Source organism: Pristis pectinata, chromosome 17 (genome assembly GCF_009764475.1).
Source record: "Pristis pectinata isolate sPriPec2 chromosome 17, sPriPec2.1.pri, whole genome shotgun sequence".
NCBI lineage: Eukaryota > Metazoa > Chordata > Chondrichthyes > Rhinopristiformes > Pristidae > Pristis > Pristis pectinata.
Window position 1 is genome coordinate 18,619,845 of NC_067421.1, and position 72,089 is coordinate 18,691,933.

The 72,089-nt window shown below is 40.3% G+C and overlaps 1 long non-coding RNA gene across 1 annotated transcript; it reads left to right on the plus strand.

The window, feature by feature from the left end:
- The first annotated feature begins 14,810 nt into the window (after positions 1–14,810).
- On the plus strand, positions 14,811–53,154 carry LOC127579475 (uncharacterized). Its single transcript, XR_007957672.1, has 3 exons — positions 14,811–14,898; positions 52,052–52,101; positions 52,928–53,154. It is a non-coding gene; the product is annotated as an uncharacterized LOC127579475 (long non-coding RNA).
- The last annotated feature ends 18,935 nt before the right edge of the window (positions 53,155–72,089 follow it).

Sequence of the window (72,089 nt, forward strand, 5' to 3'; positions counted from 1 at the left end):
TTCCTGAAGCAAACGTCATTGCATTTACACAGTATTCCATCTCAAGAGCTGTCAAGAGCTGACTAGAACTGCCCGACAAGACTGGGAGATCTGAAAGTTGGCCAAACCAAGAAGCTTTAACTTGTGACCTGGCTGGAAGGAAGACATTCGGTTACAATCACTTTTGGGCCAAATGTTCTGTGGCTTGACTTCATTATAAGCCATTCATAGTGCAAAGTGTTCATTTTAGCGTTTTTCTACACCATTCATCACTTCAATATTTTACTGATGATGACAATTCTGTTGTTAAAATGTGCTTGTAAACTGGTTTCAGTATAACTGCCTCCTTCTCAGACAGCTGTTTTGATCATATATAGAGACTTCATTCCATTGAGATTTTGAGCATAAGTTGTAAAATCTTTCTGCCTGCTGCCACTATTTTTACATTTGTATACATTCAGCCTCATGATAAAATGAAAGCCCACTGCTTTCTTTAACAGAGCATGTATACGGAGCATCAAGCAATGACTATCCCTGACAAAGGAGTGTTTAACTAGCTACCCTTACATTCAATGGTACATATAATCATTGCTGGGTTTCCACTATCTACACTCTCTGGATCACCACTGACTAGAAATTAGACCTGCTAAATAAACACTGTAGCTATAAGAGTGGGTCAAAGGCTGAGTACCCTCTGGCAAGAGCCTCACTTCTGGACTCCCTAAAAGCACAGTCAGGAGTGTGATGGAGTACCCTACATGTGCTCTGAAAAGTGCAGCTCCAATGATACTCAAGGTGCTCAACATCATCTGGAACAAAGCAGCCCATTTGAATGGCACTCCATCCATCACCCTCAACCTTCATTCAGTTTATCGCTAGCACACCCTGGCTGCAGTGGGTATCATCCACAAAACACATTCCAGTTACTCACAAAGGCCACTCCAACAGAATCTCCCAAATCTGCAAATTTCTCCATCACAATGAACAAGGGTGGCAAGTGTACAGGAACGTCACCACTCGCAGATTCCTGTCCCCATCGCACACCATTCTGATTTGGAAATGTATTGCCGGTCCTTCATCATAGCTGGCTCTACATCCCAGAAGTCCTTACCCACTAGCACTTTAGGACACCTCTTCCAGAAAAACTGCAAGAAGTAGTGTTTCTCTTACATAGTCCTGTATCTCTATGACTCCATTAGTCAGTGCACTACCACCTTCTGAAGGGCAATAAATGGATGGACAACATTGGTGGCTTTGTCAGTGATGTCCTAATCCTGTAAGTGAAGTTTAGAAAAGTTGAGATAAGGATCATCTGTACAAGCACTTCAAAGACACGTAGAAGAGTGATCTCCATCAACAGCAAGGAGCTTGCGCTAATGACTCAGAACAGGACTCACTGGCAGTCTCTGATAGAATCAACAGGCAACAGTTTTGAGTGGGATTGATAAAACTGTCTCAGAACCTGCGCCATAAAGACGATGACTGCAGACCTCCTGTGCCTACAGTGCGGCCTATTTTCCGCAGCAGCACTTGGACTTCAATCTACAGCCAGGCATGAGATCCGTGACTTAATCATCATCATCATCATGGAAGATGAACAATATACTGAGATGCTCTCAACTGTTTGTAAATCAAATGGTAGCTCCAAAAATAAATTGAAATTGTAAATTGTAGTTGCATTTTTCATAAGCCAATTTGATATGAAAATTGAAAGGCCTGTATTATGTTTAATTAATCCAAGAAAATGGTCATTTCATTGTGGAGAAATCAAAACCCAAAACTTATTAGTTTATTAGCCAATACTTCAATTTTAGATTTTGCTGTAAAAATCCTGTCTCTAAACAGAACTTTATGGCAAAACAAAAGCAGCGAATATTGATTAAGTAACCTCTAGTTAAACAGAGGTCAAGATTATTTAGAGGCCTTCTTGTCAGGTATAACAGCTTTCAAGCTAAAAAGACTTATGAATGCTGATGTACTTGGATCCCAATATCATCACTTCAAAATTTCCAGAAAGCAAACAATTAGCAGTAATGGTAAATTGCATTTACATATCACCTTCAGTGTTAAATAATTTCCTAGAAATTGGATTGGATTCACCTATATGTCCTAAAACATTGTTATGTGCAAGGTTAGCACCACTTCAAGTTTCTCTCCACCACCCTTAAAAGAAATCATTAATTTGAATGAAAAATTCCTTAAAAGCATGCTATTAATCATAGTCATAGAGAGATACAGCACAGAAACAGGCCCTTCGGTCCCCCTAGCCTGTGCTGACCATCGATCATTCATTTACATTAACCCTACATGAATCTTATTTTTTATTCTCCCCACATTCTCTTCAACCTCCTTCCCCCCCCCCCCCACCCCCACCCCCAGAGTCTACCATTCTGTTCAACACTCTCAGCACAATTTACAGCAGCCAATTAACCTACCAACCCACAGGTCTTTGGGATGTGGGAGGAAACCAGAGCACCTGGAGGAAACCCAGAGAGTCACAGGGAGAACGTACAACTCCACACAGATAACACCTCAAGTCAGGATTGAATTCGGGTCACTGGCGTTGATACACAACTGTGCCATGCTATGAAATTCCCCACCTCAAAGGAAGCCGTAAGTCTCCAGCTACATATTTCCCAGTGGACACTGCAGGTAGGACTCACAGCTCTCAGGTTTTTTCCATGCTGAGCACAGGAAAGGTGGTCAAGCCTTGAAGGACTTCTCCCTATGGCAGTCATAGACAGTGTGCTATGGTGAGGGAAAACACACAGGAGGGGGATCCATATCAATCTTCTGTGTGCATGATCACCTCTAACATAATTCTCTGCCCTGATAGAGTCCTATGCCATGAATGTTCCCCTGCCACTGTGAACTGCAGGGCCATAAATGAGGCAGTTTGTTGCACTGAGGGGAAGAAAATAAAATGGTCATAACCATCATTGGACCAAATAATAGTGAGTTCACAAATATTGTGAACATTGCAAAATGAGGCTGGCACATGTTGTTTGCAGCACATCAGTATCAGATTGGGAAGCTTTTAATCCCTGTTTGTGGGGGATTTCAGTGGCTTGGGCTCCTCTCATATGGGAGTCATTCTTTCGACATGGGAGGTCCAATTTTGGTTAATAGTGGGTGAAAGATGTGGTGCCAAACTTGTTACATGATTGCATTCATTCTAATACTGTGTAAAGATCAGATGAGTTGTGTGGAACCCAACCAGATGTGCCCCATCCAATTTTGCAGACGTTGTGATCTCACTCAGAGATGATTGCTATACAGTTCACTCACTGTAAAATTGACTTTGTATCACACATTGCTGAAAAATCAGGTGGGTGCTAACCAGTTTCTGGGCAAATGTCTAAAGGCATATCACAAGGTGCAGTCAAAAATGGCCACCAAGCCAGACAAGGGGATTGCAGGGGAGGTGTCAAAACATTTTGTCCTTGTGTTGTCAGCAGTAGAAAACAATTCACATAAAGCTTCAAAGTAGAAATTATTTGTGTCAATTTGACTCAAAAACCTTTTCAAATGATTTCACAGGGAGTGAAAAAACTTAGATTATTTTACAACTGACTGAGCCTATTCAAAATAACTTACACCTAAAGTGCACAGTAGTGTAGCGGTTAGCGTAATGTTATTACAGCACCAGCAATCCAGGTTCAATTCTGGCTGCTGTCTGTAAGGAGTTTGTACGTTCTCCCCGTGTCTGCACGGGTTTCCACTGGGTGCTCCAGTTTCCTCCCACATTCCAAAGACGTACTGGTTAGGAGTTGTGGGCATGCTATGTTGGCGACTGAAGCGTGGTGTCACTTGCAGGCTGCCCTCAGAACACTCTACGCAAAAGTTGTATTTCACTGTGTGTTTCAATGTACATGTGACTAATAAAGATATCTTATCTATCTAAACAACTCAATATTCAGATCTATACTGTACTGAGCACATTTCAGTAGCAACAGGATTACCAAATCTACTTTTGGTGAAAATTTTATTCTCTCTAGCCAATTCAATTAAACACGTCTTTTTGAAGTAACGCTTGCTGGGAATAATAATGTTTGTTTAATTTGGAATGGTTTGAATAGATGTCAGTATACAGTACATAGCACGTACAAAATGGAGAGATTGAGCTTAATTCAATAGGAGGCATGTTGAAACTAATCACTTAAGCTTTGATTTTCTTTTGGATTTGGAGATTTGCCCAAGACATTTTCAGAGGAATAAGCGTGTAAACAAAAAGAGGGGTTTTACTAAGCAAGGTGTGATTTAATATTTAAGAAATCACTTTTCATATAGTCCTGCTTTTTCTGGCTTTCAGCCACTACATTTTTGCTTTTGTTGATCAGCTCATCCATTTCCTCTCAGTGTTCTTGCATTTCTGAGTCTTGGATATATTGAGTCTTAAGGAACAATTTCTGGTCAGTCATCCTTTGGGACAGTTAAGAGTGGATAAGTACAATCATTTATGCACAGTTAACCACATATTGGAGGAAAATTGGACCTCATCATGCCTGTTCATTTGGACAAAAAAAGAAGACATTGGAAACTAATTTCAGGGTATGATTTCTTGCTTTTAATATTGCCTGATTCCAAATTTCAAGCCAGCAACTTCCAAGATTATAGTATATCTACTGGATACTTTCAACACCAAGAAGGTATCTTGAATATGCAGATCAGGTCTGAAGACCTGTGTTAAGGTTATGGATTCATCACCAACAGGAAATCCACCTGTCAGGTATACTTTACTCAGCCCTTTACATTCAACAGTGACCTAATCTAAAGGGGACCACTGGGGGTAACACACCAAAAGGTAAACGACTTTTATCCTTTTGTTTCTGTTGAGCCAGGAAGAGCAGATTAGTTTTGTATCCTCTTTATGAATATATATTGTCTTCATTTCAGCTAAAGAGTATACAATTTGATTATGCTGTTATGTCAAGGTGAAAATTATGTAACACAATTTGATCACATTCTCTTGGGGTTCTTGTGGGTTAATCGGATGCAAGAGATCTTATTTTCTTGGAGTGCTACACATCAGGAATTGCATCTCAATTAGCCTTAACAGCAGGTTTATCTACATAGTTGCTTCATTTGTGGTCTAACAAGCTTGGATTAGAGATTTAAACCTCTTTCATAGTGTTTCTGTAGCTGCATTATGTAATTTGATCATGATCTGCCAGAGCAAAGCTTTATTTCAGCTGGTTAAAGAAAAACATTTATTTAGTAGAAAAACAAAAGTAAATTGGTGCACATGCAGGCAAACAGAAAAGAAAACGTAATATGTTGGAAATTGGGCCAGGCAGCTTCTGTGGCGAGGAAAGCAAAATTAGTGTTGTACGTCAATGACCTTTTAGTAGAGCTGGGAATAACAAGTATTAAGATACAGTGAAGAGGAAAGAAATTAAAAGATAAAGGAGATGAAAATGCAACATTATAAATCTTCAAGTCTCTGTTACTAGGTTTTAATTAAATTGGTAAATTGGTTTATTATTGTGCATGCAAAAACTTAATTTGCATGCCATCCATACAGATTAATTCATTACAACATTGCATTGAGGTTGTACAAGGTAAAACAATAGCAGAGTGCAGAATAAAGTGCTGCAGCTACAAAGAAAGTGCAGTGCAGGTAGACAATAACATGCAAGGTCATAACGAAGTAGATTGTGAGGGCAAGAGTCCATCTTATTGTACAATAGTTTTATAACAGCAGGATAGAAGCTGTCCTTGAGCCTGATGGTAGGTGCTTTCAGGCTTTTGTATCTTCTACCCGATGGGAGGGGGGAGAAGAGAGTATGTCTGGGGTTGGTGGGGTCATTGATTATGTTGGCTGCTTTATTGAGGCCGTGAGCAGTATCGACAGAGTCCATGGAGGGGAGGGGCCGGTTTCTGTGATGTGCTGAGCTGTGTCCACAACTCTGCAATTTCTTCTGGTCACATACCAAGCTGTGATGCATCTGGATAAGATGCTTTCTATGGTGCACCAATAAAAATTGGTGTGGGTCAAAAGGGACATGCGAAACTCCTTTCGTCTCCTGAGGAAGTAGAAGTGCTGGTGAACTTTCTTGGTTGTGGCGTCTATGTGGTTGGACCAGGACAGGTTATTGGTGATGTTCACTCCTAGGAACTTGAAGCTCTCAACCCTCTCAACTTCAACACTGTTGATGTAAACAGGAGCATGTACACCATCCCCTTCCTGGTTAATGACCAACTCTTTTGTTTTGCTGACATTGAGGGAAAGGTTGTTGTCATGACACCATGTCACTAAGTTCTCTACCTCCTTCCTGTACTCTGACTCATCGTTAGTTGAGATACATACGGTCCACTATGGTGGTATCATCTGCAAACTTGGAGATGAAGTTAGAGCAGAATCTGGCCACACAGTCGTGAGTGTATAGGGAGTAGAGTAGGGGGCTGAGGAAGCAGCCTTGTGGGGCACCAGTGTTGAGAATAATTGTGGCGGAGGTGTTGTTGCCTATCCTTACTGATTGTGGTCTGTTGGTCAGGAAGTCAAGGATCCAGTTGCAAAGGGAGGTGTTGAGTCCCAGGTCTCAGAGTTCGGTGATGAGTTGGCTTGGATTTATAGTACAGAAGGCAGAACTGAAGGCAGATTACCTTGCATTATCACACTTTCTGTCATTAACTTTCTCCTGCCTTCCACCTTCCCATCAACCTTCCCTTTCATTCTCTCCTCACCGCCACTAACTTCCCCATTCCCTATCCCCACCTTTGGCTGAATATAAAATTATTCCCGGTTCTGATGTAAGGTCACCAACATGAAACTCTTGCTTCCCTCTCCACAGATGACCTGCTGAGTATTTCCAGTATTTTCTGTTTTTAGTTTCAGAATTCCAACATCCCCAATATATTTCCCTTTTATTTTGGTTAACTCTCGTTCGTTTGGTGCCAATTGTGACCTGAGAATTTTCTGGAGACATTTCACTCTGTTTAAAGCCCTTTGTAAATGTTGGCTACGTCATGATCAGCAGGGAAGGTTCAACTTGACAACCAACACTGTGTGGGTTACATCCCAAACTTAGTGAGCTGAATAACATAACCTGTGTTACTACTGTATATCCTGTTCTGTTATCTCATGGTATTTCTGTCGATGCTTTCTTGTTTCTTTTCACTTTTCTGTGGCCTACTGTAATTGATTAACCTTGAAGTTTCCTTTTTATCTTTTATTCCTTCTTATGCATGAATTTACAGTGAATAATTACCACACTAAACTTCTTTTTATCTTTAGACAAAGGAAGAAACAGTGCAAAACTTTTACATTCATGATTGTTACATAGTGTTAACTTTTTAGAAGTAAAAAATCCATAGCACTAATGTGGCCCCAGGGGTGATATACCATTTCAATGTTCAAAAGGTGTCTCCACCCAACCCTGCCCCTCCATTTGTGGTAGTGGAAGGAGCCCAGACTGTGGTCCTTCCCCACAGAGCCTGAGCATTGGATGCACTGAGCTTCAGTGCGTCCCTCAGCATGTACTCCTGCACCCTGGACTGTGCCGGTCTGCAGCATTCCTTTGCGGACATCTCACTGTGCTGGAAGACCAACAAACTTTGGGTAGACCAAAGGGCGTCTTTCACCGAGTTGATGACCTTCCAGCAGCACTTGATGTCTGTCTCAGTGTGCGACCCTGGGAACAGCTCGTACATCAGAGTCCTCTGTTACGCAGCTGCTTGGGATGAACCGAGACACAGACCTTTGCATCCTCCTCCACACCCTCTTAGCAAATTCACAGTCTGCAAAGAGGTGGGTGACCGTCTCTTCCCCACCAGAGCCATCCCAAGGGCAGCGTGCATTGGGGATGATATGGCGTCTGTACAGGAACAATCTGACTATGAGGGCCCCTCTCACTGCTAACCAAGCGAGGTCTTGGTGCTTGTTGGTGAGATTTAGTGATGAGGAATTCTGCCAGATGGTTTGGACGGTTTGCTCAGGGAACCACCCCACAGTATCCATAGACTCCCTGTCCCACAGTGTCTGCAAGACATTCCATGCTGACCCCTGCCTGATGCACTTATGTTCTATGCTGGTCTGTCTGTCAAAAAGACAACAGACAGCACAGCCTCCCAGAACAGAGGTGCTAGACAATAGCAAGTGGGAGAGTCTGGATCAGCCACTGACCCTGGAGGAGCTGACTGGCTCCATCTGTTCCCTTGGCATGAATAAAACTCCCAAAAGCAAGGCTTACTGGCAGAGTTGTACTTCGCTCTGTGGGACTGGAGGGACCTGGACCTGCTGGAAGTATATAACGTTATGCTTCTGGCTGGCAGCATGTCAGACTCCATGAGGAAGGGCATCATTACCCTCATCAACAAGCAGAAGGGAGAAAGGGAGGAGTTCAGGAATTGGAGACCCATTTCACTGTTGAATGTGGATTATAAGATCCTAGCCAAGGTCATTGCCAACCAGGTCAACTCTGGGACGGGTGATCCACCCAGACCAAACCTGTGCAGTACCAGGCAGGAAAATCTCTGACAGACTTGCTACATGCAGGACAGACATCACCTACATGCAGGACAGAGAGGTGGGTGCCTGCCTAGTCAGCTTGGATCAGGAGAAGGCCTTTAATAGGATATCGCACACGTACATGATGGACATGCTATCCAAAATGGGTTTTGGAGAGGGAATCAGAAATTGGATCCAATTGCTGTACACAGATATCCATAGTTCGGTCCAAATCAATGGATGGGAGGCAGATACCTTCCCCATCAAGTCTGGAGTCAGGCAGTATTGTCCATTCTCACCTGCCTTTGTGTGCTGCACTGAACCCTTTGCTGAATCCATCAGGAAGGATGAGAGCATAAGAGGAATGACGCTGCCAGACAGTGGAGGCACCCAGGTCAAAACCTCCCGGTACATGGACAATCTTGCCATCTTCTGCTCGGATCCACGGTCAGTTTGCAGATTGATCAGCATCTGCGCTTAGTTTGAGTTGGCATCAGGGGCCAGAGTCAACCACAGTAAAAGCAAGGCCATGCTCTTTTTCAACTGGCCCAACTGATGCACTGTCCCCTTCACCCTCAGGTCTGACTACCTAAAGGTGCTGGAGATCTTCTTCAGAGGGTTTGAGGGGTATAACAAAAATTGGCTGGAGCGAATTGGCAATGTCAAATAAAAATCACATCTGGGGAAATGGCGTTCTCTGTCAATAACTGCGAAGAACTTGGTCATCAGGTGTGATATGCTCTCAGGGCTGCTGTATTTGGTGTAGGTGTGGCCTGTCCCCTGCTCCTCTGTCTCAGCAATCACCTGGGACATCTTCCAGTTTATCTGGGGGTTCAAGATGGAATGAGTCTGACGTGTGACAATGCACAAGTCCCCAGAGATTGGGAACAAAGGTGTACCCAATATTGCCCTCATCCTGATGACCACCTTCATGTGTGGCTGTATCAGTCGGTTTGTGGATCCAAAGTACATAGGCACCAAGTGTCACTACGCGTTGAGGTTCTACCTGTCCCTGGTGTTGCGGATGATGGGCCTGACCCTGTTACCACTGGACGTTGCTGCACTACCTGTCCTTTGTGGAAGAGTTCTTCCAATCCCTGCACCAAACCATTTGATAACCTGGCAGCTTAATGGGTTCAACTTTACAAATCAAATTCCCACTTGGCAGATATCTGGTATACTTCTAAAACACATTCTGGTGATACCATGCAGATGTCAAATCAACATGTAAATAGAAAATGTGTAATAGGTGTATAATTGTTAAGCTGGAAGAATACTTAAAAGCTCTTATTTATCATTGGATTATTTGTTTCGGATGGAAAATGATTCCAAGGAAATTGAACACACTAAACTCTAAAAGGGGATTGCAATGCATAACTTACCTAAGCCTGTTCAATAGAATGCAGGCACACACCAACGTGATACTGCCTGCTCGTTTGCATCATTGCTCTGGCCAGCCAGCACTAACCAGGCTGATGATTGGCTAAACAAATAAGCAGTGAGCCAATAGTGCGAGTAGCCAACTCCAATGAAAGTTAGTCTGTACAGATTGCAGATGCTGGAATCTGGAGCAAAAAACAAACCGCTGGAGGAACATAATGGGTCGAGCAGCATCTGTGGGGGGAAGAGGAAATGTCCATGTTTTGGGTTGAGACCCTGCATCAGGACTGAGTGTGGAGATGGAAGCTAGCTGGTAAACTTAAAGCTGGCCACCTCTTAATGGGGAGGTGCCCTGTGGCTGCAGCAGGTGCTGGCAGGTGTTCTACAAGTGAAGCTGACTTGTGGAAATGGTGAAAATGGGCTCCTAGGCTTTCAGTGGTTGCATCAGAAGCCTTGGTCACAAGTAGGAGAGATGTTCTGGATCCACAAGTGGCCCACGAGACCCTTCAGTGTAAGGATTGAATACCTCAAGAACTTCAATACATCCATAGTCATAGTGAATGAACATGACTTCATTGAACACATTCCACCAGTTGTACCAGCAGCCTTGGACACTGTTGAGTTCTCCACATCCCACCACTCAACTGCTGGCAACCCCTGTCAATTAGGGCTCATAACTACAGATCATTTGCTCCCCTTCATGCTCCCACATTTAACATTGCTACAATGTTCAAACTCTTATTCCACAGCTCTACCACCAATTATTCATTTACAACTACTGTATTTCATAACACTTGCAGAAATACCTTCCTTCCCCTTGGCAAGGCAAAATATCTCCAAGCTAGTGGTGCAGGGAGACACATGCTTCTGCATGACTCATTCTGCCAATGGAGAAAATGACGCTGGTGTGTTGTGGGATTCGCGGTGCTGAGGGATGGCTGGGAGTGGGGCTGATAACAGCAAATACAATGAGACTCTCAAAGTCGATCTTCCCACATTCTGCATATGTATGTTTTTCTCATTTGCAAATTGCAGATGTTGTGACCACATTCCTCTAACTTTCAACCTTTCCTTCCCAACACCTAGGACCACAATTTCATCCTTGTCCCTTTTTGACTTGAGATAACCCGGAACCCGGCAATGCAGGAACAGCAACAAGAGAATAACATGGAATTCCCACTATTGCTGGAACACTGATGCACACTGGACATATGAATACTAATTTTTAGAACCCCTGGAAGTCCATGCTATTTTTCAAATGATATGAGCACAATGTGGTTCTGTGTGTGTTCATAGCATACACATGCCCATTCTGTGGTGTGGAAGATTCATCTGAAACTGCCTCATGGGAACATTTGCCTTCCTGTAGCTAAATCATTTCAATCAAGGAATATTGTAGAATTCTCACTTCCCTCTTGTGTAATACACATGAGCTTCTAATTGTACTGACACTTCCATTTAAGTCACTTGCAGTGAATATTTGTCCGGTTTGAAGTTATGTGTCAGCTATAAGCCACTGCGCTGAGTGGCAAATTGGAAAGAAATACATGATATGTGATTCACAAATGTTTCCCATTACTCCCAGGGTACAGTGCCACAATGGTTGTTATTGGGCAAGCAACCGGAGTTTTGGAACACTGATCCAGAGGAATGAACCAGACTGAGACAGCTGGGGAACTTAAATTCAAGTAAATCAATAAATCTGGAATGTGGAGAAAAAAAACAGTAATTATGAAACCATTAGATTGTTATAAAAACCCATCTGGTTGACTCATGTCTGCCTTCGGGGAAAGAAATCTGCCATCCTTACCTGGTCTGGCCTATATGTGAACCAAGACCCACCAATGTGGTTGGTTCTTAATTGCCTCCACAGTTCAATCAATTAGGGATGGACAATAAAATGAATCGACATAACACAAACTTTGAGAAAAGAAGGACTATTGTTCTTACTGTATGGGGAGTATGGCTTTCATTTTACATTTGCAGTCAAGAAATGTGATTTTGTTGCAAAGAACATACTAATTCCTTTCCCTTCTGCATTTTGTGAAATGTATTTAAATATCCCTCCTGGGTCACATCATACAATGCCTTTATAAGGTAAAGTATGGTTACTTTCACACATTCCCCACACTTGAGCTCCTGATCTTAGTTAGTGAGTCAGGAAACAGCAATAAATCCATTCTCAGTGCTTTTCAGCAGATACTGAGGTAAATCAGAGCACAGGTCAGCTCTAACTCAGTCAGTAGCATGTTTGCCTCTTAGTCAGAAGGCTGTGGGTTCAAGTCCCACACCAGACACAGGAACAAGAACCCTAGGCTGACAGCCTGTGTGGTACTGAGGGTTGCTCCATCCTGATAGGTGGCGTCCTTCATTAAGATGTAAAACCCAGGCCCTGTCCATCATCTCAGATGAACAACAACAGCTTCTTCTGCACTGCCGTCAGGTTCTTGATCTGACCTCAAAAACCCCAATTCAACCTCAAACTACATTTCCCTCAACTTGCACTAATGTTGTTATATTGTGTCATATCAGTTGTGTATAATTTATGTAAGTTATGTTTGTAATATACTGTACAGCTGCTGCATAAAGCTAATTTTCATGGCATTTATACCCTGGGTATATATGCCAATGACAATAAACTTGAACAAACAAAAATCCCTTGGCATTATTGGAAAGTCAGTGGAATTATCCCTGGCCAATATTTATCTCTCAGTAATTTTTTTATTACACTTTCAGGATCTGAGCATCATTGGCAAGACCAGTATATTTTGCACACCTCAACTTGCCCTTGACAAGTGATGATGAGCTGCCTTCCTGAACCACTGCAGTCCTTGTGATGAAGATAGTCCCACAGGGCTGTTGAGTTGGGAGGTCAAGAACTTCAACTCAGCGTTGATGAAAGACCAGCAAGATGTGTCTATTGCCCTTGTACTTCCTGGTGGAAGATATAAGATAAGATATTTATTTATTAGTCATTGAAAAACACAGTGAAATGCATCTTTTTGCATTACTGAGAATGTACTGTGTTGGCACCACTCCCAACATAGCACGCCCACAGCTCCTAACCTGTACGTCTTTTTTTGGAATGTGGGAGGAAACTGGAGCACCTGGAGGAAACCCACGCAGACACACGGGGAGAACATACAAACTCCTTACGGACAGCGGCGGGAATTGAACCCGGGTTGCTGGCACCGTAATAGCGTTACGCTAACCACTACACTATTTGGGAGGTGTTGATTAACTAGTCTGGGTGAATAACTGCTGCTGGACACACTGCAACCACTGTGTGCCAGCGCTGGAGGGAATGTATAGCACAGTGGATGGGGTGATGATCAATAACATTGGAACAGATTATCTTTTCGTTTTCACCTTGCGGTTTGTTGCATCCTGCAGAGTGTGATTTAGTTGCTGTGTTTTCTACATTACAATAGTGGCCACTCTTTAAGTATTTAATTGGCTGTAAAACACTTAGAAACCCTGAAGTTGTGAAAGTTGTCAAATAAGTGGAAATCCTTGACATGGTTGTAGGTTCTTTGATGTGATGGAACGATGTTGCTGGTGGAGAATAGTGGTTGTCCACATGCAGTATGCCCTTTTACACTAAGTGTTCCTTTCAGTATATTATTTTAAAGTGGAGACACAAGAGACTGCAGATGCTGGAATCTGGAGCAACAAACAAGATGCTGGAGGAACTCAACGGGTCAGGCAGCATCTGTGAAGGGAAATGGACAGTTGACATTTCGAGTCGAGATCCTTCATCTGGATTGGATTACTACTATTTTACAAAGACCAGTCATTTACTATTGTTAGTAAATGGAGCCAATTTGAGAGAAAAATACTTTAAATTAGAATTATTTCATATCACCTTAACGGGTTATTAGAGCCTTTCTTGACTTTTAACTGTATAGCTGACAAATTTGACGCACAAAAATGAGATGCTGATGCCACCACTTATCACAGGTGTTTTGATGTTAATGCAATTTGCCCACCATAACTGTTAAACCATAACAGGTTGTATGACACTCCTCATTTAATCCTCTTCAGCCCAATATTGTTATTGTATGAGAGGAAGTTAATATATCATCCACAGTAAATACTCTGGAATTCTTTATAAGGTGAAATCTAACAATATTCAAGTACTGAGGATCACACCGCAATGTATGAATTCATGGCTGTTTTGATGGTCCATTTCTCTCTACCTTGCTCCTTTTTTACAGGTCTGCTTTGATGGCTTTGGAAGAAGTTTTAGAGGAACATGCATTGTATTAATGCTTCATATGCCTAAACTGGAAAAGACGGGGGGACTAACAAGGTGAAAACCTTTTGAACTGCTCAAAATAACCAAAGCTCAAAATATTTTATGAACTGTGATTTTGTAATTAATTTTTGTGAAGCTGCCAAATGGACAGATGTCTGTGTTAAACATGGAAGGCATAAGAAGAAGGAACTTGTATTTGGAATATAGAGTTGTGCTTTAAGGGGATTAAAGTATGATAGGGAAGTGAAAAGTTGAAAAGATGTGAGGTAGGAACTACAGAGTAGTAAATAGGTGAAAGGCTGCCACCAGGATTGGCAAAAACTCAGGAGAGAGGGAGAGGGAGAGGAGAGAGAGAGAGAAAAAGGAGAGAGAGAGAGAGAGAGAGTAAATAAAGAATTACAGAACATAAGAACATAAACATAGAACCAGGAGTAGCCCATTTGGCCCCTTGTGCCTGCTCTGCCATTTAATAAATCATGGCTGATCTTGTACCTCAGTGCACTTTCCTGTACACATCCCATATTCCCTGTTTTCCTTGATACAAATTAACCTAACATCAATTGTCAGGAAAATGGCGTGCAACAGGGAACTTTGATTATGCCTAATCATATCAAAAGTTTCAATATGATTTTATAAAAGCAAGGTCATGTTTTATAAATCTAAGATTTTTGAGCATGTACCTAGCAATACAGCCATGTTGGTGTTTAAAGGGAATCATTTTATTTATTAATTTTTCAGGATGTGGCAAGAATTAATTCTCCATTAGGGGTGCAGGTGTGAAGGTGGTGACAAATCAGTCCTTCTAATGAAGATATTTTACAGTATTGTTGAGGTAAGTGTTCCAGGATTTAGATCCAATGTCAATGAAGGAATAGCAATATACTTCCTGTTCAGGATGGTGTGTGACTTGGAGGGTAATGTGCAAATGGTGCTGTTCCTGTACTTCTGCTGCCCTTGTCTTTCTTAGTAGAAGAGGGCATGGATTTGGGACATGCTATTAGAGTAGTGAATAACTGCAGTGCAATTTGTAGATGATCCAAACTGTAGCAGCTCTGCACTGTGATAGAGGAAATGGTGAATGTTTAGAGTTCTGAATAGGGTGCTAATCGAGTGTTTTTTCCCTTTCAATGATGTTTTTATGAAGTGCCATATAAAAGGTTGCCTCATCAAGCAAGGGTTCACTGGGTTAACAATAATATATTAGCATGGACAGAAGACCAAGTAAAGGGCAGAGCAGAAATGAATTCATTGTTCCAGGTTAGAAGGTTGTCACTTGTGGGATGTCACACGGATCATATTTACAAGCTATATTAATGATTGACATGAACAGAGAGAGCGATGTGTGTTAGTTTTGCTGATGTCACAAAGGTGGATGAGAAAGTGAGCAATGTGAAGGATGCAAAATGAGTCGACTGTTAAATGCGGACAAGAAGGTGACAAATGCAGAATAATATGGGATAATGTGACACTATTCACTTTGGTAAGAAACCAGCAACAGAGCATTTTAATTTTATATGGTGAGAAACTCCTGTATAACAGGATTTGGGTACACAAAATGCAAGAAGTTAACATATAGGCAGAGCATGCATTAAGGAAGCCAAAATGATATGTTAATCTTCATTGAAAGGGCTTGAAGGATAAAAGTAAGGATGTCTTGCTGCACCTGCACAGGGCTCTGGTGACATCACATCAGTAGAAGAAGACTGGACAAGCAGTTTTCATCTCCATTCCAAGGGAATGCTTGGCTTGCTGGAAGTGCAGCAAAGGTTCACTAATTTGATTCATGGCATGACAGATTGGTCCATTGTGGATGATCGTGTAGGCTATGCCTCACTGGAGTTTGTAAGAAAGAGAGGTGATGCATTGAAAAATGCAAGATAATGAGAGGGAACATGCATACATATGAATATTTCCATTCTTCCTTATTAAGTATCTATCCTTTAAATAAACTTTCCTTCCATAGCCCTTTGAGAAAGGGAGTTCTTGAAGCACACATTCCAAAGTCCTTTGAGGGGGAAAGAAAAGAATTGCCCACCTCTTTCTTAAATAAATGACCCTTTATTTTTAAATAGTGACCCCTGATTCTTGATTCTCTCACAAGAAAAAACATCTCTACATCCACCTACATTGTACAGATCCCCTGGGATCGTATAGGTTTCAATCAAGGGTAATTGCTGAGAGACCATCTCCTCTGGCTGGATAGACTACATTTAGGTTACATTGTCTCGGGATAAGGCTCAGCCTTTTAGGGTTGAGATGAGGAGAAATTCTTTATTCAAAGGCTTTGAATCTTTGAAATTCTTTTCTCTCGAGGGCTGTGAATGCTCTATTATTGAGTGTATTCAAGGCTGAATTTGATAGATTTTTATACATTAAAGGAATTAAGCAATATGGTGATTGGGCTGGAATGTAGACAAAGGCATTTTGTGATGAATGGCATAGCAATTTTGATGGAGCATTTGACCTACTCCTGCTCCCATGTCTTATCTCTAGATGTTTGAAGGGTTATTGGAAGAAATGGATGCAATGAACTATGTTGAGATTGAGGAAGGTGAAGACAGATGATGTGCAACAGCCACAAAGACATGCAGAACTTTGGTCCAGGCTCTTTCTGTTCTCCCCTCGGCCATGCAGTTTCCCTCCATACTTCGGTTTCCTCCCATATGCCAAAAACATGTGGATTGGTAACTTAATTTGTCACTGTAAATTACCCCAGTGTGCAGATGAGTGCAGTGCTAATTGGAGTTGCATACACTTGGATTATTGCATGTAGTTCTGGTCACCCCATTAAAGGAAGGATGTGGAGGATTTGAAGAGGGTTCAGAAGTGGTTTACCAGGATGCTACCTGGATTAGATATAAGGAAAGGAAGGACAAACTTGGTTTGCTTTCTCTGGACCGTTAGAGGCTGAGAGCAGACCTGATACACTTATAAAATTATGAGAGGCGTAGATAGGGTGGACAGCAATTTTTTTTTCTCCAGAGAAGGAATGTCAAGTACTAGAGGGCATAACTTTAAGGTGAGAGGGACAAAGTTAAAAGGGGATGTGTGGAGCAAGTTTTTTCCACATAGAGAGTGGTAGGTGCCTGGAACATGCTACCCGGGGTTGTAGTGGAAGCAGATATGGCAGTGGCGTTCAAGAAGTTTTCAGATAGGCACATGAGTATGGAGGGCTATGGATCATATGCAGGCAGAAGGGATTAGTTTAATTCAGCATCATGCTTGGCACAGACATCGTGGGCCGAAGGGCCTGTTCCTGTGGTGTACTGTTCTGTTCTATGTTGTGTTCTTGATGGGGTCGGGAGAATACAATGGGATTAACGTGAATGAGTTTTTGATTCTCAGCGTGAACTCAGTAAACCAGTGGACCTGTTTCTGTTTAGGTCCTCACCCGGTTACAAACGTCCGACTTATGAACAAGGGTTTGGGAGACCAACTGGATGGATTTTATGGCATCTGCAGGGCTGCAGGCACCTTCTGCAGAGTGGGAACAGAACGGGGCATTTCCACATTCCTTCTCTCCCTACCACCCTGAGGGCCACAACAGTCAGGGACTGGGTCAAGCTGAGCAGAGCTGGGAGCACTGAGCAGACTTGCTCACTCACTGGGTCAGTGAGGTCGGCTGGCGGCCACTCTTCCCACGCCTGCTCGCTCTCCCATCATGGCTGTTTCTGTGACCCTCTTGCACGCACTCGTTGTTTATTTCCAACCTATGAACCCTTCTCGGGAACGGAACCCGACCGTAACGTGGGGACTCTCTGTGGGACTCCATCGATGAGAAGTTTATTCTTTTATTGGAAGAGATCATTAGAAAAGTACAGCTGGAACGGGCCCTTCAGCCTAACATGTTGTGCTGAACTAATTAAACTAGTAATTAAACACCTAACTACACTAATCCCTTCTGGCTGCACAATGTCCAGATCTCTCCATTCTCTGCATATTCCTGTGCCTATCTAAGAGCATCTTAAATGCCTCTATATCATATTTGCCTCCACTGGCACCCCTGGCAGCACATTCCAGGTAACCACCAATTTCTGTGTAAAAAGAACTTGCCCTACACATCTCCTTTGAACTTACCCCCTCTCACCTTAAATACATGCACTCTAGTATTAGACATTTCAACTTTGGGAAAAAGATACTGGCTGTCTACTCTATCCATGCCTCTCATTATCTTACAAACTTCTGTCAGGTCTCCCCTCAGCCTCTGCCGCTCCAAACCACTGAAGTTTGTCCAACCTCTCCTTATAGCACATGCCCTCTAATCCAGGCAGCATCCTGGTAAACCTCTTCTACACCCTCTCCATGGCCTCCACATCCTTCCTGTAATGGGGCAACCAGAAATGAATGCAATACTCCAGGTGTGGCCTAACCAGAGTTTTATAATGCATCTGGAAATCATCAATAGTCTTGAAAGTCCTTCAAAGGAAAGCAATGTTTGACAAAAAAAAACGTTTGTAATGATAGAATTAAAAGTAAGTTTTTGGAAGAGGAAACAAGGATGGCAGCTTCAAAATTGAGAGGGAAGTAACTCACTGAAAAGATGCATGTTAAACACCGGTTAGCATAGAGGAAAGATAAATTGTCAAGAGTTTGGTGGATGGAGAGGAGGTGGATCTTAGAATGAGTCTGGAGAGGGCAGGAGCAAAGAGAGAGAGAAAATAAAAATGAAGTTCAGGTTTTGAGGATGCTGATAAGAAGCTTTGATTTATTGAGGGAAAAGAGGAGAGGCAGTGGAGTGTTAAGTGCCCAAGTTCAATTCCCCATAGTTGTCATTGTTTTAGAACTAACGCTGATTTTAGTCCCATTGGACCAAGGGAAAAGCCAAGTTTTTGCTTTGGATTGCTGCAGATATTCACTACTCCGGTCATTGAATGGGGCGGGAGCATTTGAATCAGTGATGTTACCGCCAGTGAGCACACTCAGTCTGGGCTGCGACGAGTGACAAAAGCATCCCAGTGGGAACTGGCATCTTCTGGATTGCGAGGGATAAAATGGGAGTGTGGGATAAATTGGGGCGCATTGAAATTACAATGGACAGTGCTGTTACCATTCATGCCTTCAAAGTTCTGTAAATAAACCATGTCCTTTGATTTAAGTTTTGTTTTTCCAATTAGCAGATCCCTTGAAACAAAATTGCCGGTTCATCACTTTGAAGCCCAAGTGTTCTTTGCAGTTTACAAACCATGCACGTTCTTTTAATCAGGTTCCATCCAACACAAACTGAACTGCTGCAAAAGCTGAACATTTAAACGCTCCGAGGAACCCACAGAAATGTCCTCATTTACAACCTACTCCAGATAAACGAAAGGCCTATGCAGTGGTCACAATTTACTCCCAGGGTTAAACAATAGTTTAAACATCTAAAGCAATGTTTCTGGAAAGTGACAAGAAGCTGAATTCGAAAGGCAATGTTTAACTTATAACAAAATTATACAAGCATTGGCATTTTCCTAACAGATAGAAGAATTCCTCTGGTCTCACTTAACAGCCGAATGTTAACGTCCCGTTAGCAATAGAAACAGGAAATTGAATAGAGTGCATTAATAGAGGGCCCCGTTATGCTTATACAGTGACAGACAGACATAGTTATGGAATTCGGAAAATAGAACTGTGGATGCTGGAAGTCGGTGGGGGGGGACAGAAAATGCTGGAAGCACTCAGCAGGTCCGGCAGCATCTGTGGAGAGAGAAACAGAGTTAAGGTTTCAGGTCAACACTTTGCCTAAACAATTGTGACCTGCCTAATCTAACAAAAACTGAAACACCAGCTTTTGTTACAAGAATTGGGGAAAAAAACAATAGGAAATATTTCTGACGATTTCCCCCATTTCATATATCAGTTGCGCATTCCCATTTGACAGTTCAAGTTTGAGGTGATGAAGTAAACTGACTCCAGCCTTTGAAATGCAAAGGACTGTTTACACGGTGGATGATTTTGCCTGTTTGTATCTCAGCAGAAACTGCAGTGCCAGGGAAATATTCGCTTTAAGCTTTAGTACGGTAACCTGTAAAACTGAGGGCAATTCTGAAATGTGCGTCACATTGCTTTGATCTACAGAGCAAGGCAGCTCTGCCTGTGAGGACGACAGCAAGTTCGGGGAGTTTCTGGATTCATGACCCTTTTGATTCATGACTGTTTGAAAACACCCCACTGGCCAGACTTAAGTCACATGCTGACCTTTGGAGGTTTAACTTTTACAATGTCATGAAATCAGAACCTGAACTCGTTATATGGAGAGGATTAGATACTTTGGGTATGGATGGTGACTCTATTTGCAAGTCACTGATACCCAGTCAGACTTCTGGAAACCATTGCTGTGCTGAGTGCTGTGTGTAGGATTACTGATGCATGTTTCAACATCACTCGGTGAAATGTTGCTGCCTTGTGGCAGCGAAGTGGTTAAAGCCATCCATTTTTCAATAACTACCCTGCTGTCCGCGCAGTCAGAAGGAACCCTTTAATTGCAGTCACACTCTTTCCCCTTGCATGCTTATAAAAGAAAAAGCTGTTTTTGCCTCCCGCCGTCAGTTGGAGCACAAAGCTTTTACTCCCCAGTCTCTGTGTGATTTACAATGTTAAAATCTAATATCTGTGATCTTTTACTTCACATAAACCGTGCTATCTGGCTTGGAGATTGCATTAATCAGAAGAGTTAAAACATTTATGGAGCCACTATTAACACAAAATTGTGACCTCTCCATCACTTGTGTTGTACTCATTTTTTTAACTCTGTTTGCTGATGAATTGAGGGCTCGGGATTTATTGCTAGAATGCGTCCAGTTCAGGAGTTCAAACAAAATCCATCACTGAAGTGGCGTGACATACACCACAGGGACCATGAGCAAGGAAACATTTTGGATCCGGTCTGCTTTTAGACATCAAATTGACAGCACTAACAATTTTAAAGACTGACGCTCTGTAACACAACGAACCAGTCAAAGACAAAATCCTACTGATGGTCCAATTAAGGGTCTGTCACGGTCCTTCCTTCCCATATTATTGAGTCCTAACTTCCCTCCTACCCAAAGATTAGTGAAATATTATCATTTAAATTGATGGGTATTTTTTTAAATTCTACTCACTCAGTTGACTTTTAAAGAAGGCCAAATGAGGGAGAAAGGAATAGAAGGCAGCCCTGTGGAATATGAGTACCAGCATGGACAAGTGGGCTGAATGGCCTGCCTACCAGGTTTCTCCATGTGGATTTTGGCATTTAACTTAAGGGTTTTCACTGATTTTCAACAGCTGTGCTCACAGCAAGAGTGCTTACAGGAAAGAAAGCTGACTTTACCTAAAATATTGGTGGCCATTTTTTGGTTTCATTTGTCAATATTCCTATATCTAGATATTCTTCAATGGTGGTGCACTGAGTTTCACATCCTGACAGCCATGGTAAGTGTACAGGCAGTGCATTATGTATTGTAGTTGGTGCCATATTTGAATAGGATTTTAATATGTGTTCGTAATATTCATATAAAAACTTCATTCAGGAGAGAGATGTGTTTTTGTATGTAATTAAATATTTACTTATTCATCATCTTTGCATTCATACCCTGCCTCCTTTCATGCCCTCGACACATTTTCTTAAGACTTGGCAAATGAACCATTCCCGGAGACACGTGACAGCTCATTGTATTCAAAGGCTTTTCATACTTACTGCAACAGATTTAACCATTGAATGTTTGGGAGCCTGAATACAAGATGTTCAGTTTAAAATCATAAACCTATCCACTTCCCACAGTAATCCCCCTGCACTTCCTGCAAACAATGCTGACTTCCTCATGATGGTGCGCAAGGGCTATAAGCATCTTTGGTAAAGGGAATTAGGCACTCAGGGCAAATCTAGTAAACCGGGAGTATTTCAGAGCCAAGTCTTTGCTGCAATTATTGTCCTTTGATTAATGAGGGATTTATAGCTCAGAGAAGCTGGTTTATTTAACCTTTATATATTTTTCAGATTAGTATTTTAAATGCAATTATTGAAATAAATTCTTTGTCACTTGCTGAATCTGGAAAGTTATTTCATTTGTGCCTAGTTTCCGCCTCTCCTGGAGGTGAATGAGCTCCTGTTGACCTTCCATCACAGTTTTGGGATTTTGAGGTCCACAGGGCTCAATTACAAACTGGGCAATGTGAGTGTCACCAGCTTCTATCAATGTGTTCGAGGATCAGCCAATAGGTTGTGGTCAGATATATTGGCATTTTGATAGTGTGAACTAAGAGTTAGTGTTTCCATTGGCAGTAGCCAGATGACACAGGTTCAAGATAATTTGGAAAAGAGGGAAGTTCAGGATTATTTCCTTAACACAGTTTTAATAACGTGTTGGTGGAAGTGTGTTAAATGGCGACCAACAAAAAGGAATTGAAATGGAAGAGTAATGCTGGGCCAGACCAGAAATCTTTCAAAGAAGGTGCAAAGATAAGAAGGACTGAATGGAGCTTCATTGGGCTATATGATTCTGAGACAGATCAACATATTTTGTCTCCTAGTTCCCTTTATACTCAGTCTCAGATATAGTGCTGAGTTCTTGTACCCATGCAACATTGACGTTAAGAGCAAGAGAAATTCTGACTTTGAAACCAAATATGTTTTATGTTGTATGTTGGTGAAATGCCAGCGGTATAAAGCTTCAGTCAGAGCCCATCCGGCAAAGTGTATTAAGCTTTCCCCATTTCACTCAGGATGTATTGGCCTCGGAGAGAGTACGGTGCAGATTCTTTGAGATTCGAAGCCTTCAATTATGAGGGAAGGTTGCATACACTAGGGTAATTTAACTTGAATTATAATAGATTAACAGTTGATCTAATTGGGGTGTTCAATATGATTAAAGGATTTGATGCAGTAGATTATTTTCAGTGGTGGGAGAGTCCAGAAAAAAAACATTAAATTAGAGCAAGGCTAATCAGACGTTGCGTCAAGAAGCATTTCTTCGTAGGAAGGGCAGAGCAAATATCTCATCCTCAAAAATCCTGAGACATGGGTCAATGGGAATATTAAAAATGAGATTGATGGATTTTAGATTAGAATATAGAGAGTGATGGAGTTGGATCAGATCAACCATGATCTAATTGATTGACAGCAGAGGCTTGAGGGGTTGAATACCCCACTCCTGCTCTTTTGGAGGTGAAATTTAATTTTGCAATTGCCACTGTGTTGAAAGCCCATTTCCCTGCCTTGGGAGCTCACTGCAAAAAATATGTGTGGCCTCTCTAGACCTCATTTTGCTCAAGTAATATTTCATAAATGAAAACTGCTCCCACACAACTTCCAGAATTGGATTAACTTCTAAAATCTGCAGCTTTTGCTCCACTGCTGTAAATTCATTTTTATCTGAAATTTGGAAACCAGCCTGACTGCTAAATTGGAACAAGATTCTGAATAATTGTTTCTCTCTAAATTTGCAACTGTATTTGCACAGTCGTCTTCCCGAAGATTTGGTCTAATTAGATCAGTTGCAATCAATGAGTTAAGTACTAAGTGGGTTTTGGTTAGAATTTATTCAATTGTCAGTTAATTGTTAGGTTGATTTGATGTGTCTAGGCTGAGCCATTCCAATGAAAAATGTAGCAGACTCGCTGTGTCTGAGCCTGATCTGCATTTCTTTGCTCAAAAGTTAGTTTAACCTGCATTTTTTCTATCTCTTCAAACTAATTTATTAATAAAAACTTTATCACAAAAGTACATCCTTTTATTTGCTAATCTGATGCACACAGAGAAATTGCAAGAAGACTGTAATCTATTAATGGTTTGAAATTGCATTGGGGAAAAAAAAGAACAAAGCATAACATACCTAATATGTGTCCTCACCCCATGCATCTCTTCAAGATCTGTTGAATTCTTGACTCAGCCTTCTGCTTTTTTCCAAAAGTCACTTCCTATGCTTTGATGTTATTTTTAAAGAAGCAATATTTAATATAGCTTGCCTTTTTTAATCCACCATAGATAATTTTGTGTGACTGGGATAATTCAGGAGTTTTCATTCCACCCAGAGTCACCAATCATGAACAATGCTATTGGGGTAGGTCACACTTGAACAGGCCCCCACCTTGTGTTCACCCCCTACTCTCCAGACTGCACAGTCCCTATTTCAGCCGAAAGGCGTCCTCTGGAGATCTTCACTCTGCATCCCTTACACGAGGCAGAGTGGGACCCAAGTGGCTTCAGGACTGCCCCAGAAAGTGCCATAACAACTTTTGACAGTTCAGCATTGACATGTTTCAGAGGCACATGAAAACAGTTCGGATGGATTCAAATAATACAAAAAAAAAGAAAGAAATTTAGTTAAAAATACATTGAACTACTGTTTATCCGTAGTAAACTTGCCTTGAATTTGTCTTTTAAAAAAAGTCAGTGACCCCATTCAAATGAATGTGATTGCTGCTTGTACACCAACTATGGCTGACGTAAAGCTGAGGGACCAGGAGTGGAGTGCATTCTCAGCCCCTCAGCTTAGTATGAGTTAGGACCACCACTGGGCTCAGTGTTCAGTTCTACCAGCGAGTGGGTGGTCAGATACCCTGGCAACCGACTACGTTTCCAGCGTTAGCGCTGCAGTACACGGATGTGTGCTGAACATTAAAAGGATGGATGGATGAAAATTCCATCTGGAACCACTGCCTGCACGGGAGCTCAGTCCAAAGCAATTTCTTATAAAGTATCTTCTTTTTAACATGTTGTTACTTGTTCAGGTTAATATTAGGGTTCCCTTTCCTTCTTGTATATAGGATATGTTTCATATTGGTATTGGTCTTGGTTTATTATTGTCAATTATACCAAGGTACAGTGAAAAACTTGTCTTGCATACGGTTCATAAGGTATACTCTTGCATAAGGTAGAGTAGAAGTAATAAGTAGATCTGCAGAGAGCAGCTCGCAATGAGCCACCACGTTCCTGCGCCATTTTCCTCCTTAAATTTTAACCAAGACCGCTGTCAACATATTAAACAATTTCTTATAAAGTAATGTTAGGTTTAAACCTGATATCCCAGATCATGCACTGTAACAGCATGTGAAGCTGTTGGCTAACTTAAGAAGAAAACAAAAAAAAATCCTCAAAAATGATAGTTTTGAAAAGTGGATGACACAATTAAAATTGTGCAAAATCAGGCATCTTTGTGTGCAGCCACTTTGTTGTGCATTTGTCCCTGCTTCAGAAAGCTTCTTTTTTTAATCACTTCAATTTCCGATGTGCTCAGCTTGTGCTGACAGTGTTTTAAAAGCACCAGTGAGATTTACCTAAATATTTTATTACTTGTTGAAATCAATTGAATCTTATCAATACAAAATAGGGTGTAAATCATTGGAAGTTCACATTCACCCACCAAATCAATTTTCACACATTAGGTCTATTAGGTTATTGAAAGGTGTGTGACAGATGGTGGCAAGGAATGGAGGATTGTACCTGTGAAATATACCTCCTTTCAGTCACGTATTGATCGAGGATGGACTGTGCTGCTGAGAGACTGTGGAACCAGCACTGTCTGAATCAATATTATCTTTCAAGATTAATTCAGCTCTGACAGAGTGCCTTTACTACTAAAGTGAATGAGCAAAGTTGTTGTGGGTGATTTAAAAAAAGTCAACCCAATTTGGACTAAATGCAAAGTTCTCAAAATGCTTAATAAAACTAATGCAGTAATTTAAATGAAAGCCAGAAATAGGTGGTCTTTTATCCTGTAATTTAACCCATGTATTGAACAACTTCATGTAAAGTTAGATTTATCACTCAAGACTTTATCCTAATTAAGGGTTTTGAGTGTTTAATTCTTGGATTAAGAAAGTGTTGGTAATCAATCAAGGAAATTCTGCGGAGAAATGAGTCATTTAATCAGGAGCTTTAATGATTTTTAGGTGGCATAATGATGTTCTGCTCGTTGAGAGAAAAGGTGAGCAGTAAATTGGTGCAAACAGAGCAAAGGTTGGGTTTGAAATCTCTTCGTCACCTTGTTTTAATAATTCTAATTATCAATTTATTTTCATGCAAGGTTGTTGTGCCTAAAGTTGACTTCCATTGCAGAAATACTTACATCAAGTATAATTATCAAATGAAATGCTTAATCTTTAACAAGCATTAACAGTGCAGTTGTCAGTATTATCCACCATTCCATCAGTACTTTTGGCACCTATACCTGGATGCTCTTTCCACCATTGTCAGTACAAGTATAATATTAAAGCAAATAAACAACTTGACCTTGTGTCTTAATGCTGCTGTAGCCTTTGCATCTTCCCCTCATGACATCATACTAAAGTGGGAAAGGATCTTTTTTACTCTTTTTCCACTATAAAATTTCCAGATGTATGGTCCATTTGCTCATGTACGATGCAAAAATTAAGGAAGTTTCCAATTGCACAGACTCTAAAAGGACCTTGTGCCAAAAATTATAGTTTAATATTTGTCAAATAAACATAAAGTAAGTCCTATTCAAAGTACAGAATGCATTTTTTCACATTCTTTGAAATGATGTAATTAATACAAGGTTTAAAAAAGGTTTAAATTATGCAAGACATAAGAAAAAGAAACTTTCAGGAAGACATGCCTGTTTTTTATCATGGTACCACTCACTCGCTTCTTCATTTAACGGTTTTATTTTGCTTGTACTTCAGTGAGGACCCCTCAGATCCCCAGACAAAAAAGACATGGAAATAAGACACAGATCACATCGTGCTCATATTTACTTGCACTTTAATACAAAAAACAAATGGTCCACTTAGTGGAGAAGTGCTATGTCTCAATTTGCCCCAAGAAATGCATGGCTATGAAAATGTGCTTTTGCAATGTGTATTTTTATTGGAGGGGTGTGGAGAGTGGGTAATGAGGAAGTGCCGCGCACTCAGTCATTCCACTGGTATAAAATGGATTCCAACTTTAATGCAGTATGCCCTGTTTTGATAACTGAGCCACTGGGACCAGGAAAATCCTGATCTGCCCTGAATTTGCTGATTACATCAGGACTCGTGTCAGTTTGCTCTGTTTTATTTAGGTGTCCTCAGGCTGCAGAAGGACAAACTGGCTTTGATGCTGTCTCCTAATGCCCAGTTTTGAGCTCTTTGAAATGGGCACAGCTCCAGCAACCCAAGTTTGAGCCTGACCTCAGGAGCTACCCATATGGAGCTTACACATTCTCCCTGAGTGGAGAAGGGACTTTCCCGATGCTCCATTTCCACCCATGTCTCAAAGATGTGCTGGTTGGTAGGTTCAAAGGCAAGTGTGAATTACCCTAGTGTAGGTGGACGGCAAGAGAATCAGCACAGAGTTAATGAGCAAGTGAGAGAGGATAGGCTTTAAGGGAAATAAGTGGGGGAATGGGATTAATGGGAATTCTCTGAGACCCAGCATAAACTCGATAGGCTGAACAAGTTCTAGTTATGTAGTTAAGAAATCTTCATCTCAGATTCTATCATTTTACTTCCATGGAGATGAGTGGGCGGAACAGCACAGACTGTGTATCCCTGTGTGACTGACGTGCACTCCCTAGGAGTATTCAACATAGCATCGCCCTAGTTGTCCATGCATACTTGTAGAGAGTGGTCATTTGTTGTCCCAATGTATGGGTTGAACCAAATACATGTTGCTGCTTTCAAGAGAGAAGGGAAAAGAAATGGAAAGGATCAAAACCATTCCAAAATATGAAATAAGACAGTTACAAATTCCTTTTCTCAAATTTCCTATTCTCATTTCCAGGCACGCAAAAGAAAGCAAAGGAAGGAGGATGTAGAATATGGAAAATTGGGACCCTGAGCCTATTTCATAAAGGAAAGTGACCTCCTAACCCACCTTAATGAAAATCATAAGCAAGTTACCAGGCCTGCAGGCTTGGCTTTTGATCAAAATGAATTCCACTTCCCTTTGCCATCTCCTGCATGCTCTGTTTATACAGAGGCAAACACGCAATATAATACATGTAATCAGTTTTATTTCAGGAAAGTAGGGGATCTCCCAAAGTACTGGTTATAGTAAATTGGAACACACAGTGTCTCTTGTCTGGTCCAGTCCTATTTTGTTGCTGTTTCCCTCCCCCATCTTTCCTGCTCCTCTTCTGACTCTGTCTCTGCTTCTTTTCTTGCCACCTCAACATTTTTGTCATTAAATACTCCTGCTCTTCACCTTATTACAGAGTTCTTCTTTTAGTTCTGTTCCTGCTACTGTCAACTACAACGGTGCACATATAAAAACTACAAGAAATGAGGAAAATGCAGGATTGATATATTCCAAGAGAAAAGAAGGTTATGAATGGAAAAATGGCACTAATGTGGATAACGAGAGAGGTGAAGGATAACATGAGAGCAAAAGGGAGGGCATACAAGGAAGCAAAAATTAGTGGGAAAACAGAAGACTGGGAAACTTTTAAAAACTTACAGAAAGAAACTAAGAAGGTCATTAGGAAAGAAAAGATGAATTATGAAAGGAAGTTGGCAGACAACATTCAAAAAGATACCAAGAGTTTTTGTAAATATATGAAGAATAAAAGAGAGACAGGGGTTGATATAGGACCAATTGAAAATGGTGCGGGAGAGATTATAATGGATGATAATGAGATGGCAGAGGAACTAAATGAGTATTTTGCATTGGTCTTCACTGTGGAGGACATCAGCAATATACCGGATGGTCAGGGGTCTCAGGGAATGGAACTGAGTTCAGATAAGATCATGAGAGAGAAGGTGCTAGGAAAGCTAAATGGACTAAAGACAGAAAAGTCTCCAGGACCAGATGAGGTGCACCCCCGGGTTCTGAAGGAGGTGACTTCAGATATTGTGGAGGCATTGGTGATAATTTTCCAGGAATCAATAGACTCCAGCATGGTTCTGGAGGACTGGAAGGTTGCAAATGTAGTTCTGCGGTATAAGGAGGGTGGGAGGCAGCATAAAGGAAATTACAGACCTATTAGTCTGACATCGGTGGTGGGAAAGTTATTGGAATTGATCCTCAAGGATGAGGTTATGGAATACCTAGAGGTGCAAGGCAAGATAGGCCGAAGCCAACATGCTTTTGTGAAGGGAAGATCCTGCCTGACCAACCTATTGGAGTTTTTTGAGGAAATCTCAGGTAGGGTGGATAAGGGAGAGGCTGTGGATGTTGTGTATTTACACTTTCAAAAGGCCTTTGACAAGGTGCCGTACAAGAGGCTGATTAATAAGATGGGAGGTCATGGAATTACAGGTAGGATATTGGAATGGGTGGAGCATTGGCTGGTTGGCAGAAAGCAAAGGATGGGAATGAAGGGATCCTATTCTGGTTGGCTGCCGGTTACTAGTGGTGTTCCACAAGGGTCAGTGTTGGGGCCGCTTCTTTTTACTTTGTACATTAGTGATTTGGATGATGGAGTAAATGGTTTTGTGACTAAGTTTGCAGATGACACCAAGATAGGTGGAGGAGTTGGGAGTACTGAAGAAATAGGAAGGTTGCAGAGAGACTTAGATAGTTTAGGAGAATGGACAAAGAAATGGCAGATGAGATTCAATGTTGAGAAATGTGCGGTTGTACACTTTGGAAAAAGAAATAAATGGACAGATTATTATCTTGATGGGGAGAAAATTCAAAGTACAGAAGTACAAAGGGACTTGGGGGTACTCGTGCAGTTAAAGGTTAACCACCAGGTCGGATCGGCGGTAAAGAAAGCGAATGCTATGTTAGCATTTATTTCGAGAGGTATAAAGTATAAAAGTAAGGAAGTGTCGATGAGGCTCTATGGGGCACTGATGAGGCCTAATTTGGAGTACTGTTTTGGGCCCTATATCTTAGGAAGGAGGTACTGATGTTGGAGAGGGTTCAGAAAAGATTTACGAGGATGATTCCTGGAATGAAAGAGCTTACTTATGATGAGCGTTTGTCGGCTCTTGGACTGTATTCATTGGAGTACAGAAGAATGAGTGGGGACCTCATAGAAACATTTATAATGTTGAAAGGACTGGACAGAGTAGATGTGGTTAAGCTGCTTTTCCTGGTGGGGGAGTCCAGGACTAGAGGGCACAATCTTATAATTAGAGGGTACCAGTTTAAAACAGAGTTGAGGAGAAATTTCTTTAGCCGGATAGTGAAATTATGGAATTCTTTGCCACGTATAGCTGTGGAGGCCCAATCATTGGGGGCATTTAAGGAGGAGATTGATAGGTATCTAATTAGTCAAGGTATCAAAGGATATGGGGATAAGGCCGGAAAATGGGGCTAGAAAGGAATAGTATTATTTGAGCTCATGGAGCAGACTTGATGGGCCGAATGGCCTACTTCTGCTCCTTTGTCTTGTGATCTTGTGAACTCTAGCATACTGTATTCCAATTCCATTGAAAGCATATCAAGCTGGGACATTAGCTCCGTTTCTCTCTCCCAGGTGGTGGGTGACCTGCTGAGTATTTCCAGCATTGTTCGTCTGCATTTCAGACTTCCAGCATCTATTATTTTGCTTTTTTTGATTCTTAGTTTGTTTAAAGAATGTACAATCAGAAAGCTTGTGAATGACTGTGAAAGTAAAGAATCATAGAACTATAGTAGCATGGAAGGAGGTCATTCAGCCCATTGTGCCACTCCTAGGATACCAATCCTGTCAATCCCATTATTTTATTCCTGAGTACAGCTTCAAAATTTATTCTTACACCAGTGCCAATCCTTTTGAAGGCTCTAACTGATTCTGTTTCCATTATGGTTATAAGCAGTAAATTCCAGATCATAACAACCCTCTGAATATAAAAGTATCTCCTCACGGCCTCCTTAAATGATGCCAATTTAAACTGTATATCTATCTACACGATCTATATCTCTCAGTATTAAATCTGTGCCATCTGGTCCTTGAACCATCTGTTGATGGGAAGAGCTTCCCTCTATTTGTCCTGTCTAAACCAGTCACAATCTTGTACACCTCTGTCACATCGCCTTTCAACACTCCTTGCTCCAAGGAGAACTCTCCCTCTTCCAGCCTAATGTTATAGTAGAAATCCCTCATCAATGGAACCATTATAGTAAATCATCCCGAAAATCAAAAAAACACAGCAGATTTTAGGAATCTGAAATGCAAACAGAAGATGTTGGAAACACTCAGCAGGTCAGGCAGCATCTGTGGAAAAAGAAGCATAGTTAATATTTCAGGTTGAAGAAACACGCTGATTCTCTTCCCACAAGCTGCCTGAATTTCTGAGTGTTTCCAGCATTATCTGTTTTTATTATAGTAAATCATTCTTGAGGAGAACAAAGATAGTTACCCTCCAGGTACAATAGTAATCAAAAGACAAATAAAATGCTGACCTTCATTCCCTAGTGGAACATTACTAAAACAAGGAAATGTTGCTGCTATAGGAAAGAGTATTGGTGATATCATATCTACACTCCTATATACTGTTTTGTTCTCATTATTTAAGGAGGGATATACTTATATTGGGAGCAGTAGAGAGAAGGTTCACTAAATTGATTCCTCGGATGAAGGAATTGTCTTTGAAGGAGTCGAACAGGATATGACTTTACTCACTGGTGTTTAGAAGAATGGGGGGTGATCTCATAGAAACATTGAACATTTTTGGGGTGGTTTGACATGCAAGATGGTGAAAGGATATTTCTCCTCATGCGTGATTCTAGAACAAGGAGACATATTTAAGATCAAGGGTTTGTCCACTTAAGACAGAGATGAAGAGGAATTTCTTCCCCGAGACAATTATGAATCTTTGGATTTCTCTAACCAGAGACCTGTGGACATTGAGTCATCGAATGTATCGAAGGCTGAGAGAGGAAGATTTTTGGACTGTAGTGACACCAAGAGTTATAGGAACAGAGAGGGAAGTAGAGCTGAGGCAAAGATCAGATCAGCCCTGACCTTACTGAACGGTACAGCGATCTCAAAGGGAAATACGACCTACTCTTGTTCCTATTGTAGATGTTCTTGTGTTCAGTGGATACTCGAATAGGCAGAAATGTTGTGCGTGTGGTCCAGCATTGATATGAGCATGGAACAGTACAGCACAGGAACAGGGTCTTTGGCCCAAGATGTCTGTGCTGACCATGATGCCAATTTAAATTGTATATCCATCTGCACTGATCTATATTTCTCAATTCCCTGCCTGTTCATGTGTCTGTCTAAATGCCTCTTAAGCATTGCTATCAGCTCTGCTTCCACCACTTCCCCTGGCAACATGTTCCAGGCACCTATCATTCTTTGAGTAATTGGCCTTGTAAACCTCCTTTAAATTCTCCCCATCTCACCTTAAAGCTATGCCCTCTAATATTTGACATTTGCACACTGGGAAATAGACTCTATCTGCCCCATCTATGCCTCTCACTATTTCATATATCTCTATCAGGTCACCCCTCAGCCTCCAATGCTCTGGAGAAGACAAGCCAAATTTGTCCAACCTCTCCTTATAGCTAATCCAAAGAACAGATTACTGAAGCTCTTCTACACCCTCTCCAAAGCCGCCGCATCCTACCTGTCCTGCGGCAACCAGAACTGCGCACACTTCTCCAAATGTGGCCTAACTACGTTTTATACAGCTGCAACATGACTTCCCAACTTTTTTACTCAACACTTCGACTCATGAAGGCAAATATGCTGTACCACCCTATCTAGTTGTCTTGCCACTTTCAGGGAGCTATGCTCCGAAGCGTCCTGCCATTTAATGTATACTTTCCTCTTACATTTGACCTCCCAAAGTGCAACGCCTCACACTTGTCCAGATTAAACTCTATCTGCCATTTCTCTGCCCGCATCTCCAACTGCTCCATATCCTGCTGAATTCTTTGACAACCTTCCTTATCATTCACAACTCCACCAATTTTTGTGTTGTCTGCAATAGTAATCATTCCACTTACATGTTCATCCAAATCATTTAGATACAACAGAGGTCCCAGTGCTGATCCTTGTGGAACACCACTGGTCACAGACCTCCAATCAGAGTAACACCTCACCATCACTGCCCTCTGTGACCAAGACAACATACGTATGTAAGATGGTGCATTTTGAGAATATATCTTAAATAGTACATTTCTAAAGGGACAGAGAAAAATATAAATTGGTTTTTGGGACATGGAAGGATTTACATGCCTATAGAAAGAAGATCAACAGAGTGTTTCTGGGTACAATGTACGTTGGCACTGAACTCAAACACAGAGCAGAACGTAATTCTATCATGATGCTTGTGATAGGCTTTAATTCAGGAACAACGTTAGGAGTCCAGTAAAGAGAAATCACCAACCAAAAGCCATGTATCTGACCTGTGAAGCTCTGTTGCCTGTTAGTTCATCTCTAGACAGTAAACTTCAAATGAACCGAATTTCAGAAGCAGAGTACAAATTGGTGCCATTACTTTATTGTGCTATTGAATGGTATGAAATTTTATTATTTTGGAACAAGCAAACACAATCTATTCATTTTGATCTTATTAGCTGTATTTAAAAATAATTTGCAGAATCTTTTATTCCTTCTGTGCAATTGTGGGGCAGCTCCTAACAGTAATGCCCCACATTGAAAGTGTTGTTTGAGGATAGAATGGAAAGGTCCTGTGGCAAAAGATTACAACTTTGATAGCCAGTTCTTCAAAGTAGTCACTAAATTAGAATTACTGCAGAGATTAGTGTTGGATGAAATGTCAGATCTTGTTATATTTCCTTTTTAACATTTTGCATGTTAGTTTTGTTTTTCTGGTTTGGCAAAGTGAGCAGATTATGATTTAAACTCATGGAAATTCCAGACCTAAAACATCTCATGCTTGTAACACCCCTTGTTACAATGTAAACTGCATTGACATTTTGATGTCTTATGTTAATAGAATTTTTTTCTTGTCAAGACTAATCCCTTAGAAATATTCTCTCTGTTGTTTTTTGCAGATCATTAATGCTATACTGTAAGCAAAAATGAACTGGCAATACCTTTGAAAAAAAAACAGAAGAAAAGGTTATGCAAAGTTGCAATGGTATGAAAAGAATTATATCTATTTAATCCATTGCAAATTCTTATTTAATCTGGTTTTTAATTTAGATCCAGCTACAACATTGAGACTGGAAGGAGCTTAAGTGTAATCAAATGAGATTAATTCTTTAATCATCTGTTCAGCCAAAGAGAAAAGGAAAGAAGACATTTGACCAAATATTCTGCAGGTAGCAAAGCTGAAATTTTGCCTTAATTACTCCTTTCCATATTTATGACACTACCACCAAAGTGGACCTTTCTCCGTAAAAGGGTAGATTACTTGAAAGTGTAGAGCAACCACGAGATTAATTTAGTTCAACCAATAGGTGGCTTTCTTCTTTGGTGCTGACTTGGCTGATAGCAATGCTGACAAAAACAAAGAAGTACAATTAATATTGAGATATTAAAGCAGGAGGCATATATTAACATGCAACTTTACCCATGGACAGAAGGTACAGGATTTTGAAAAAAGAGGGAGCTTTGGTGGGCAACTCATGTAGATTATTGTAGGCTGTTAGGCCCAGTAACACTGAAGAATGCTTTGTGTTTGACTTGGCAGAGTGGCTGGAACCAGAGCCTAGATTTAGTTCATGAATGTAAAAAAAAACCCTCTTTGTATACCTGGTGGCTCATTAGCACTATCCTTTTCCATGAAAATCACTTTTTACAATAACTTTATATTTCCTCAAGGGTTCATGCTAAAAAATAAGTTTCCGATTCCTGCACCTTGTATCTTTTCAGCCACAAGTTTGTCACATGTCAATAATAATATGAAAGGATATGATTAAAGTTAATATCCCACAGAATAAATGTATTAATCTGTTCTGCTGTTAATACTCATGAGAACTGATTTGAGTAGGCCTCTGCATTATTCAATTTTTGCAACTGGGCTTTGTCCAAAGTCAGCATTTATTGAGTCATTGTGTCCAACACAGAAACTGACCCTTTGGCCTGCCCTGTCCATGTTGACGATCAAGTATACATCTGTACTAATCTGATTCACCTAGGCAATTAGGCCATTTAGGAGTCAATCAAATTGGCAGGTTTGATGTCACAAGTAGGCCAGACCAAGTTGTGCCAGGACTGAGGCTTTGTTCTTGATCTCTTGGTATTGCTGGCCCATGCACTGGGAGCACACAGAGACCCTGCATTAAATGGCGAATGAGCAGACCACCTCACAAACCACCCACCAGCCGGACCTGTCAGGCGCATCTTGTCCCATCTGTGGAAGATTCTGCAATTCCCTCATTGACCTCATGAGTCACTTTGGAACCAGCAGAACCGGAAGGGAAACTCGTCATCCTCGATCCCGAGGGACTGCCTAACTGGCCAAGGAAGGATAGTAGATCTCACATGAAGGATATTAGTGGACCAGATGGGATTTTACAACAATCCAAAGTTTTGTGGTCTGCATTACTCATACCAGATGTTATTTCAAAATACAAATTTCAAATTACATAAAACTTTGACAATCCGTTATCTAATTGTTAAGAAATCCCAATGGTTTGGCATCTGGCTCACTGGGGCTCTGTTTCCCTTGCTCCCTTGACACCTACCAGGTCTCCGATGCCTGTGTTTCCATGAAACTCACTAGGGTCCTATGTCCTGAGCTCCATTGAAACTCACTGGAACCCCCTTGTGTTATGCACGAGATTTCATGTTTATCTTGTAAGGGCTTGAATCAAGAAATGTTTTGAAAATCAGAGAAACCAGATCCTCGAACTGAAAAGGATGTCAGAAAGCTAATCACTGATATTCAAAATATTGGAGAATTGGAGGATTAAAAATTAAACATGCAACTAACATTACTGGAAAACACTTAAATAGTCTCAATTAAGTTTAAAAAAAGCCCTCAAATCGAATGGAGCCTCTGAACTTCTCGCTATTTGCAAAAGTCCTGAGAGTCTGCAGAGGTTGTGCAGATATTTCAGACCTCCATGCTCAGGTATACTTGTGTGGAAACTTGCACACAATTATGGAACTAAAAGCCAGTGGTTCTGTGTAGAGCAGATAGGTTTTTCACAGAAATTTAGGCCATAGAATATGCCTAAGTCATTCAAGCCAACTGTTATGTGCTCCACAAGAGCCTCCGCCTCCCACACTTCATTTTAATCCTATCTGCATATCCTTCAGTTCCCCCATCCCTCGTGCTTTTGTTTATCTTAAAGATATTTGTGCTTTTCATCCTATTAGCCTTTATATTATCTCTCTATAATCCGAAGAAGATTACTTTCTAAATTTATGACTGAGTGCTGCAGTCTAAATATTTATATGCAGAATTCCTCTATCTGTTGAGAGATACAAGGTACTCTAAAAATAATGGGGGTCTTAGGTGAGAAGGAGGTGGGCTCCATGTGGCTGCTAGACTATTCTATGTACAATGATGCTCCACAATATTAGAACTCCTATTCCAATATATAAAAATACTGTCAAAAGAACCAGATGGTTTAAAACCTTACTTCTAACGTTGTGCACTTCAAACTGAATAGTTTGTTTGGGTTTCCCTGCGGGAGCTAACAGATAATCTTGTAAACGCTTAATTCATGTTTTGGAATTTCAAGGTTAGTATTAAAAGGAAGTTCAAAGGTTGACTTTGTTCTTCCTCTCCTTCCTCTATAGAATAACAAGGATCCCATGGTGGCAATTTATACAGTAGAATTTGTGCTTTGATCCAAACTACTTTTGAACACAATTTATATTTGAATATACTTAAGCATAGTGATGACATCTTACATGGAAAATAAAGTGATACCTTCTGTGTGGTATGATTCAATTAAGTTCATGCAATTTACATTTGAGCCCCCTGAACCATGTGGCTAATCCTGCCACGTCTCCTTCACTTATAGTGTATTTGCTTCATTCACATTAACTTAGAGTTTCTCAGCCCCACAGTATTTGGCACATTATACAGGAAGCCTAAAACTTCACAGAGCATGGAAACATGTTTTGCCTTAAGAATGTGATACCTTAAAGCACAAAGGGTCTTAAAACTACATTCAAATGTTTACATTAATATAACTATTAACAGGAGGAGACTTGTGGCCAGTGGTAATGTACACTGCTGTGCCAGCACAAAGCACCAGAGAGTTGCCAATTGTTTATTAATAACCATGATCTAAGCTGTGGAGTCACAGGCCATTGAAGAAAGGTGCAGAGAAAAGACAATTCTTTTGCTGTTGGTTAGAAAGTCAACCAAAGTAGGTGCCAGGTACACCAGTATTGGCAGACATGCTGTGAGCATTTTTAAGGGGAGGAAATAATTGAGCACCAGTGGAAGAAAATTTATTTTTTATTTATTTGTTCATTTAACGTGGACATTGCTGGCGAGGTCACCGTTCTTCGTCCAACCCCAGTTTCCATCTTGGCAGTTAAAAGTCAATCATGTTGGTGGTTCTGGAACCACATGTGTGCTAAACTGGTTAAGGATTGTAAATTGCCTTCCCCAACAGATATTAGTGAATTAAATTGGCCGTTAATGACAACCTGATAGTTTTTTTGGTCACCATTTCCAATACTAGCATTTTATTCCAGATTTTATTTTGGGAAAAAAAAAGAATTTATGTTCCTCAGCTGTCACAGTGGCATTCAAGCTCATGTCACTGTGTACTGTGGCAGTACTGTGGACAGTCAGAGACTTTTTCCCAGGGTGACAATGGCTAACATGAGGGGGCATAATTTTAAGGTGATTAGAGGAAGGTATAAAGGGAATGTCAGGGGTAAGTTTTTTTACACAGAGAGTTGTGGGTATGTGGAACGCACTGCTGGCAGAGGTTGTGGGGGCAGATACATTAGGGACATTTAAGACACTCTTAGATAGACACATGAATGATAGATAAATGGGGAGCTATGTGGAAGGGAAGAGTTAGCTAGATCTTAGAGCAGGATAAAATGTCGGCACAACATTGTGGGCCAAAGGGCTTGTACTGTGCTGTAGTGTCCTATGGTCTATGTCACTGGATCAATGGTCCAGGCCTTGTGAATACTAGTCTGTCAAATTAACCGTCATTCTCCCCATTATCAGCTATGTTTTTATTGCTTGATGATTTACAAATTGAAATACTTGAACATCTGCATTGGAACACATGTCAAATGTCATTTAATCAATTGTGCTTGTAGCTGTTCCTTGAAACAGCAATCATTTAGTCATACTCTGAACAACTTCTGCATTTCCTGCACTTCTTTTTTGAAATACATTTCAAATTGACTTCATAAAGATCCTGTTGAATCTACTTCCCCTCTCTTTTACAATGTAATGTTACAACCATAGAGTCAGAGTCATAGAGCAGGGAAACATAGGCCCAACTCATCCTTGTGAGCAAGATGCCTATCTAAGCTGGTCCCAATTGCCCACATTTGACCCATATCCCTCTCAACCATTCCTATCCATGTACCTATCCAAATGTATTTTACATGTTGTTATTGTAACAACTCTTTGGTTGAAAGAACTCCCATCAAGCCTTCTTGTTCTCTGGATTCCAACCCAACAGCCAGTGAAAATAGCTTCTCCTTTATTTCATATCACACCCCCTCATAATTTTGGACATAATTACTAATTCTTCTTTCCTCTCTTGTTAACTGTCAAACAAGTTAATGCTCAATATTTTAAGTCAGTATGTCACCACTGTTTAGAGTGTGGTGGCTTATATTGGACATTAGTACATTGCAAATGCTTTGCTTTTGCCAAATGTTCTGAGGTTTCCCCCAAAAATTAGCTTGACATTAGCAAATGATTCTTCTGGTTTGTATGTCTGATTGCACATGGCTTTGATATTTCATTGTCATTCTCTGTGTCTGTAATAAGAGTAGGATTTTCATTGATATTGAGCAGTGAATTGTTGATCTATGCACTCTCTAGAGATCTGTGGTCATCTTCCAGTTCAGCTCCCAAGTCACATATGGTTAAATCAGGCACTGAATAGTTGATGCAATTTTACTTTAATGGTTGTGCTTGAAAAAACTGTTTTGGGACCTTTGCAAATGTTTTAGAATATATTTTGCATTCTAGAAAATAAACTAAACAAATAATGGTACTTGAAATAAAAACAGAAAATACTGGAGATACTCAGCAGGTTGGGCAGTACTGTGGAAAGAGAAAAAGACTTAACGTTTCAAGTCAATGACATGTCATCAGAACTGATGCAAAGTCATCACCCTGAAATGTTAACTCTGGTTCTTTCTCCACAGATGCTGCATGGCCTGTAAAGTATTTTCAACATTTTCTGTTTTTATTTCAGGTTTCCAACATCTGCAGGTGTTTTGATTTCAAATATTGAAACTTTCCTCAAAAGCATTGCTCTGGCAATCTGATTTACTGCCGGCTGAGATACCAAAGAGGATTTTTAATAGTGCCATTCTTATCTTGTCATTTCCCTTGAAATTCCAATTAGATATTCAAAGTTGTGAGAAATATTTGCAGCTGGTTTCCATGCAGTTGTGAATTCCTCTTAATGATTTTGTTCTTAAAAAAATTTATGTCACAGATGTTAGTGGCATTTATTCCCCATCCCTGATTGACTGAAGGTGCAGATAAAAGTGTACCATATTTTGTGTGCCTGGAGTCACATAGGGGCCTAATAAAGATGGCAAATTTCTTTCTTTGAAGAATATTAGTGAACTAGATGACATTTTGTAGCAGTCCAGTAGCTTTGTGGTCGCCATTACGGGATTAGTTTTAATTCCAGGCTTACTTAGGTACTTGAATTTAAATTCTCCAGCTGTCACATGAGGGTTTGAACTCATGACTCTGGATCAATAGTCCATAAGGCTAGCTGCTGATCCATTAACTTAAACCGCGACACTACCATGGGTTGGTAGATAATAATGAACTACCACATATGCATTCATTCCAGCCCATAGAACAGAGATCTGAATCAAACAGTTGTTTCACAGGGTGTCCTCACCACAATATTTATGTTCCACAAAAGATGGACTTCCAGTATTATTGTTCATACTTACCTTCTTGAATCAGCTTTTGTCCATCAAGAATTTGCTGAACAATATTTTTCAGTTCATTGTTTAAACTTGCATCCCCTAATCTGTGATTCTTTTTTATAAATGTAAGGTTACACATGAAGGTGGTCAGCTTGCTCTCCCTGGTTGGCCAAACCTTATTCCATGGACTGCAATGCATGGCAATCTCAGCTGGTATTTCAGACTTAGGATTCATTGAATCATTTAACATCCTTTGCTATCCTTCAGTTTACTCCCTCTTCATTCACACTTAGAACATCGATACACATCAAGATGTAGATTCACATTGAGACAGTCACATGTAGAAGGACATGGCTTACAGTGTAATTATTATATCACAGGCAGGGAAGATGTCCTGGTTGATATTTTTGCCATACCCTGTCTTAAGAGTACTTCTCCCAGGTTAGCATCTAACATTTTTTCATAACTATATTTCTATAGTTTTTTTTTGTCCTGTTGCCTCAGACTTTGTTTATTGTCAGCAAAAGGTATCATATTTCATATTGTAGTAGTTATAAGGAGTTAATTATATTGGGAATTCAAAAACATGTCTTTATCAATCTTACCATCCGGTAGGGAAAATAAATCCAGTCAAGGAAATCAAATGCTTCAAATATTTCAAGCTGGTTCAGTGTTGCAGAGACAAACCACTTTTCTGTTACACCCAACTTGTTTTGAAATAACATATTTCAGATTTCTTAAACCTCACATTGTTATGCAAAGTTTAATAACTGATTTCCAATCCCACTATATTGCTAGAAGATGCTTGGATCAAATCCAAAATGGGACAAAATTTCACCTCCATTCGAAAGTCCTAAAGGGCTGTTGCTTTAACCAGATTCAGCAAGGGGCTGAGCCTCTGCTTATTCTGCTTATCATAACCAAGTGCAGAGAACATAGTGGAACATCCTCTAAAAGCTATTGTTGGTTTACAGAAATGAAGTTAAATGAAACGCTGTTACAATTGTTAGCATCTCAGCAATTGATTTTCACGCATCCATATTCCAAAGTCATTGCTGAGAAATGCAATCTCTTGATACACATTTCTGAGCATTTTTTAAAAGGTGTTGGTTACAATGGCACTGGCTCACAAGGAGCCAGCAATACAATGAACATGTTTCCCATTGGTCTATTCTTTCTGCTAAAGCCAGATGATGACACAAGCTAAGTACTCATCACGAGTAACAATGTATTTTCATTTCATTATATTCTGCTTATCCCTGAGGGCCACATATTCATTGCAAATGCAAGTGTTTCCTGATGGCAGTTATGATAAAGGCCGCTGCATGAAAATAAGATCTATAAATACACCCAAAGATTCTCAACGTTATTCTGTGAGGCGTCCAATGAGTGCTCCAGCCACCCTCTCAAGTGGCATTGTTTCAAAGAAGAGCACAGGAGTTCTTCCTGATGTCCTGGCCAATATTTATCCATCAACTAATGCAGCCAGAATCTGGCCACTATTACACTTGCTGTTTATGGGGCCTTACTATGTGAAAACTGCTCTCATGCTTCCTATGTTATTGCAATGAATACACTTACTCGAAAAAATAGTTGTCAATTCTCTGTAAAGCACTTCAGAGCAGTCTGAGCTTGAGAAAGAAGCAATTTAAATGCAGTCTTTCTCTTTCTTTCTTGAACTTTGTAATGGATATGGTAATAATATCGGAACACCATACGTCCATTGTGCAGGATTATCTAATGAACAAATGACAAATTCCACAGATATATTATGTAAGCCGTTCCACAGGACAAGGCTCCTTCTGCAGAGTACTACTCAGTGGGAGCCAGGATCAGTGAATCAGATGACGAGGTCGATTAATAGGCTCGATTTTCTGGTCGTTGAAATTAATTACCGGAAAATCAGTAGCACTGTGAATCAGGCACGCTGATCTCTGCACCTGATTCTCTGCTCTATGCTTTCAGCAGGCCAGGCTCCAAAGCTTGAACCTTGTCTCACAGAAACACCCTCATCTTAAAACATTGCTGTAATTTGAGATTAAAAGGCACGTCCTGCATTTTTCATGGAAAAATGGACAGATCCCAGAATGTGATCACAATAATGGTTAAAATCACAGGAGTCCAAAATAATAAAATAGAACGTGACTATCCATTGGCCATTCATCACAGATAAGTGAGCACAATTGCTGTCCATGAGTCCCAGAAATTCTGGTAACATCCTGAATTCCCTTTATTTCTATATTTCCTTGAACACACGGTGCATTCCCAATTCCCCACTAATTTTCCCTGTAATCTCATCTCTCCATGTTCCCGTCAACCCCCTCTGAGCCTACCAGTCACAAACACACTGGGGGCAATTAATAGGAGCCATTTATCCTCCCTGCATGTTTTTGGGATGTGGGAGGAAACCCAGGGACCCTTATGCAGTCACAGGGAATGCATGCCAACTCCACACAGACAGCACCGTAGGCCAGGATTGAAACAGGGTCCCTGAAGCTCCGATGCAGCATTTCTAGCATAGGCAACACTAAACTGAGCTGTAGAAAACTAGTCCTATCAGTCTTCCAGAGGCAAGGGGCCAAATAGTGTATTCTATGAGCAGGTTAGTATTTGGAAAGCAGAAACATTATAAAAGAGGTTTATTCAGACAATGTAACCCAAACCTTGAAAGTGTTACTATCTAAGACAATGTCAGCAAATTTCCAACATGCACAACGAATTTGGAGTGGCATTAATAGGAGACTATAACTACCTAATATAGATTAGGAAATACATAGTACTAACCTCAGGGCAGAAGATGCAAAGGACTTCCCCAATCAATCTATGAAACATCCTACCAGAGACGTTCGGTCAATTATTATTGGTTTATTATTGGTTTATTATTGTCATGTGTACCAAGGTACAGTGAAAAACTTTGTTTGTGTGCCAAACATACAGATCATTTCACCACATCAGTACATCGAAGTAGTACAAGGGAAAAGCAATAACAGAATGCAGAATAAATTGTTACAGTTACAGAGAAAGTGCAGTGAAGGTAGACAATAAGGTGCAAGGCAAGATTGTGAAGTCAAGAATCTATCTTATCATACAAGACTTATAACAGCAGGATAGAAGTTGTTCCTGAGCCTGGTGGTATGTGCATTTAGGCTTTTGTATGTTCTGCCCAATGGGAGAGGGGAGAAGAGAGAATGCAGAGCAGTGTTGCACCTGGTTTTTGAAACAGTAGTAGTGCAAATAGATTGTGTAATAGCCACAGATCACCAGCATACAGTGACCACAACATAAGCTGTTTTAAAGTACTTCTGGAAAGAGACCAAAAAATATTGAAGGTAAAAATGCTTAAATAAGGAAGGGCTTATCTCTATGTTTATACGAGGCATCTCTCACAGGTAGATCGAGAAATGTGATTGCAGGGCAGATCAGGTTTGGGGCAATGGCAAGCATTCAGAGAGAAGATTTTCAAGGTACAAACTAGATAAATTACTTTGATAAGAAAAGTACGAATACACCCCGAATTGCAAAGAAATCAAAGTTAAAAGAGACAGTTTATGACAAATTATCAAGAGCAGGCTTCAGTTGGTCACTGGGAAGATTATGAAAAGCTGAACAGGAAATTCACAACATTAGAACAGGCAGCAACAAAAAAGTTTTGAGCAAAGATTGGAAGGCCAACATTAAGTTGAAACTTTAAAGCACTTTCCTAAAGATACAGGCTGCAGATTTAAACTGTCTGGTGATGTTTTATACACCACTCTGTTTTTGAACGGAAATTGCAAATGCCCATTTTCAGTGGGACCTGCTAACATCCAGAACAAAGTAACCCACTTGATTGGCAATCCAAATGACAACATGGAACAAAACCTCCCTCCTTCACGGGCTGATTACCACTGTAGTAAATATACATGGTTGCAACTCATGGCTTCTTCAAGGAAGTAGCTGACTACCTTCTCCAGGGCAATTATGATGAGAAATGAATGCTTGCCTTGCCACTGATGCCAATGTCACAAAAAATGAATCAGAGACCTCTGTCAAACCCACCACTTATACCGATAGGAGAGCAATTGTATAAAAACACCAGCACCTGCAAATTTACCTCCAAGACACACACAATCCTGACTTGCAAATATCTGATACTTCTGTCACTATCATTGGATCAAAGACCTGAAATTCTGTCTCTAATAGCACGGTGGGAGTATCCTTGCCACAAGCATTGCAGCAATACAATGCTTTTCAGGGGCAATTAGGGATGATCATTAAACACAGGCATGCAAGCAATTATCACATCCCATGAAAGAACAGAGATAAAGGAAACAAATATTCCTTCGTTCCCATCTTAACTTCCCTCAGTTCCTGATTATCTCAGCATCTACCTGAGCAGTGTTTTTGAACCCAAGAACAAACCAATGCACAACTTTGTTCAAGAAATGCTCAAAAGTCTTACCAACTTTAGTCCCTCACTTTTGGTATTAGGAGAATTTAAAAAAGTTGGGGCTGTTCTCTTCCAGACAGTAAAGCTGAAGAGGTGAGTTAATCGAGCTTTTTAAGATGATAAGCTACTTAGATAGCATGGTTAAAAAAATACTATTCCCTCTGATGAGTGGGCCAATAATTGGGAAGTCAGAGGTTTAAAATCAAAAGGAGGAATAGAATTTTGTTTTATCTTAAGGGAATTGTTTAGACCTGGAGCACATGGCTTGAAAAGGTGAAAGTTGATTCCATAAGTCATTTTTAAAGGGAGTGGGCAGTTACTTGAGAATGAGGAGCTTACAGGGTTATAGCAGGGATGTGGAACTAAAGTAAAAGCAAAAAATGCCTGAAGTACTCAGCAGGACAGGTAGTAACTGTAGAGAGAGTGAAACAAGAGTTAACGTTTCAGGATGCTGACCTTTCATCAGAACTGGGGAAGTGGAAGTAAGCATGGCTGCTCTTCCAGACAGTGAGTGTAAATATACCAAGTGGAGAATGTTGTAATTTTCTATCATGCCAACAATTCACTAAAGCGTCATTGGAGTGCAATCAAGATCCATATTAATATATTAAAGCAATAGACCTGAGGATGAATCATTGCTCCACAAGCAGCCACCCATGCAGAGCTCCCTGTGTGCTCCAATGATAGTAACCCTCGACGTAGTGCTAGGGGAGGGAAGGATTAGAGTAAACCACAGAGGAGCAATTGCAAGCTCAACAGAATGAGGGGTCACTTCTGACTCCTGACAAATGGGGTTTGTCCATTGGTTACTTTTCACCTGAACTAGTGGGTTCTACACAGGCAATCAGGTGGGAAGTGTGCAAACTGTCAATCAAATGGGATGTCTGCAGGGGATTGATCACTTCCCCTTTTTCTGTACCTCCTGCTGAATTTAAATCTTAGCCCTTCTTTATGTATCCACTTGGAGTATAAATCCAAACAAAATTTGCAGTGATAACTCAACAAATCATTTTGTATTCACACCTTATTTCCTTTGTGGAACTCCTGGACAGAACATTAAAAGGTAAATATATTAAATTGGATATTTGGGGTTGCCAAGCCTTGTTTTGGTCTTTTGTGTTGTAGAATGCAACAGAACATTGATTGACCCTTGTGCGATGTCCAGGTATACTCAAAACTGGTACTTGGCAAGTTGATCTCTATTAGGTCTTTAATACCAAGCAGATATTTAGAACAAAGCCCTATCAGCAAGGAAGAATAACGGTAAAGGAGATAAACTTATCTCAGAAAAGAAGTAGGAAAGTTTACAAAATCTCTCACAGAACATGTAAGGGATTAAAGGATGATCTCAAAGTTTCATGCAATTCATATGCAGATAGATTCATTAAACTATTCATGGGGATTAATGTAGGTGTGTAGGTTTATACAAACTCCTGTGACGACAAGTGGATTATAGTATAAAATCGTTCATTAGTGGTTTTAAGAATCCAAGGCATGGAATAAGTAGACATGCAATTTTGATTTACTATTTGGATATTTAAAGGGGATTTCTGCATTTATATGGGAATAGATCTAAAAGCCTGGTCTTTGTAATACTGATCGCATTTACAAAGTCCACCCCACTACACATAATGCCAATGAGAACAGGAATGACAAAGAGCAGCATTTACAGCTCCTCTCCACATGCTGCACTGTAGCTCTTATGGTTGAAATGGAGTAAGTCCTTTCACAAAGCTGAATATCTCAAGAACAAAGGACCACCAATAATGGAACAGATCCTGAAGCCACATCTCCATGGGAACCATCAACATTTGTATTATTCAATGTTTCCAAGCCACCGACTCCATCCCTCTCCCTGGCAACGGCTGATCCAGACTGCTAACAATCTTAGTGTCATATCTGACCCCCATAATGATGCTATGACCATCAGTCACTAACACCACCTATTTCCACATCTGTTGACTTGCCCTTGCCATAGCTCTTGTAAGAATCATCTATACATTTGTTACCTTCTGAACCGATTGTTTGAAAGCACTCTTTATTGGTCTCCCATGTTCTACTTTCCATAAATGTGGAGTTGTCAAAACTGTCCAACTCAAATTGCCCATCCACCCATCACCCATGTACTTGGGAACCTGCATAGGTCCTGATTAGGTAATGCAGCTTTAAGGTTTTCACGCTTGTTTCCAATACCTCTCCCCAACACCATAATGTCCTTCAACTGAGATTTTTGCTGTCTTCCAAGACAATCTAACCTTCTCATCAATCCCCTGACTGTGCATCCAGCTGCCAGGTCTCTAAGCTCTGCAATTCCCTCCTGGAGCATCTCCATCTATCCTTCTCTTCCCTCTTTTAAGACAATGCTTAAAGCCAACTCTTTGACCAGGTCCATCTGTCCTTATGGCATTGGGTGGCATTTTCCTGGTAAATGCCAGCAATTCTGGAAGATGCTAGTGAGTTTAAATGTGGAAGTACCAAACTTGTTGAGAGAGTCCAGTTGACCAGCCAGTGGGTTCTGGAGCAGAGGAGCATGATCTTGTTGAGAATGCACAGCACCCCAGGATCAGGAATTAGTTCAGGGAGCCTGCACCAAATTGGGAGGATCTATCAGCCCATTCATTTCAAATGAGACTTTACAGCTGAAGAAGAGACATCATGGTAAGCTATATTTTTTGCCAATTATTTGCACTTGCATGTGATTTTATCTATTTAAAAGTATTCTCAGTATTTTAGGAGACATCTTACTTACTTTAACAAATTGTTTATTTCATGTTTATAAGGTTTTGAGTGCTTCTAGATACCAGAGACTTCCAGAAGCACTGCAGATGATTGACATCTTTGTTAGAAGGCAAAACTAAGGGTGTGGTTTTACTATCTGCCAAGGATTTTCTGAACACTTTCGTGAGTTGAACCAGTCCTGCTCACGTGGACAGATTGTGTCACAATCCTGTGTCTGAGTGAGGAGGATGTCAGCAGGGCCCCACTCAGCAAACTTCAGGCCAATATATCCTTACATTTTTTGATAACACTCCTGTGAATCACCATGGGAGATTTTAATGCATTAAAGATTTGTGCAAGAATGGACTATTGTTATTGGTGTTACAAAGAAATGTTCAATAAAATTTACAGCATACCTCAAAATAATTTCTAACAAACATGTTTAGCAGCTATTAGTGTCGACTTCATCGTTGCACAGTACAAATAAAGCCACTATTTTAATGTGTTTTATGAAATGCAAATAGTAAGGAATAGAAACCTTGTGTTTCTCACAAAACTGCAACATGTTTAAAGTTACATTGTTTTATAAATTTGCAGCTTAACCACTTTAAACAAACAAGTTTCAAGTTGAATTCCTATGCCGAAACAATTGTATTATATTGGTGAACATGCAACAATGAATAGACATTTACAAAGCTGAATGCCACATCCGAGTTGTAATACAGTGGAATTTGGATATACCATTGCGTAATATAAAAACATTTCCTGCCATTTGTTCTTATATAATCTCTTGTTTATCTCTTTTGAATGATTTAGAAAATAAGATACCTTCAAACCAAAGCATTTAAAATCTCTGGCTCCATTATCCAAACAACTTGCAATCAGCTGTTGTAGCTTGCAATTCTCTTACTTCTCTGTGGCCAAGTGCTTCTTGAAACTTTCACTAGCTTTGAGTGCATGTTAATTCCTCTCAGATACAAGCTGGATCACACTTCAGTCCCAACTGAATATAATCAGTTGTACTTACACACAGACAAACACATACATGCACACACATCACATAGAGGCCTGCTGCACAATCTATGCATATCATAAACAACCATGGAGTCAGTGCACTCTTTAATTGGGACTAATACTGAAAATAGATTGAAAATCAGTAAAGCAATGCTTTTGTAACATGGCAACATTATATATGGTATATTAAAATCTTTTCCCCTTGAGTTCAGCAACCAATATCAGAGTTTTGTCTTCCACTGAGAAAAAGAAACATCTTGGGGTTAGATGGTGCCCTTTGTGTCCTGTACACTGTGGATTTCTAAAGTTACTTGTTGCTTAACCCAGGAATGGCTGAGTGTTTCTTTCTCTCTGTTTCTTACAAATGAGCTCTCTCTATTTGGAATCTGGCCAAGCTCTGGTTTAATGAATCATAATGATGCATCATTATTTGTCTGCTTGTCATGGAAACTATCCTTAGAAAGGCACATGTGTCCATCAGCAAAAGATTTTGCTGTTTGCTTTCAAAATGTTGAGATTTGCAAAATACCCAAGCCTCGTGGTGTGAAAGGTTTAATTGTCTAGAAGCAAATAGAAGCAAATACTTTAATGATAGAATTATGCAACAAAAATATACCAAAAATGCTGTCCTGACTAATAATATAAATAAGGCAGCAGTTGTTTTGAGTCTGTAGTTTGTACAGAATGGAAATGAGCTGGTTTTAAAAAGCTGGATTTACTTCCTGGGACTCCAAGTCAATGGAAAGCTTGTAGTTCATGCAAAACTGCAACAGTATTTTAAATCTACCATTTAACCACTTTAAGCAAACAAATTTCAAGTTGAAATCCTATGCTGAAACATCTGTATTGCATTGGTTAGCATGTTTGCTTTAAATTCTGCTTTCTATTTTAACTAAGTTGTCAACATGTTTAAAATGAATAGGCTAACCATGTCATTATTTTAAACAGCTATTTGAGCAATGAACAGGCATTCACCAGGCTGAGTGCAATATCCGAGGTTAATACAGTGGAAATTGGTTTCACCATGAAGTTACAATGAAACATGTTCTGCCATTTGTTCTTTTCTATTTTTTTGTTCATGCTTTAAATGTGTGAAATTAATAGAAAGTAAAAAAAGAATCTTCAAGAAAATGTTTGAATTCTCTGACACAAGAGAGACTGCAGATGCTGGAAATCTGGAGCAATGCACACAAAATGCTGAAAGAACTCAGCAGGTCAGGCAGCATCTGTGGAGGGAAATAAACAGTCAATGTTCCCAGTCCTGGTGAAGGGTCTCAGCTTGAAATGTCAACTGTTCATTTCCCTCTTGGATCTATCTTGGGCCCAACACATCGATGAAATCATGAAGAAATAATGCCGGTGGCTCTACTTCATTAGGAGTTTGAGGAGATTTTGTATGTCACCAAAGACTCTTGCAAATTTCTACAGACGTACAGAGGAGAGCATTCTGACTGACTGCATCACCGCCTAGTATGGAGTTTCCAATGTGCAGGATTGCAAGGGGCTGCAGAGGTTTGCAGACTCAGCCAGGTCCATCAAAGGCACAACCCTCCCCACCATCAAGGACATCTTCAAGAGGTGGTGCCTCAAGAAGGTGGCATCCATCAGTAAGGATCCTCACCATCCAGGACATGCCCTCTTCTCGTTACTACCATTGGGGAGGAAGTACAGGAGCCTGAAGACCCACACTCAGTTTAGGAACAGCTTCTTCCCCTCGGCCATCAGATTTCTGAACAGTCCATGAACACTACTTCGTTATTCCTCTTTTGCACTATCCATCTATTTGTAACTTTTAGTAATTTTTATGTCTTGCACTGTACTGCTACCGTAAAACAACACATTTCATGACATATATCAGTGATAGTAAGCCTAATTTTGATTCCTCAACATGTTTCTGCTCTGCCGATGGGCTTCACAAGGAGTCCCACATTAGAGGGGAGTCCTGACCAGGCTGTTGGAGAGCAGTCAGCAAATTCTGGACCAGAGTGTTCACAAGAGAAATCCTGTACTTCATGGCCCACATGCAGGGAAATGGCAGCAGTTCAGCAGGGAGCACTCCTCAAAGTGAGGTCTCTACATGGAGCATGAGATTTCATTTGCATGCTAAACAGCAGCTCATAACATTTTTACAACCAACCTATCCCTTGGTACAATAATCCTGGAAGGAGCACAACTGTCTACCAATAATTATTTATACCTAGGATTCTACTAAACCATAGTTAAAGTCATCCTACCCAAATTGTACACATTCCAACACAAGCCAAATACAACTCAAGTTCCTTGCTCAGCAAGCAAAATGTTTCATTGTGATACAGTATTTCTCATGGTAGCAATGATGATGTAAGAGGGCAGGAAGCATCCCAAAGGGGGAAAATTATAGAGATGCTATTCATTGCTGAAAGAACTTGCAAAGTAAACTATTAAAAGCCTTCCCTCTTCAATAGCGTTTATCAATTAGATTGTAGCAAAGAACTACATGCATTTTCCAATTTCATGTAATCATTATTCAAATTGTGTGGCTAAAGGGTAGATAATCTTGGCTAATAATCCCAATGGTAGCACTAAGATCATGTATATTGGAACCTTGCAGCTTTGACCTTGGGATGCCTTGTGAAATTTGCAGCATAACACATGGGACTGACGACCACAGTGCTGCTTTAGAGGTAATCCTGCCTGTTCATGGAAATATAAATTTCAAAGCTTGTCTCCCATTTAAAGTGAGAGTAGGGAAGGTCGTGACTGGTGGATAGAGGCTGGCCAGGACCCCTTCAAACCCCATCTTCTCCTGAATCTGTTGAATCCAATGAACAGAGAAGCAAAAGCCAATGAAGTAATAGCGCCACAGAGCAATCAAATATATGAGGTGCCACAGCAACAAATTTATCATTTAATGATGAAACATTCGTCAGTGTGTTCTTCAAAGATCAGCAAGCACTCTCGCAAATAAATGGAGCAACAAGTACTTGCAAATTAATCAACTAAGCAATAAGCCCAGTGACAAATCAATGAGTTATCAGAGCAGTTTGTAAGAACAAGTGCATAAATTTACAACTAACTTAAAGTTAATAGGTTAAATCATGAAATGCATGTGCAAAGAATGGTTGAAATCATAATGTCCTGGATTATATGATAGTAATGATGTTCAGTGCCCTTGCACCAGGAAGCTAATAGCAGCCTTAAGTTTTTAGCACAAGCACAGTTTAACACAGATATCCTGAAGTTGATGACAACCCTGCTCTATAGTTTCTACAATGGCAGATGAAAGTTCAGGTATCAGTGGACCAGTTCAACTGCAAAATACCCTGTAAATGTTGTGCTTTTTAACATGAGGTATAAATGAATTTTTGATTGTATCCGAAGCCATCAACTCTCTGCCCTTAAAAACATAATTTTATGAATGGATTTTAATTCCCCTACATAATACAGTCAAACTATAATATGGCTGCTAAAATGAAAAAAAAAATTACTTTTTATATTTCACCTTGTACCTTGAGCATACATTGATGTTCCAGTCTTTATTTCAGTCTATGAAACTTATTTAAAGGGTTATTTAAAATACATGCTTTTTCCTTCCTGGTTTGCTGCTTACAAAAAAAATGTTATTGTGCTCAATCAGTTTGATTGCGGCTATTCTTATTGAATGAAACTCGATAGCAACCATTGGAAAAGGAAAGGCTTCGCCGCACATATTGCTACATCTTTGTGGGGAATTTTCTTCAAGATTAACAGCAATAACCATTGCCTTCATGCTGATCACACATTCTGGGCCAGTGTCATATTATTTCAGGTGGTATGTACTGTAGTAACACCTGGTTTTGGGAGGATTGAATGATACATATAATGGTAATTTTGACATTAATTAAAATAATAAGTAGTTGCCACTGCAAGCATTATTAATTGCAACAAGAATGTGGCAAAATTGTGGCACATCAAATAAGCATGGCAAGTCGGAATTTTCAAGAACCTGAATGTATTTTCAATGCTCACACACTTCTATTGATGCATTGCAGCTGTCTGTTGATGTGTGAGAATGGAATTGCTTACAAGATCCCAGGTCTAAGTAAGTTATAAAACATCTTCTCATAACTAATTCCACTGTTGTTAATATAAAATGTATTGGCCAATTAATTTCTTGGCAATTAATGACAAAGTTAATTTTTTATATATTTTCAATAAATTACTTACAATCATTAACCTCCTCATTGCTTATTGACAATTTAAAGACAATCAGATTTGCTGGTGCCAATATAAGAACAGATTTAAAACTAGAAAGAAATCTGCTCCAAGTAAAAGTAAAACAGATGTACTGTGAAATAAAACAGAAAATACGTTCAGTGTGATCTCAAACGTTGGATAACGTTTCTTAAATGTTTTGAGATTAATGTTTATTCCCCCTAAAAGAAAGTATCATTCCCATGTCAGTTATTTTGGTGTATCAGAAATAACTTATCTACAAACATTGAACTACCAGCAACAAACTTTAATGTTATCAGACAATTCATTGGCTTCATGTTCTACATTTATGTTCAATTATGCTGTCTCACCATATGATCATTACAGTAGTAATAGGTTCAATATTTTTACAGTGAGAATTTATTTTTATCAATGTGCAAATGTGACCTAAATGAATCAACTTCCTCCATGCTTTCAACTGAGATGTTAAACTGTTTACTTAAATATAGCTATGGCTAAATTAAGTGACACTTTGTATTGGAGCACTCTGTGCAAATACAAAGTAAGACTTATGCTTCTTCTGGATGTGAAAGGTCAAACTGAAACACCTTTGTAGAGTTTTAATTCAATTTCCATTCTATGTTTATCAAAGGTCCATAATTTCTCATGGGATATATTTCCATCAGTAATTTCTAGTCCTTTATCTTTTACAGAGAATGGCCTTGCAATGAGTTCCAAGGATGAATGTTAAGGTTTGGCTCCACTACTGACCTCCATGAGAAGCTTACTGTTGAAGTGCAGAAGGGAAACTGACAGAGAGACATCTCGGGAGCTTTGCGATTTCCATGTTCTTACATGATTGCACAGAAACCCTGAACTTCCAGATGCTTGTCGTTCCATGCAGTAACACTGGCGTAATTCCTGGGAGAATGAAGGCCAATAAAATCAGTGGCAAACTTTCCAAATGTCCTGAATGGTATCAAATATCCTTGAGGACTGTGGCAGCTCCCAACAAGTGGTGAGTGTTCTATCCCTCCCCCAGCTTGAATCACGTTGAAGGTGGGGAAGAAATGATGGGTCAGGAGGTGAAGCACTTGTCATGGAGTAAAAAGCTCCAGCTCTGTTCTTGTAGCAAGAATGTTGACATAGCTGGTCAAAGTTCAGCTTCCGATAGTAATACCCAGATTTTTCTGGGAGACCTGGTGTTAATGGAACCATTGAAGATCATGGGGAAGTAGCATTTATGCCTTTTCCTGTAGGAGGTGGTCATTGCTTGCCACTTGTGTGACATAAATGCTAATTTCCACTTGTCAGCCTAAGGCTGTTGCTGTCCAGGTCCTGCTATAGGCTGGCAATCAACCATCTGCATGCTCTCCCTGGGTGAGACAGCAGGTTTATTTTAAACCATGGAGATTGATGTGCTCTGGGCATAAGTCTAATGAGAGCTGGTTTAGAACTACACAAAGTCAATTTGAATTATACAGCCAAAAGAAAAAGGTGATTTTCCTTATCTGTCTGGGTTGGAACCTATCCCAGGTCTGGAAATGCAAGAACAGCATGTAAACTGCCACACTATTCAAAGAACTACCCCTGCATTAGAAGAATATCTTGTTTGTTTTAAAAAGCCAGGATTCTAACAAACTGTAGTGATGGCTGTGACAGGCAAACTCTGTACTTGTTTTTCAGGAAATGGAAGAAGTTGTTTATGAAGAAAAGTCAGACCATTAATTGTGGGTAGAGCAGATAATTATTGTGAGAAGGGAGTACAGTACAGAGAGGCTGCCTTATCTCTGAGAAAATAAACTCAACAACGGTTCATGTAGCTACATGCCAGCAGTGAAGTGAAAAGCTCCAACGTTTAAAATCGCAATTAACACTCAGACTTGGAGTTCCCTAAAAAACTAAGTTTTAACCAGCTGGGCCAAAGCAACAGTGGTGGGAAAACCAGAAAGTACCAAAAAAGGCCATGAGTTGAGCAGAGGAACTCTGCTTCTCAAACTATTTAATTATGCATCTTGGGTGCAACAACATCAGCATTAGCCAGGGATATCATCTGCTCTGCCTTTCCAGCTTGAGGAATGTGGTATGGATACAAGTAGAAGGCTAATGTGACACGCAGATAGAAAAGAAGGCTGAGTAAGTTAAAGGAATTAACTGGAAGAATTATTTATTAATATCAATTCATCAACAACAACAAGATTAACTAAACCTGCATTTACAGAGCACTTTGAACGTGGTGTATATCATTCCAGAGGAAAATAACCAGACAACATTTTGACACCGAGCCTCATGTAGAGATATCAGGACACATGAACAAGAAAATAAAAGTAAGTTTCAAAGAAGAACTCAAAGAAGGAGACAGAGGTGAAGAAGTTTAGGGAGGGAATTCCAGAGAGCTCAAGTGAGATGGGGAGAGCAGAACAACCAGTGGGTGAAGGATGACCAACCAGAATCTTATTAAATGGAAAAGTGGATGCGAGAGTTGGAATGGTCTACTCTTGCTTGTATTTCTTATGTTTCTTCTGAATACAGAACAGTAAAGCCTTAACTTTTACATTCCAGAAACAGCCACAAAACCCAAAACTGGCAAATACCAGTTTTAAGTGTTCTGCTGCAAAGTCAGGGCAGCTTTGTGCTTACTTGCAGCCATAGCAACAGGAAGCATGTTGAGTTGAAATCGATTCAGTTAGCTTTTTACAGTTTTTATATTGAACGGAAAGGGGTAGCAGCAGGATAGGGGAAACCCCCACAGCAGGGCATCTGACAAGGATTTGATCCAGAACTGAGCCCAAGGATTGCAATAAAGAACACGTTGAATAGGGTTGAAAAGTTAATGGTGGAGCCAGCTTCATTGAAGCCAAACACACCCTCAAATGATTTGATACAGAGAGGTGAGTGTTGCTTCCTTAAACTTATCAGCAACAAATGGACTGCAGAAAAAGTTACTCTCTGCAATTGAAGTCTGTGACGCTTCCAAGTAAGACCATTTGGTAAATCAGACATTACTGCTAATAAATTCAAATAATTCAGCGGGTGTTTCCGGATATAATTCTGCTCACACTGGTTTCTTCTGTTGTACTGTGGCCATGCAGCGGCCTCACCAAGAATACTGTGCTGGGAGGTATCATCTGTGAATTTATCAAACCATGGAAGCTAAGGATTTTCTGTAGGTACAATGATAGCCACTAATCATAACAACATGCTGGTAACAACAATGAATATATGCACAGCATAAAGTGCTGGGTCCATTTTCAAATTGGACATAAATAGGTCTGGTACAGCTGTCTTTCAACAATGATAAAAGTTGACCAAATATGTGCTACAGATGAAATCTGGGCAATAGCTACCCACCAAGAACATCTTGCCAAGGCTCACTTCCAATAATGCCAGCATCATTTAATACCAATTCTCAGCTTTGCTACAAGAGGAGAGGTGGAGTAACCGAATTTGGCACCAATAAGCCCTTGCAAAATCGAGGTCAACAACTGGAGTCAGATCAGAAATGAACATTACTGCAGGATTCCTTCAGGACAATATACACAGCCAACACATTTAGCTGTCTGTCATACAGAGGGAAACGAGAGTTAAAAAATGGTTTTCGAACAAGCAAGACATTTTTTTTCAAAATACTTATGAAATGATGTGATGAGATGGGAGAAAAGGTGTAGTGTGGAACTTTGTGTAAGATACTAGGTTACACAGGTTTTCCATTCTAGGACGCAGGATGGAATTATCTGTATGGAATTAATACTTCCCACTTAATTAAATCTCCTCTTGGCTGACACAGTTCATGGCAAACTAAAATTCCAAATTTTGTGGATCTTCTTAAGATCCATTTAGCAAAAGGGATACTGGCCAGAAATAATTGGCACAGATTCATCACCTCTGGCACTCTCAATAGCCCAAATATTCATGAACACACTCCACTGAAAGCCAAGGAAGGAGAAGGATTTATCAAGGATAGAGAGTCAACATCTGATGGATGGACCATTCTAAGAATGCCTTAACTGTAACACTGTTTATGATGTGAGTGCCCTTGACTCCATTCACATCACACCATTCAGTGCGGACCCACCATCACCCTGACAAGAACCTGAAAAGGCCATATGTCAACTGAACAACAATAAGGCCTCATGAACAAATGGTGTTTGATTCTTTACAAGAGGGAGGAGGACGGAGGGAGGGAGGAGAGTGAGGTGGAAAGAGGAATAGTCTTGGTTCAATTTTTGGTAAGGGAATGTTAGTCAATTTAAAAAAGTACTTGGACTACAGTTATCCCTGCTCAGGCCAGTTTTTGGTGGCCATTCCTGATTGTGTAAAAAGTGTAGGTGCTGGAAATGTGACATAAAAACAGAAAATGCTGTAAACACTCCTCAGGTCAAGAAGCGTCTGTGGAGAAAGAGAGTCAATGTTTCAGATCAATGACTTTTCATCAAAAACAGCCTGACCCCGGGTGAGCATTTCCAGCATTTTCTTTTCGTTTTTATTCATTAAACTGCCGTAGTCCATGACGTCATTATACAGGGAGTTCCAGGATATTAACTGGAAATGGCAGAGGATTGTCAGGATAATGTGCTCCTCACTTCATTGCCATTCCCATACAGCAGCTGCTCTTGTCCATCTGGGTAATGGAGGTAATGAGGTTAGAAGGTGCTTCTGTGTTGCTATGGAACATCTTAGTACGAACTGTTGCCATAGTATGCTTGTGGAAGGTGTTTAATGGGGTGTCATTCAATTCAACTAGTATGCCATTGGTGTCAAGCTTTGAGTGGTGTTGCTTTGCAGTAGTACACACTCATATAAATGGAAAATATTCCATTACATCCCTGACTTAATTTTTAAAGATAATGGAGAGGTTTGGGAAATTCAGGTGATGAGCCACACATCACAGAACATTTTATCTCTCAACACACACAAAATACTGAAGGAACTCAGCAGGTCAGGCAGCATCTATGCAGAGAAATAGTCAACCTTTCAGGTCAAGACCCTTCATCTCGACCTGAAATGTCAACTGTTTATTTCTCTCCATAGATGCTGCCTGACTAGATGTGTTCCTCCAACATTTTGTGTGTGTTGCTCCAGATTCCAGTATCTTGCAGAATCTCTTGTATCTACATTTTGTCTGTCAGCTTTTCTTATAAGAACAACACTTAGGTGACTGATTCACTTGATTTCCTTGGCAAATCAGTATGAAATGGTATGTCTATCACTGTGACCATTAGTGGCAGCCAGTGTTCTTCCCATGGTTAACAGCTCACTTCAATCATATTATGGTGGATAGTCATCAAATGGGGAGAAGCAGTTCATCAAGAGATAAAGAATTAAAACCACAAAGTCAATATGCAGTGCAGAAAATCTAAGAAGAAGCTGGAAAAGTTCACTAAGAGAGGCAAGAACAAAGATGTTGATGAGTTTAGATGAAGTGTGGGCATGCTTCTGACAAGCATATACACTTGGAGAGACTATAGGACCAAATAGCCTGTGAGTGTGTGGTAAACATTTCCTGATGACATAGAAGGAGAGGCCATTCAGTTCACTGAGTCAATGCCGGCTCTCAGAACAGTCCTATTCCCCCACTTATTTCCCTGTAACCCATGCCACATTCACTCCCCTGATTCTCCCACCAACACAAGGGGTAACTTATGACCAGCCAGTTAACCCACTAACCAACATGTCTTTGTGATGGGAGGAAGTTGGTGCATCTGAGGGAAACCCATATGGTCACGAGGAGAATGTGAAAAACTCCACACAGACAGCACCCAAGGTCAGGACTGAACCTGGGTTGCTGGAGCTGTAAGGCAGCAGCACCAATTTTGCACCATTATGTAATATGTCATCAATTTGTACAACAGTTCTATGGGAATAGCTGTATAAGAGTCATAGAGTACTACAGCACAGAAACAAGCCCTTCAGCCCCATCTAGTCCATGTCAATCTGATCTTCTGCCTCGTCCCATCTACCTGCACCCAGTCCATCTCCCTCCAAGCCCCTCCTCTCCATGTACCTACCCAAACCTCTCTTAAATGTTACGACTGAACCCGCATCTACCACTTCTGTTGGCAGCTTGTTCCACACTCGCACCACTGTCCAAGTGAAGAAATTCCCCTCAGATTCCCCTTAAATATTTCACCTTTCACCCTAAACCTATGTCCTCTAGTTCGAGTCTCATCCAACCTCAGTGGAAAAAGCCTGCATGCATTCACCCTATCCATACCCTCATAATTTTGTACAACCTTTATAAGATCTCCCCTCATTCTCTGCACTCCAGGGAATAAAGTCCCTAAACCTATTCAACCTTCCCCTGTAACTCAGTTCCTCAAGTCCTGGCAACATCCATGTAAATTTTGTCTGCACTCTTTCAAGCTCATTGATATCTTTCCTGTAGGTAGAGGACCAGAACTGCACACAATACTCTAAATTCAGCCTCACCGATGTCTTGTAACAACTTCAACATAGCATCCCAACTCCTGTACTCAGTGCCCTGATTTATGAAGGTCAAAGTGCCAAAAAGCTCTCTTTATGACCCTATCTACCTGTGACACCACTTTCATAGAACTTTGGATCTGTATTCCCAAGTACCTTTGTTCTACCGCACACTTCAGAGCCCTACTATTCACTGTGTAAATCTTACCTGGTTTGTCCTCCCAAAGTGCATCACCTCACACTTGTCTGCATTAAATTCCATCAGTCACTATTCAGCCCATTTCCCTAGCTGGTCAAGATAATGCTGCAAGCTTTGATAGCCTTCTTCGCTGTCCACTACACCCCCAATCTTGGTGTCATCTGCAAATTTGCTGATCCAGTTTAACACATTATCATCTAAATCATTAATATAGATGAACAACAACGGACCCAGCACCGATCCCTGTGCACACCACTAGTCACATGCCTCCAGTCAGAGGGACAACCATCTACTACCACTCTCTGGCTTCTCCCACTGAGCCAATGTTGAATTGAATTGGCTACCTCATCCTGAATGCCAAGTGATGTTACCTTCTGGACCAGCCTCCCATGTCAGACTTTGTCAAAGGCCATGCTAATGTCCATATAGACAATATCCATCGCCTTTCCTTCATCAACCTTCTTGGTAACCTCCTCGAAAACTCTGTAAGATTGGTTAGACGTGACCTACCACACACAAAGCCATGTTGACAATCCCTAATCAGGTCCTGTCTATCCAAATATCCTGTCCCTTAGAATGCCTTCCAGTAATTTACCCATGACTGACGTCACGCTCACTGACCTATAATTTCCCAGCTTATTCTTAGAGCCTTTATGAACAACGGAACAATTTTAGCTATCCTCCAGTCCTCCGGCACCTCCCCATGGCTAAGGATGTTTGAACTTTGCAGATGATACAGGATAGGTGGAGGAGCAGGTAGTTTTGAGGAAGCAGGGAGTCTGCAGAAGGACTTGGACAGGTTGGGAGAATGGGCAAAGAAGTGGCAGATGGAATACAGTGTAGGGAAGTGTATGGTCATGCACTTTGGTAGGGGGAACAAAGGCGTAGACTATTTTCTAAACAGGGAGCGAACTCAGAAATCAGAGGTGCAAAGGGACTTGGGAGTCTGAGTGCAGGATTCCCAAACTGCAGGTTGAGTCGGTAGTAAAGAAGGCAAATGCAATGTTAGCATTCATTTCGAGAGGACCAGAATATAAAAGCAAGAATGTAATGCTGAGGCTTTATAAGGCATTGGTTAGACCATATTTGGAGTATTGTGAGCAGTTTTGGGCCCCATATTTAAGGAAGGATGCGCTGGCATTGGAGAAGGTCCAGAGGAGGTTTGTGAGAATGATCCTGGGAATGAAAAAAGGATTAACACATGAGGAGCGTTTGATGGTTCTGGGCCTGTACTCGCTGGAGTTTAAAAGGATGAGAGGGGGATCTCATTGAAACCTACCGAATATTGAAAGGCCTGGATAGAGTGGATGTGGAGAGGATGTTTCCAGTAGTGGGAGAGTCCAGGACCAGAGGGCACAGCCTCAGAATGGAAGGACATCCCTTTAGAATAGAAGGACATCCCTTTAGAACAGAGATGAGGAAGAATTTCTTCAGCCAGAGAGTGGTGAATCTGTGGAATTCATTGCCACAGACAACTGTGGTGACCAAGTCATTGGGTATATTTAAAGCAGAGGTTGATAGGTTCTTGATTAGTAAGGGCATCAAAGATTATGGGGAGAAGGCAGGAGAATGGGTTTAAGAGGGAAAAATAAATCAGTTATGATTGAATGGTGGAGGAGATTTGATGGACGAACAGCCTCATTCTGCTCCTATGTCTTAAGGTCTTATGGTCTTAAATATCTCTGCCAAGGCCCCTGCAATTTCTACACTAGCCTCTTACAAGGTCGGAGGAGATACCTTGTCTGGCCCTGGGGATTTATCCACTTTCATTTGCCTCAAGACAGCCAGCAACTCCTCTTAGATCATCTCAGTTCTATAATCTCTGTCTGTTTCCAGAGTAAACACGGATGCAAAAAATTCATTTAAGATCTCCCCCATCTCTTTTGGCTCCATGCATAGATGACCACAATGAGCTTCAAGAGGTCCAATTTTGTCCCTTGCTACCCTTTTGCTCTTAATATAGCTGTGGAAACCTTGGGATTCTCTTTCACCTTGTCTGCCAGAGCAACCTCATTCCTCTTTCTGCCCTCCTGATTTCTCTTTTGTGTTCTCTTGCATTTCTTATACTCCGCAAGCGCCTCAGTTGATCCTAACTGCCTACACTTGATATGCACCTCCTTCTTTTTCTTTACCGGGCCTCATATCCCTCGATAACCAAGGTTTCCTAAACCTGTTAGCCTTGCCCTTTATTTTAACAGGAACATACAGATTCTGTACTCTCAGTATTTCACTTTTGAAAGCCTCCCACTTACCAAGCATCTCTTTGCCGGAAAACAGTCTATCCCAATCCATGCCTGCCAGATCCCTTCTGATGCCATCAAAATTGGCCTTACTCCAATTTAGTATCTCAGCCCAAGGACCAGTCCTATCCTTCTCCATAATTATCTTGAAACTAATGGAATTATGATCACTAGATCCAAAGTGTTCCCCTACACACACTTCTGTCACCTGCCCTGTCTCGTTCCCTAGGAGGAGATCCAGTATCACGCTCTCTCTAGTTGGGACCTCTACATATTGATTGAGGAAATTTACTTGAACACATTTGACAACCCTACCCCATCCAATCCCTTCACAATATGGGAGTCCCAGTCAATATATGGAAAGTTAAAATCATCTACTATCACAACCTTATTTTCTTGCAATTGTCTGCTCTCACTCTGCAAATTTTTCCTCTAAATCCCGCTGACTATTGGAAGTCTATAATATAGACCCATTAACGTGGTCACCCCTTTCTTTTTCCTCAATTCCCCCCATATTGCCTCAGTAGATGAGTCCTCCAGTATGTCCTCTCTGAGCACTGCCGTGACGTTTTCCCTGAGGAGTAATGCCACCCCTCCCCCTTTAATGCCTCCCCATTTATCATGTCTAAAACATCGGAATACCAGAACATTGAGCTGCCAGTCCTGCCCCTCCTGCAACCAAGTCTCACTAATAGCTACAACATCACCATTCCACGTGCCAATCCATGTTCTAAGTTCATCTGCCTTACCTACAATACTCCCCGCATTGAAATAGATGCATCTCAGAACATTAGTCCCACCATGCTTATCAGCCTGTTGATTTCTGTCTCTGCTTGTAGGCTTAACATATACCCTTGCAACTCTCAGTTTAAACCACACCGCCCGTACACCCCCCCCCCACCCCCCCCCCCCCCCCCCCCCCCCCCCCCCCCCCCCCCCCCCCCCCCCCCAGTAGCACTAGCAAATTTTCCCGCAAGGATATTGGTTCCCCTCTTGTTCCCCCTCCAGTTCAGGTACAAACTGTCCCATTTGTACAGGTCCCACCCACCCTGGAAGAGAGCCCAATGATCCAAAATTCTGAAGCCCTCCTTGCTGCACCATCTCCTTAGCCACATTGTTAAAGTGGACTATCCTCCTATTTCTTGCCTCACTAGCACGTGGCACAGGTAGTAATCTTGAGATCACCCCCTTGGAGGTCCTGTCTTTTAATTTAGTACATAACTCCCTGGACTTGCTTTGCGGGACCTCGTCATCACACAAGATCACACAAGACAAGGGAGCAGGAGTAAGCCATTTGGCCCATCAAGTCTGCTCCAAAGAAAAGAAAGGGAAAAAGAAAAAAGAAAAAGGAAATGAGAAACGGAGGAATGTCCATGAGAAGAAGAAGAGAAAAAAACTATTCCTTTCTAGCCCCAATTTCCGGCCTTATCCCCATATCCCTTGATACCTTGACTAATTAGATAACTATCTATCTCCCCCTTAAACGCCTCCAATGATTGGGCCTCCACTGCTGTACGTGGCAAAGAATTCCATAAATTCACTACCGTCTGGCTGAAGAAATTTCTCCTCAACTCTGTTTAAACCTGTACCCTCTAATTCTAAGATTGTGCCCTCTGGTCCTGGACTCACCCACCAGGGAAAACAGCTTGGCCACATCTACTCTGTCCAGTCCTTTCAACAGTCTAAATGTTTCTGTGAGGTCCCCTCTCATTCTTCTGTACTCCGGTGAGTACAGTCCAAAAGCCGACAAACGCTCATCATATGTAAGCCCTTTCATTCCGGGAATCATCCTTGTAAATCTCCTCTGAACCCTCTCCAACATCAGCACATCCTTCCTAAGATATGGGGCCCAAAACTGCACACAGTATTCCAAATGAGGCCTCACTAGTGCCCCATAGAGCCTCATCAACACCTCCCTACTTTATACACTATACCATTCGCTTTCCTTACTGCCGATCCAACCTGGTGGTTAACCTTTAGGGTACCTGCATGAGTACCCCCAAATCCCTTTGTACTTCTGTACATTGAATTTTCTCCCCATGTAGATAATAATCTGCCCGTTTATTTCTGTTCCCAAAGTGTACAACGGCACATTTCTCAACATTGAATCTCATCTGCCATTTCCTTGCCCATTGTCCTAAACTACCTAGGTCTCTCTGCAACCTTCCTGTCTCCTCAATGCTCCCTACTCCTCCACCTATCTTGGTGTCATCTGCAAACTTAGCCACAAAACCATTTACTCCATCATCCAAATCATTAATGTACAAAGTAAAAAGAAGCGGCCCCAACACCGACCCCTGCGGAACACCACTAGTAACTGGTAGCCAACCAGGTAAGGATCCTTTTATTCCCATCCTTTGCTTTCTGCCAACCAGCCAATGCTCCACCCATTCCAATATCCTATCTGTAATTCCATGACCTCCCATCTTATTAATCAGCCTCTTGTGCTGCACCTTGTCGAAGGCCTTTTGGAAGTCTAAATACACAACATCTATAGCTCCTCCCTTATCCACCCTACCTGAGATTTCCTCAAAAAACTCCAATAGGTTGGTCAGGCAGGATCTTCCCTTCACAAAACCATGCTGGCTTGGACTTCTTTTGCCTTGCACTGCTAGGTATTCCATAACCTCATACTTGAGGATCAATTCTAATGACTTTCCCACCACCGATGTCAAACAAATAGGTCTGTAATTTCCTTTATGCTGCTTCCCATCTTTCTTATACAGCAGAACTACATTTGCGACCCTCCAGTCCTCCAGAACCATGCCAGAGTCTATCGATTCCTGGAAAACTATCACCAGTGCTTCCGCAATCTCTAAAGCCACCCCCTTCAGAACCTGGGGATGCACCTCATCCAGTCCAGGAGACTTATCTGTCTTTAATCCATTTAGCTTTCCTAGCACCTTCTCTCTCATAATCTTAACTGAACTCAGTTCCATTCCTTGAGACCCCTGACTATCGGATATATTGCTGATGTCCTCCACAGTGAAGACCAATGCAAGATACTCATTTAGTTCCTCTGCCATCTCATTACCATCCATTATAATCTCTCCTGCACCGTTATCGATTGGTCCTATATCAACCAGTGTCTCTCTTTTACTCCTCATATATTTAAAAAAACTCTTGGTATCCTTTCAAATGTTATTTGCCAACTTCCTTTCATAATTCATCTTTTCTTTCCTAATGACCTTCTTAGTTTCTTTCTGCAGGTTTTTAAAAGTTTCCCAGTCTTCTGTTTTCCCACTAATTCTTGCTTCCTTGTATGCCCTCCCTTTTGCTCTTATTTTAGCCTTAACCTCTCTCATTATCCACATTTGTGCCTTTTTTCCATTCAAAACCTTTTTCTTGGAATATATCTATCCTGCATTTTTCTTACTTCTTGTAGAAATTCCATCCATTTCTGCTCTGCCGTCCCTCCAGCTAGCTTACTCTTCCAATCAATTTGGGCCAGCTCCTCTCTCACGCCACTGTAATTTCCTTTCTTCCACTGAAATGTCGATACACCAGTTATCAGCTTCTCCTCAAATTTGAAACTGAACTCAATCATATTGTGATCACTAGTTCCTAATGGTTCCTTTACCTTTAGTTCCCTAATCACCTCCGGATCGTTACACAGCACCCAATCCAAGACAGCTGATCCCCTGGTGGGCTCATCAACAAGTTGCTCCAAAAAGCCATCCCGTAGACATTCTACAAACTCACTCTCCTGAGATCCACTTCCTTGCTGGATTTCCCAATCCACCTGCATGTTAAAATCCCCCATAATTTTCTTAACGTTGTCACTCTGACACGCCTTTTCAATTTCTAACTGCAACTTATAGTCCACATCCTGACGGCTGTTAGAGGGCCTATATATAACTGCTATTATTGTCCTTTTACCCTTGCTATTTCTTAGCTCCACCCATAAGGATTCCACTTTCCACTTCATCTTTCCTGCCTATGTCATTGGTACCGATGTGGAACTCCTTTTCGAATTGACTTATTTTTAAGAGCATAAACTTTAAAAAAATAATGTGACATTATAACCATCAAACATTCCAGCCCTTTGTTAATGTCTCTTCTAGTTCTATCATTTGCCTTATGAGTATCGTAACACCTTACTTCTTAGTAGCATTTAATTGTATTCTTTTACTGGGAAACAATTAAAGGAAAAGACGGGGAAAGACATTGTATTCATTCTTGGCAAATTTCATGTTGTGGAAGATAACCAAGAGGAATCAAAGCCTGTAGACAAAGCATAACTGTTTGTAAATGGTCCCTATACCATGTCTTTGCATGTGGTGAAGCCTTCATTGTAACTTGTAGCACACATGTCTATTTGACATGAACAATATGTTCCTTTTGATTCCAACTTTGAAATAAATGAAACAAAAATGGATAACTAATAACATATACAGTTCTGTCTATATGTTTATGGATTGGTAAGAAGTCCAAATGAAAGTTCAACTGAATATGTATATTACCATTATTAACTTACTTGTACTGTGACTGTATGGGTTTCCCCCAGGTGCTCCGGTTTCCTCCCACATCCCAGAGACATGCAGGTAGGTTAATTAGCTGTTGTTTAGATGGGTGGTGGGACAATCAAGACAAATTGAAGAGCCCAGCAGGAGAGAATAGGTTGCAGAGAATGTGATGAATGGGATTGCTCTGACAGTTAGCATAGACTTGCTGGGCTGATTACTCCCTTTCTATTTCGTAAGAGAATATGAATATGAATATAAGTATGAACATAAAGATTGTAAAGTAAAATATAACATGGAGCTGTTTCAATCAATGACAGAAGAGATAAGAATAGTCATCTAGAAGTATTATACTTACCACTGGATGGAATTAATCTTGTTAGTTATCTCAAAAACAATAGTTTGGGCACCTGATATATGTGGGTAGAATGTGCACAAATATCAGGCTAAGAGATCTGAGCTGTAAAGGCTGAACTCTTATGCAAAAATTAGATGGCAAGATGTCATTTGCTAAAACAAAACCAGGAATGACAAGAGCCATAAGTGAGGTTGATGGAAAATCATTTACTGAGAACTGTGAAGATGTTATTTTACAAACCTTGGCTGTTTATAAGCAACAAAAGTAATTCAATGGGAAAATCAAGGCAAAATGCTTTCTGAAATTTCCAGGAATGTGAAGAAATACCAGAGCGTGATTGTTATTTGTGAGTGGCATTCTTGATTTATCTGATGCTCAGGGACAAAGTATACAATAAACTACCAGGAAGAGTGTGTAAATTAATTCACCAATGATCAATTCAGGATATACCTCCTTTTAGATTATTTGACAATAATATAAATCTCATAAATGGTCTTGAATATTCGTGAGTTCCTTGCGCCACTCAGAAGGGTTCTATTTCCATATAATTTTAACAATAATTTTCAACAATGGTAGAATATTCAGCGGTGATAACCTTGAGAGGTCTGTGGTGATGTCAGAGATTCATCAACATAAGCAACTGATGAGAAGGGCTGGGAGACATGGAAGATGAGATTATATGGAAAACTCAGTGAAAAGATCACACTCGTACCCAGGCTCAAGTATTTCAGGCTTGAAATTCTGTTAGTAAAACATCAGCTATCATACCACTTTGAATGTTCACTGTCTACCATATACTATCGATAAAGGAATATCTGAGTCTGGATACATAGGAGAACATAGTATGTATAATAGATATCACAAAGCTGTACTTTGTTTACAACTGTAGGAACTAGATAGTTTGTTAAGGTCCTCTATAGAGGCACAGTGGATAGAAAGTAACAACTTATATTCAGATGTTCCAAATTGCTTGATATCCAGTCAAAGAGTTATAAAAGGTAAAATTACTGCTGAAAATATGCAGCAGTAATTCTGAAGAGAGGAACAGAATTAACATTCCAGGTTGTTGACTTTTGATCAGAATTCCCCTGCTTTGCTTTAAAATAGTGGCATGGGATACTTTATGACTACAATGTTAGAACAGGCTGAGTTTAATATCTCATCCCAAAAATAGTGCTGACGGAGCAGCACTCATGCAGAAATGCACTGGAATATCAACCTAGCTTCAGTAAAGTGTCCCATAAGCGTTTCACTCAGAAACAAGAATGCTTCCTGATATCTAATGTACCTCATGCTCTTGCACATAGTCAGAGGTTAATTTCTTAGTTATTGTCAACTTATTCAATAAAAAAATCAGAGAAGGGGCTTTGCACTGAACATTGGCAAACCAAAGGTCAACCAGCCCCTCTGATGATAAAGGTCCATGACAAGAACCTGGAAAATGTGGACCACTTCTGTTAGGTTGGGAGCTACCTCTCAATGAAGTGGGTCGCCAGTGGGTTGACAGGGACATGGGAAATGGAGCCTCAGTAAGTTAAAAAGGATTGTGATAAACATCACCTAGTGAACCAGATGCCAAAGCATTGGAATTTCCAAATAGTTGGATAGTGGATTATTGGGGTTTTCTGTCCTGAGTGACTAGAAGGAAAGATTCAAGATGTTCTCATAGCCTCCTTGAAGAAATTTAACATTCTCAGAAACTTGTGGGGATCCCTGACTCATGACTATTTAAAATGGAGAAGTAAGTATTTGGGATGGTATTAAGACCCTCGAGTCCATTCATCATGATAATACAGATGCCCATTCCAGACATCGGAAGGAGTACACCACCTGCCAAACTATTCACTCACCCTCCCTTCCAAGCTCCTCCTGCTTCACTTGTGGCAGAGTCTGTATGGCCCACACTGGTCTCATCAGCTACTTCTCATCCTCAACCCCAAGGAGGTTCCTAAGGAAAAGGCGATGTATGAGTTCCTTCTGTATAGAAATGCTTATATACTCTGTTAAAAGCTTTGGTGTAATATTTATTAATTCCCCATAATGTATGCATTATTTTTGAAGAACAAAATCAATTAGCAAACCTTGGCATTCTGTCCTAGTGCTGGCTTCTTATGTTTCCTGTCAGATTTTAGCACAATATTTTAGAACCCTTCCATATATTTAATAAAACTTAAAAAAATTAATACCAATTTATATCATTGTATAATTTGCAGTATGGGCTGCTATCAAAATTGTTATTAATACTGTTTGATTTCTGAGAATAACTTATATTCATTCCTCAGCAATTACAGTTTTGTATTTAATTTGTGAGATGGTTAAATATGATTAATCAAATGCAGACTTGACAGTAATTTTGTGTGCTACAATTTTGTTCCCACTAGGCACAGATCAAGATTTTACAGATATAGTATATTTACAATTACCACTTATATCAATAAAGTAATATGATCTATAAAGCATTCATAATTTCCATGAAATAACATCTTGCAAATCAGAGTATGCTTCCTTAAAGTGTGTTCTGCTGATCTTCAGAGTGACATTTCTTAAATAAAGTACTTAGTGATCTTGAAAGTATTTAACATGGAGACATTTGGTTTGAAAGTGCCCTACTTTTGAACAAAATAAATGGAGTTCCTTGAGTCAGAGACTTAAAAAGCACGTGTTCAGCAATTCTAAAATAGGCCTGAATTAGATTCAAGTTGATCTTTGCTCATGCATCTGGGACATCGGTATTAGCCTAAAAGAACACCCTAAGAATAAATTAGTTTTGCTGCTCTGTGTTTCTGCTGTCCAAATGCACTACTTAGTGTAATCAAATTGCTTTTTACAAGAAGAATGGGGGTTTCTGATTTCAGAGCCATTTCACCATTAAATATATAGTGGTTCTCAGTTGTATTTGGCTAATAAATATCAATTGGCTTGTTTGCTTTGTGTCTACTTTGATAAGGAACTATAAAAATTATCAACCTAATATTATGAACACTACAGCCAAATTAAGTAAAATTACTTACATTGAACCTTCTTGTGTAAGTATTGATTTAATAAACTCGAATTCCATATCTGACATAAAACATACTTGGCAACAAATGAAGTGGCATTTGCATGGGGTTTTGTGTAATGAACATATCTCATTTTGTTATTTCTACAAGTTGAAACATTCAATAGATGCAATTACACAACCAATGTTTTTTAAAGGATGTGGTAAAGATTTAGTTAATGTGTTGCATCCTGCTTTCAATGAATTTTCGACCTCGCTTGCACATCTACTCTATCTATTTTTGAAAAAAGCAAAGTTAATGTCAAATGATCAAAGATTGACTGGCTCTTAACTCTGGCATCTGGGAACTAACAAAAATGCCCAAGGGCAAAAAAGCTTTCGCTGGCGTGCAGAGAAGTCTTTTCGCATGTTACCGATTATTCACTTCCTAATTGCTAACCCTGAAGCCTTTAGAGAGGAAAGATTTTTTAAACTGAAACATTGTTTCCTCACAGACAGAGTTAAGACAAGGGTTACACGCTATGGTGAAGCTTTATGTGTGAATTAAGGAAGAAAATAGCACTGAATGAATGGTCCCTAAAGCCCAAAGTGGTGCATATTGTTTTAAACTGCAGGTGGACAAGAGGTCATTCATTCCTTCTTAGTGGCATCCTGATATTCTCATGGGGTCTTGTTTAAGGAAGGGCTCTAAGTGTACTTTGATTAGCTACCATGTTGTGCTGTGGAGGGTCTTCCAAAGCTGTAGGAAAACCCACTCAGCAAAATCTTGAGTGTTCGTTTTGAAGTTGCCAAAATGGTACATTGTTTAACAATAAATGAACAAATATGTAAGGGACTCAATCATCCCTATTGGAGAAATCAGAAATTTGAACCCTATTGCCCATTCTAAAATTGAAACATTTTTTTTCTCCCTCTCTTTTTCCCTTTGAAACATATTTCAATGGCATCACTACCAGTGGGCAACTGTCTAATTTTCTAGAGGTATTAATTTAAAACAAATTGATTGCAATTATATTCCCTCTTTGGTGTTAATTTTTCATCTTATGTAACTAAAATGATACAAATGCAAAACAAATCCATGTGCAGTGGTATTTCTTCATTAAATAAGCACTAATGCAAAATAAAAATTTGGATGAAGGATATGTTGACATTTCTTATTGAAGACTACTTTTTTGCTATGGCATTGGTTTATGCACTACTTTATTTTGAAAAGGTCTTGTTGCATCCACTTCTGAGTTTATCCTCATAAAAGTCTTCATCTCAGACAGCAATAACATTTTTTGTACAGCATGTGGCTCACCACCACCACACAAGCTTCACCCCATCTCACCCACCACCACCACCCACTGTGCTGATCACACTGCTGATAAACTGATTGGAATCCGTTCCCTTAACAACTCAGAAACCAATGTAAAAAAAAGTAACAATAAATCCTTCCAAAGAATCAGGTTTTTTTATAGACATTTAAACTGTTGTCTTTCCCTTTAAGTCATTCTTTACCACACTAGTAATTTATCTCTTTTGGGCAGAAAGGAGATTATCTCACTGAGGCCTAATTTCCACTCCTGCCTCAACTGGAGATTTGGCACAGCTCAGAAAGATTAAGGTAACCTTCAAGAAAAAAACAACATAAGATACCATATTTGCAACACTTTTGCATCCAGGTGCCCCTGTAGTATTGCATTTTGTAATTTTTTAGATTAAAAAAATTATTTTAATGACATTGTTCAAAATGTTCAATATACAGTATTTAGAATGTTGCTGTTCCCATAAACATCCATAGTCCATAAAAAGCAGGAACAGGAGTGGGCTACTCGGCAATTTGAACCTGATTCGCTATTCATTTCATGGCCGATTCAACCTTCCTCAGGTCCATTTTCTTACTGCATCCCCACATCCCTTAATTCCCTTCCTGATTAAAAATCTAACTATCCTAGTTTTGAAAATATCCAAGGATTTAGCCTTCAGCTTTCCTGGGTAAGGAATTACAAAGACTCATAACCCTTTGAGAGAATCAATTCTTCATCTAAGTTTTAAACGAGTGCCTCCCTATTTTGAGACAGTGCCCTCTGGTCCTAGGCTCTCCCATGCATCTGCCCAGCATTTATACCTAAGAATCTTATGTCTTAATAAAATCACCTCTCATTTTTTCGAAAGATAATCGGTCCGTAGCAAGGATCATCCCAGTGAACCACCTCTCTAATGATAAAATATCTTTCATTGAATAAGGAGACCAAAACTGTTCACAGTACTCTGGATATAGCTTCACTGGTGCCTTGTACAGTTGCAGTTAGACTTGCTTACTCCAAACCCCTTGAAACAAAGCCATCATTCCATCACCCTTCCTGAATACCTGCTGCACCTCAGTGCTACCTTGCATGTAGAAGGGCCCCCAAATCCCCTAATGTTGCAACTTTCTGCATTTTTTCTCCATTTAAATAATAACGTTTTATCATTTCTTCCTTCCAAAGTGAACCACTTCACATTTTCACATGTTATCCCTTTACCAATTTTTTGCCTACTCAACCCTACGCAAGCTGTGATTCCTCCTCACAGTTTGCCTGCTCTCCTGCTTTTGTTTCACCTGCAAATCTAGCTATAGAACTGGAATCCGCTCCAGTGATAGACAATGAAACTGTGGATTGAGTTGTTCAGCAGTGCAATGCGTCTGCATTACATGAGGATAACCTTTGACTGCAGTGATTTTTGGATTAGGTTCTATTTGAAAAATGACTATTTTAATGGAGAAGTTTGAGATATAATATGTTAACCTAAAAGTCCTTCTCTTTATAAACTCGTATTTTTATAACCTAAGTTACGTATGAAATTCACATTCAATGAACCATTACAATCTATGCCAGAAAGTAATAAATATGCTTTAAAAAACAATGCAGTGGATGTCAGAATGAAACAATCAAATACTTGTAGATTTGCAATCTGCTTCTTTTGTCTTATTTGCCTCATTTATTTCTGCACAGGTATCTGTAAAGGAGTATGGATTCAATAGAATATAACAGCACAGTGAAGCCACTACACTTTCACTCATTGTTTATTGGCCTGGGTCAGAATTCTTTCTTTGTGGAAACTTGCCTTTTCTATTCCCAGTGCAGTTTTTCCTGTCTATTTTCTTTAATCAGTGCTGTTTCCTAATGAATAGAGTAGTGTCTCTGAAGGAGGGAGGAAGGAAGGTAATA